The sequence below is a fragment of the Phoca vitulina genome, unplaced genomic scaffold (assembly GCF_004348235.1).
Source record: "Phoca vitulina isolate PV1807 unplaced genomic scaffold, GSC_HSeal_1.0 scaffold3, whole genome shotgun sequence".
Lineage (NCBI taxonomy): Eukaryota > Metazoa > Chordata > Mammalia > Carnivora > Phocidae > Phoca > Phoca vitulina.
In genome coordinates this window covers 49,769,549-49,841,637 of record NW_022589706.1, presented here as the reverse complement: position 1 = coordinate 49,841,637, position 72,089 = coordinate 49,769,549, and the positions used below count along the sequence as shown (strand labels likewise).

The 72,089-nt window shown below is 36.3% G+C and overlaps 1 protein-coding gene across 1 annotated transcript; it reads left to right on the top strand.

Moving 5' to 3' along the window:
- The first annotated feature begins 21,924 nt into the window (after positions 1-21,924).
- On the top strand, positions 21,925-55,009 carry LOC116629164 (transmembrane protease serine 11F). The gene is made up of 10 exons (XM_032399465.1): positions 21,925-21,941; positions 22,180-22,331; positions 24,054-24,172; positions 38,541-38,608; positions 40,206-40,369; positions 42,623-42,661; positions 46,449-46,650; positions 50,410-50,669; positions 52,571-52,713; positions 54,851-55,009. Exons 1-10 carry the CDS (start codon positions 21,925-21,927, stop codon positions 55,007-55,009), a joined length of 1,323 nt encoding a protein of 440 aa, XP_032255356.1.
- Positions 55,010-72,089: the final 17,080 nt, after the last annotated feature.

Here is a 72,089-nt window from a genome sequence, read left to right as displayed (position 1 = left end):
TAGAACAGATATTTCAAAGTAATAAGCATTGAAAAGTTCTTATACCATAGGGCAAGATTTAAATGAAGGGTATTTTTTATGATTTTTCTCCCCCCTTCCTTGTTATAATATAACATGTGGAAATGGAATGGCCTACACCTTACTAAAACTTTCACTTAGTGATAATCTTACTAATAAGAAGGAGGGTAATCTTACTAAGTAAGGACTAAGACTTACTAAGAGAGTCTTAACATGATAAATAGCAAGCAAAATATACACAGGATTTTCCAAGAATACTTGTCACAGATGCATGGACCCCACCAAGATATTTGTTACAGAAGAAAATGAGTTCTTCTTCTTTTCTTACATCTAAATAAATCATTTTTGTTGGAAGTTCATCTGGACATGAACTTCACTCATAAGGGCCCATCCAGACTAATAATGTGCTGCCAATGACAACCTCAGGAGATGTATCTTGTAATAATCTGCATTTCCTATTATCAACATTAGAGATTAAATACACTACAACATTTTTTAGTTGCCATTTATGGATTCAATATATATATATTTTAAAGATTTATTTATTCTTCATTTTAGAGAGAGAGAGAACAAGAGTGGGAGGGGCAGAGGGAGAGGGAGAAAGAATCTGAAGCAGACTTGAAGCTGAGCATGGAACCTGAAGCAGGGCTTGATCTCACAACCCTAAGATCACAACCTGAGCTGAAACCAAGAGTTAGCCGCTTAACTGACTGTGCCACCAGGTGCCCCTGTGGTTTCAATATTTATAAACATGTACAAATTCTCTTTTTCTCCACCATGTTTCCTATCAGCACAACCTCTTGGAAGGAGTTTCATAAATGTATTATTTTCAAAAGTCCTGATTTCTATTTGGCTTAATTCTATTTTAAAAGGATGATCACTCTTTTTAACTCTTTCTTTTTGGGGATTTGTTAAACACGTTTTTGATAATGACACTGCTCAGTCTTACTTTTTCCAGATTAGAGTCTAGTATTTATACTCTAAGCTCATATGGCAATTTTAGGAGCCCCTTGATCATTTTAGTTTCCTTCTTTGGACCTACTCTGTGTCTGTTAGCACTTTCCTTGAGTGCAGTCACTGTAGTTATACATGGTGTTCCAGAGGATTGATTTGCCTTTTATATTCATGAGAATTTTCTTCCTTATTTTCCTTTATAGTAAACTTATTCTTCTAGTTGTACAGTTCTGTGAGTTTTGACAATGTATACAGTCCAGATATAAACTATATCCATTACCTTAAAAAGTTACCTGTGCTCATTGATAGTCAATCTTCTATTGCTGCTCCAGTTTCTGGTGATCACTGCTCTGATTTTTGTTCCTAAAATTTTGCCTTTTTCAGATGTCATATAGATGGAATCAAATAGTATTTAGTCTTTTGTGTCTAACTTCTTTCTCAGTTTTTTTGTATCTGTCACAAAACCATTGTGAGATCTGTCCTTGTTGTTGCCATGTATAACAATGTGTTGGTTTTTATTGCCGAGGAGGAGTACATTGCATGACTATACCACAATTTCTTTATTCATTTAGTAGTTGATGGATATTTGGGTTCTTTTAAGTTTTTGGTGATTATTGATTTCTCTACTGTTTTTCTGTTTTCAATTTCATTAGCTTTTCCTCTTGTCTTTATTATTTCCTTCTACTTTTTCTTGGTTTACTTTGCTCTACTTTTTTCTAGTGTCTTAAGGTAGAGGCCAGATTATTGTTTTCTTACTTTCTAATAAAAGAATTTAAAGCTATAAAATTTTGGGATGCCTGGGTGGCTGTCAGTTAAGCATCTGCCTTTGACTCAGGTCATGATCCCAGAGTCCTGGGATCAAGTCCCACCATCAGGATCCTTACTCAGCGGGGAGTCGCTTTTCCCTCTGCCTGCCACTCCCCTTGCTTGTGTATGCACTATCTCTCTCTCTGACAAAATAAATATATAAAATCTTTAAAATAAATAAACCTATAAAATTTTCTCTTAAGCATCGCCTTAGGTGCATCCCACAAATTTTTATACAGTAGATAATTTTTCTTTCAATTCAAAGTATTTCTAATAGTGACTTCTTTTTAATCCATGAGTCAGTCACTTAGAAGGTTGTTATTTAATTTTCCAACATTTGGGGGATTTTCCAGATATCTTCCTGTTATCAATTTGTAGATTAATTCTACTGTTAAGATTTAACTTATTTTTAATTTGTTGCTGTGTGAACCAGATTATGTTTTTTCTTGGTAAATGTTCCATATGCAGTGGGAAACAATATATATTATGCTGTTGTTGGGTGGAGTGTTCTATAAATGTCAACTAGGGCATGATGGTTAATAATGTTCCTAAGATATTTTGTTTCCTTATTTTCAGTCTATCAATTCTATCAGTTACTAAAGAGTGTTGATGTTTCAAGCTATCAATGTGGATTTGTCTATTTCTCCTCTGAATTATAATAGTTTCAGCTTCAGGTACTTTGAAGCTCTGTTATTAGTTACACACACATTTAGGATTGTTGTATCATTGCCATGTTGGTGAAATGACCCCCTTGATTATTATGTATCATCTTTAGTTTCGATAATTCCCTGATTTGTAGTCCAATTTTGTCAAATATTAATAGAGTCACTATAGATTTCTTTTTTTAAAAGATTGTATTTATTTATTTGAGAGAGAGAGAATGAGAGACAGAGAGCATGAGAGGGAGGAGGGTCAGAGGGAGAAGCAGACTCCCCGGTGAGCAGGGAATCCGATGTGGGACTTGATCCCGGGACTCCAGGATCATGACCTGAGCAGAAGGCAGATGCTTAACTGACTGAGCCACCCAGGAGCTCACTATAGCTTTCTTTTGATTGGTTTTGTATAATACATAATTTTTCTATCCTTTTAATTTATATCTTTATAAGTATAATAGGTTTTTTTGTAGACAGAATATAGTTGGGTCTTGTTTCTATAACCAACCTGATAATTTTTACCTTTTAATTGGAGTTTTTAGAATAATTTACATTTAATGTCATTACTGATATGGTTGTATGTATGTATTTTGTTTTAAGTTTTTATTTAAATATGAGTTAGTTAACGTATAGTGTAATACTAGCTTCAGGAATAGAATTTAGTGATTCATCACTTACATACAACATCCAGTTCTCATCACAATGTATTTAAATCTAACCATTTTGCTAATTGCTTTGTATTTGTTTCATCTGTTCTTTTCCCCATTTACTCTTTTCTGCCTTCTTTTAGATTAGTCAATTTTTTATCTTTTTCCCACTTTATCTCTACTATACATTTTATCTCTACTATTGGTTATGACACTTTCTTAAAAGTTTTAAATACCTCTCTATGATTTACAATATACATCTTTAAATTATTACAATTTATTTTCAAATAATATTATACCACTTCATCTGGTATAAGAAGTTTATGCTGTATTCTTCCAGTTTCTTTCTCCCATCTGTCAGGCTATTCCTGGAAAACATTTTACTTTTTCTCATATTCTAAATCCCACAGTGTATAAAGCTCATAATATGTTGTTACTAATTTTGCTTTATACAATCAATTATCTTTTGAAGCAATCAAAAACAATAAAGTTTTTTTTTTATGTCTACCACTTGCTATTTCTTAAACGCACTAGGCACATTCCTAGTCATTGCACAAGATGTTGCCTCTGCCAAAGAGAACATTTCCCTACCATGTCCATGTCTTATTTCTTCACTTTAATATGGTTTTGCTCAAAGGCCAACCTCACAATGAGAGTTGCCTTAACCACTCTCTTACATGTTTTACTCCTGCAACCTAGTTCATTATTATGCATAAATCGCTTTATTTTTCCCCCATAGGAATTATTACTATCTAATATGCTATATGTTTTTTACTCATTTATTTGTCTAACTCTACTAGAACATTCACTGTAAACTTCGTGAGGGTGAGCCTGTTTTGCTTACTGAGATATCCCTAGGCCTATACCATATAGTAGGTGACTATTTGTTCAATAAAAAAGAAGAATGGTGAATGAATATTAATGGAACATTGTTAGCATTAAAAACTTGTTTACTAGATTATTGATCAATATGCAAATGTGTGTGTGCTTGTTAAATATTTAATTTTCAAGTAAATAAATTTCTTTTAAATATCAGAGACTACCAGAACATTTGGCCATTACACTGCTATGACTCTGTTTTTAATAATGAAATGGAGCTGTATCTAAAAGAGACCAAAATGATATTACTTTGTTATTACAAGTCTATTGAACAGGTTTTGAAAGAATGAGTTTTCAATGTTAATATTACTGACTAACCTGTTTCCACCTATAGTTCCATCAAGTGAAACGAAAACTATTAATTTTTAACAAAAATTTTACTAAAATGCTCATTGAGGGAACAGTTTTATTATTAATCCTTTCTACCCTACACTAGATTTTTAAATATTTAAATACAAATTAACCGTGACAAAGCTACAACAGGAAATTCTCTCTGTGAAGAAAAGTATTCCATGTGTCATGACTATCTCTCCTTGGGATCATTCTAATACCAACAAAAGGTTGTAATACAGATACTCCATAAACTGCTTCCAGTTAAATTTTAAGAGTTAAATGGGCCCCTGGGTGGCTCAGGTGGGTGAGCAACTGATTCTTGATTTCAGCTCAGGTCATGATATTGAGCCCAGCATTGGGCTCTGTGCTGGGCGTGGAGCCTGCTTAAGATTCTCTCTTTCCGTCTCCCCCTGCTCCTCCCCCCCACCCCACTCTCTCTCAAAAAAAATTAAAATGAAAAAAATAAAATAATAAAATAATAATAATAAATATTTAAAAAAATAAATTTTTAGAGTTAGAATCTGTCTAGGTGAATTTAGAAGGGCATTTATTTCCCTTAGATGCTGATTCACTGCAGTGAACAAGAAAAAAATTGAAAGTTATATTAAATCAACATGAGACACAACTTCTTCCCTTGAGAAATTTACACTATACAGCTGTGTCTCTTGTTTAGCTGTATGTATATTTGAAAAATAATGAAAACAACGAATACACCTTTGATACAAACTTGTAACTCAACTTGATAGAGGTTTGTGTAATAAAATACTGAAACAGCAATAATGATAATGATCGTTTATAGGAAGGCAACTGTTAAGTTAAATGTTAAGTTCATTTATTCCTCAGATGGTTACTTGATAGCTACCATGTATCTGGAATTAAATTAATATATTTTAATGGAAGAGACAAAAAATAAGTAAATACATATCATAATTTGAATAGTGAGAAGTATAACAAAAACAACAAAGAAGAATAAAGGGATAGAAAATGATATGGGCTGTTTTAAATTAATCAGAAGTCCTCTCAGAAATGATTTTCAAATGGTCACCTGAATGAAATCAAGGCATGAGACACATAGATATCTGGGGGAGAATATTTCAAGCAAAAGAACTTTTCTTTTTTCGTTTGTTTCAAGTCTTTTTTTTTTTATTATTTATTTAGTTAACATATACAATAATATTAGTTCCAGGAATAGAATTTAGTGATTCATCACCTACATATAACACCCAGTGCTCATCCCACCAAGTGTCCTCAATGCCCATCACCCATTTAGCCCATCCCCCATTTCCCTCCCCTCCAACTCTCAGTTTGTTCTCTATTGGTAATAGTCTCTTATGGTTTGCCTTGCTCTCTTTTTTTCTTCCTTTCCCTATGTTCATCTGCTTTGTTTCTTAAATTCCCCATATGAGTGAAATCATATAGTATTTGTTTCTCTGACTTACTTATTTCATCTAGCATCATACTCTCTAGCTCCATCCACATCATTGCAAATGGCAAGATATCATTCTTTTTTGTGGCTGAGTAATATTTCATTGTATATGTATACCACATTTTATTTATCCATTCATCAGTCAATGGACATTTAGGTTCTTTCCATAATTTAGCAACTGTTGATAATGCTGCTATGAACATCATAGTGAATGTGCCCTTTCAAATCAGTGTTTTTGTATCCTTTGGATAAATACCTAGTAGTGCAATTGCTAGATTGTAGGGTAATTGTATTTTTAAGTTTTTGAGGAACCTCCATACTGCCAGAGTGGCTGCACCAGTTTACATTCCCACCAACAGTGTAAGAGAGTTCCCCTTTCTCCACATCCTCACAAACATCTGTTGTTTCCTGTGTCATTAATTTTAGCCATTCTGACAGGTGTGAGGTGGTATCTCATCACAGTTTTGATTTGTACTCCCCTGATAATGTATGATTTTGAGCATATTTTCATGTGTCTGTCTTTTACCATTTGTATGTCTTCTTTGGAAAAATCTCTGTTCATATCTTCTGCACATTTCATGATTGGATTATTTGTTTTTTTGGTGTTGTGTTTGGTAAGTTCTTTATAGATTTTGGATACTAACCCTTTATAAGATATATTATTTGCAAATATCTTCTCCCATTCCATAGGTTGCCTTTTAGTTTTGTTGATTGTGTTGTTGAAACAATTTGTTGTTGATTGTTTCAACAACATTCATGCAGAAGCTTTTTATCTTGATGAAGTCCCAATAGTTTGTGTTTGCTTTTTTTAAGTCTTTCTATACATTTATTTTATTTATTTAGTGTATTATTTTTTATTTAAATTCAATAATTAACATATAATCTATTACTAGTTTCAGAGGTAGAGTTCAGTGATTCATCAGTCTTATGTAACACCCAGTGCTCATTACATCAAGTGCCCTCCTTAATATCCATCACCCAGTTATGCCATCCTCCCATCCACCTCTCCTCTAGCAACCCTCAGTTTGTTTCCTATGATAAGAGTCTCTCATGGTTTGTCTCCCTCTCTGATTTCTTTCCATTCCATTTTCCCTCCCTTCCCCTATGATCCTCTGCACTGTTTCTAACATTCCACATATGAGTGAAACCATATGATAATTGTCTTTCTCTGATTGACTTATTTTGCTTAGCATAATACTCTCTAGTTCAATCCACACATTTGATAGGGATTGCATTGAATGTTTAGATTGCTCTAGGTAGCATAGACATTTTCACAATATTTATTCTTCCAATCCTTGAGCATGGAATGTTTTTCCATTTCTTTGTGTCTTCCTCAATTTCTTTCATGAGTATTCTATAGTTTTCTGAGTACAGATCCTTTGCCTCTTTGGTTAGGTTTATTCCTAGGTATCTTATGGGTTTTGGTGCAGTTGTAAATGGGATTGACTGCTTAATTTCTCTTTCTTCTGTCTCATTGTTAGTGTATAGAATGCAACTGATTTCTGTATATGGATTTTATATCCTGCCACTTTGTTGAATTCTTGTACGAGTTCTAGCAGTTTTGGGGTGGAGTCTTTTGGGTTTCCACATAAAGTATCATATCATCTGCAAAGAGTGAGAGTTTGACTTCTTTGATGATTCAGATACCTTTTATTTCTTTTTGTTGTCCAATTGCTGAGGCTAGGACTTCTAGTCCTATGTTGAACAACAGTGGTAAGAGTGGTCATCCATGCCGTGTTCCTGACCTTAGGGGAAAAGTTCTCGGTTTTTCCTCATTGAAAATAATATTCGCTGTGGGCTTTTCATATATGGTTTTTATAATATTGAGGTATGTACCCTCTATCCCTACACTGTGAAGAGTTTTAATCAAGAAAGGATGTAGTACTTTGTCAAATGCTTTTTCTGCATCTGTCGAGAGAATCATATGGTTCTTGTTCTTTCTTTTATTAATGTAGTGTATCACATTGATTGATTTGTGGATGTTGAACCACCTTTGCAGCCCAGGAATAAATCCCACTTGATCGTGGTGAATAATCTTTTTAATGTACTGTTGGATCCTATTGGTTAGTATCTTGGTGAGAATTTTTGCATCCATGTTCATCAGGGATATTTGTCTGTAATTCTCCTTTTTGGTGGGGTCTTTGTCTGGTTTTGGGATCAAGGTAATGCTGGCCTCATAGAAAAAGATGGAAAATTTTCCTCCCGTTTCTATTTTTTGAAACAGCTTCAGAAGAATAGTATTAGTTTCTCTTTAAATGTTTGGTAGAATTCCCCTGGGAAGCCATCCAGCCCTGGACTCCTGTTTGTTGGGAGATCTTTGATTACTGCTTCAATTTCCTTACTGGTTATGGGTCTGTTCAGGTTTTCTATTTATTCCTGGTTCAGTTGTGGTAGTTTATACATCTCTAGGACTGCATCTATTTCTTCCAGATTGTCTAATTTGCTGGCATATAGTTGCTCATAATATATTCTTATAATTGTTTGTATTTCTTTGGTGTTGGTTGTGATCTCTCTTCTTTCATTCATGATTTTATTTATTTGGGTCGTTTCTCTTTTCTTTTTGATACGTCTGGCCAGGGGTTTATCAATCTTTTTAATTCTTTCAAAGAACCAGCTCCTAGTTTCATTGAACTGTTCTACTGTTCTTTTGGTTTCTATTTCATTGATTTCTGCTCTGATCTTTATTATTTCTCTTCTCCTGCTGGGTTTAGGCTTTATTTGCTGTTCTTTCTCCAGCTCCTTTAGGTGTAAGGTTAGGTTGTGTATTTGAGACCTTTCTTGTTTCTTCAGAAAGGCTTGTATTGTTATATACTTTCCTCTTTGGACTGCCTTTGCTGCATCCCAAAGATTTTGAACAGTTGTGTTTTCATTTTCATTTGCTTCCATGAATTTTTTTAATTCTTCTTTAATTTCCTGGTTGACCCATTCATTCTTTAGTAGGATGCTCTTTAGCCTCCATGTATTTGAGTTCTTTCTGACTTTCCTCTTGCGATTAAGTTCTAGTTTCAAAGCCTTGAAAATATGCAGGGAATGAGCCCAGTCTTTTGGTACCAGCTGAGACCTGATTTGTGACCTAGGATGTGATTTTTTCTGAAGAACATTCCATGGGCACTAGAGAAGAATGTGTAATCTGTTGCTTTGGGATGGAATGTTCTGAATATATCTGTGAAGTCCATTTGGTCCAGTGTGTCATTTAAAGCCCTTGTTTCCTTGTTGATCTTTTGCTTAGATGATCTGTCCATTGCAGTGAGGGGGGGTGTTAAAGGCCCCTACTATTATTGTATTGTTGTCGATGTGTTTCTTTGGTTTTGTTATTATATAATAATAACTTATATAATTGGCTGCTCCCATGTTAGGGGCATAGATATTTACAAGTGTTAGATCTTCTTCTTGGATAGACCCTTTAAGTAGGATATAGTGTCCTTCCTCATCTCTTATTATAGTCTTTGGTTTAAAGTCTAATTTGTGTGATATAAGAATTGCCACCCCAGCTTTCTTTTGATATCCATTAGCATGGTAAATTTTTTTCCACTCCCTCACTTTCAATCTGGAGGTGTCTTTGGGTCTAAAATCAGTCTCTTGCAGGCAGCATATCGATGGGTCTCGTTTTTTTATCCAATCTGATAGCCTTTGTCTTTTGATTGGGGCATTTAGCCCATTTACATTCAGGGTAACTATTGAAAGATATGAATTTAGTGCCATTGTATTGCCTGTAAGGTTACTGTTACTGTATATTGTCAGTGTTCCTTTCTGATCGATGTTACTTTTGGGCTCTCTCTTTGCTTAAAGGACCCCTTTCAATATTTCTTGTAGGGTTGGTTTGGTGTTCACAAATTCTTTTAGTTTTTGTTTGTCCTGGAAGCTTTTCATCTCTCCTTCTATTTTCAATGACAGCCTAGCTGGATATAGTATTCTTGGCTGCATATTTTTCTTGTTTAGTGCTCTGAACATATCATGCCAGTCCTTTCTGGCCTGCCAGGTCTCTGTGGATAGGTCTGCTACCAATCTAATGTTTCTACCATTGTAGGTTACAGACCTCTTGTCCCAAGCTGCTTTCAGGATTTTCTCTTTTTCTCTGAGCTTGTGAGTTTTACTATTAGACGTCAGGGTGTTGACCTATTTTTATTGATTTTGAGGGGTGTTCTTTGTGCCTTCTGGATCTTGATGCTTGTTTCCTTCCCCAAATTAGGGAACTTCTCTGCTATAATTTCCTTCAATATACCTTCTGCACCCCTCTGAGATCCCAATTATTCTAATATTGTTTCTTCTTATGGAATCACTTATCTCTCAAATTCTGCCCTCGTGATCCAGTAGTTGTTTATCTCTCTTTTTCTCAGCTTCTTTATGCTCCATCATTTGGTCTTCTATATCACTAATTCTCTCTTCTGCCTCATTTATCCTAGCAGTTAGAGCCTCCATTTTTGATTGCACCTCATTAATAGGCTTTTTGATTTCAACTTGGTTAGATTTTAGTTCTTTTATTTCTCCAGAAAGGGATTCTCTAGTATCTTCCATGCTTTTTTCAAGCCCAGCTAGTGTCTTTATAATCATCATTGTGAACTCTAGTTCCAACATCTTACTAAAATCTGCACTGATTAGGTCCCTGGCAGTCGGTACTGCCTCTTGTTCTTTTTTTTTGAGGTAAGTTTTTCTGTCTTGTCATTTTGTCCAGAGGAGAATAGATGAATGAGGGAACAAAATGCTAACAGGGTAACAATGACCCTAGAACTAAACAAATCAGAAGAGACCTGAAACTGGGGGGAAAAGAAAGGGAAAGAAAAAGAAAGAAAAAAAAAAGGAATATGATCAGGCTGGTGAATAGATCAGAGCCACACACTAGATTTTGGGTGTATTTTGGTCTGTTAGAAGAAACTGCCTCCCAAAATTTTAAAGAAAGAAAAACTTATATATGTACAAAAATAAGTGTAAATACGGTGAAGGGAAGGAATATGACTGTAAAGATGAAAATTATAAAAGATTTTACAAAAGGAATTGATAAGATAAAAAGTTGGTTGAAAAAAGAAAGAAAAAAATTTTTTTAAAACAAACAATCAAAAACGGAGAGAATGTGATCAGGCAGGAGACTAGAACAAAGCCATATTCTAGAGATTTAGGGTATATTTTGGTCTGTTAGAAGAACCTGTATCCCAAAATTTTAAAGAGAGAAAAACATATATATACAAAAAATAAGGTTAACTACAATGAAGGGATAGAATGACTCTAAAAATGAAAATTAAAAAAGATTTTTAAAAAAAGAATTGATAAGATGTTGTTTGAAAAAGGGGAAAAATTTCAAAAAAAATAGAAAAAAAATAAAGAAAATTAAAAAAAATTAACTTTGAAAGACTAAAGAATCATGGGGAAGAAAGGCATGAATTCTATGTGCTGTATTCCCCTAGCGTTGAAGTTTTGCAGTTCTCATTGATCGGTAAACATGGTCTTGGCTGGCTGTTCTTGATGATCTTCTGGGTGAGGGGCCTGTTGCAGTGATGCTCAAATGTCTTTGCCTGAGGCAGAATTGCACTGCCCTTGCCAGGGGCCATGCTAGGTAATCTGCTCAGGTTTCCTCTCGGTAGCTTTTGTTCCCTGAAAGCTTTAGAGGATGAGAATGAAAATGGAAGCCTCCCAATCTCCACCCCAGAGGAGCTGAGAACTCGGGGCCCCACTCATCAGTTAGCCCCCAGAGAAAAGCAGTCAATCACTCCTGCTTCCCCTGTCTCCAGCCACACTCCGTGATCACCTGGCCTGTGACCCAGCGTTTCTATCTCTGGCACATGATCCCATTTGGAGTCTCCAAACCCAGCAGATTCCTGTGGTGTGCTCTGAGCCTCTCCTCCCAGGGGAGGAAGGGGAGTCTCCCAGGATCTGCCGCTTGTTGGGTCCCTGCTGGAGGAGTAGTGGCCTGACTGTGCTGTGGATAACAGTTTATGGCAACCTCGAGCTGAGAGCCCACTCCTCAGCTCCATCTCTGCAGCTGGCTTCCCCGCTCTGATACCTGGGAGCTCTTCCACACTCAGGCACCCACGGTCTTTCTGTGACCCCTAGGGTCCTGAGACCACACTGTCCCAGCGAGGGTTCCACCCCCTGTTTAGCCGGTGGAGCGTCCCTCAGCAGAGCAGTCTTCTAAAAGTTCCGATTTTTTGCTCTGCTGCTCTATCACTTGCCAGTAGCTGGCTGAGGAGGCTCCCTTCCCCCATGGTCTATTTTCCTGAATATCCCCTTGGATTCACTTCTCCACACGTCCTACCTTCCAGAAATTGGTCACTTTTCTGTTCCTAGAATTGCTGCTATTCTTTTCTTCGATCTCCTGTTGAGTTTGTAGGTGTTCAGAATGGTTTGATACCTATCTAGCTGAATTCCTGTGACCAGACGAAATTTAGGTCTCCTACTCCTCTGCCATCTTGCCCCCCTCCAATATTTTTTTAATTCTTGAAAGAGGTTTGGGAAATGCTTTCTCAACACATCCCTAACTGTCTTCCCTTGGCAGTAAGGAGATTTAATCCTTTGGTTTGGCCAACTGGTGGAAGAAACTCTAAGTGTTCACCTGATTTTAATTTATGTGACAACAGAGAGTTAGGTTTGTTAATCAGCAAATACCCAGTGCCTATAATGGGGCTGGGCTTACAGTAGATGCCCAATAAGAACCTGTTGAATGAATTACATGTGACAGAAGGATTAGATCCATTTTATATAATCCTAAGGAAATATAACTAGTGTAATAGATGTAAAGTTTAAGAATGCATTCTTAAAAACCATCTTTAGGTTACTGAAAGGTGAGAGGAGCTTCCTCAAAGAAGTTAGGAAGGAAGGGTTTTAAGAACAGGTTGGGCTTGAGGAGTAATATGATAAAGGGGAGTTTAGCATTGGTAAATGAAGTAGATTAATGATAAATCATATTTAACTATGAATTCTGAGAATCTATATGTTCTTGGGTAAAAATCAAGAAAGGAGTCTTCAGGGGTGCCTGGGTGGCTCAGTCGTTAAGCGTCTGCCTTCGGCTTAGGTCACGATCCCGGGGTCCTGGGATGGAGCCCCACATCGGGCTCCCTGCTCAGTGGGGAGCCTGCTTCTCTCTCTCCCACTCCCCCTGCTGTGTTCCCTCTTTCGCTGTGTCTCTCTCTGTTAAATAAATAAAATCTTTTAAAAAAAAAAAAGGAGTGTTCATATCCCTACTCCCATACTTAATACATTTGTATCTGCAACCAGTTTCAGAGGAAGCAGGTCTCTTTATCAAGACTATCTTCTCTAGATCCCAGCTTTGCCTACCTTTTCTGAGGCCTTGTGACAGAAAGGGAATAAATGGCTCAAGTCTATGTCCATCACCTGTCTGCTGATTCCTTACAAGTCAAAGCCTGCTCAGGAGTTTCTTATGTTGAAAAGACTTTATAGAGGTGCCACTTGAAAAAGGGTTCCTTGGGTGCATGACAGGTGAAGGCTGGAGAATTGAATGTGAGAGAGATGATTAGGGGCTGTGTGACAGATCCAGCTGTAGAGGGCCCCATCATGGGGAATCTTCAGGGTTATGTTAAAGGGTTTGTATGTCAATGTGAAATTTAGCACTTAATTCTTGTGAATGTGTCTCAGTGAGGAGATTACATACTGGTAGAGTTCCATATATCCTCTCCATTCCAGAACAGCTCTGTGTTTAATCACTGTTATACAGGAGAGTTCCATGTAAGCATTAATTTGAGAAAGGGGTCTCAGCCCCTTCAAAATGTTTCTTTCCTCTGCTCAGGCTAAACATGGTGGAATCCTCCTTAACTCTCTTTCACATTCTGCACCAATTCATCAGCAAAGTCTATCAGAAAGGCCTTCAAAATATATTCTGAATCCAATTATATATTTTGATCTCCTCACTGCTAACATCCTAGTCCAAGCCACCATCATCTCCCACCTGAATGTCTGCAGTGGTCCCCTAACCTGTTTACTTACTTTTACCCTTCATGCTACCTTCTCCCTCTGCCACAGTCTATTCTCCACAGAGTGATCCTTTTAATAAGACCATCCATCCCACTAATCAAAACTCTATAATGGTTTCCCTTGTCACTCAGGATAGCATAAAGGAGTCCTTATGGTGGCTCACTAGGTTATGAACAGTTACGTGACTCTCCCTGACCTCGGCTTCTCTCTTCTGCTTGCTGCCTACATGCTGGTCACATTGACCTTCTCACTCTCTTGTCAATATACCAAATCTGTTCCCCCTTCAGGACACTCGTACTTACTGTTCCCTTTGTTTATAGTACTTTTCCCTCAGACAGTCGCATGACTCCATCCTTCACTTTGTTGTGTCTGCTTGGATGTCATCTTTGCAGAGAAGTCTCCTCTGATCGCCTTAATCCCACCCCACCACCATTCTTTCTCTATTCTCTTACTGAACACTTTACATTTATATATAGATTATGTTTTGTTCACAGTCTGTCTTCCTCCCAGAGAATATGTCTTTGGTCCTGCTATATCCCTACCACCTAAAATAGTGCCTGAAACAAGTAGATGCTCAATGAACATATGTTGACTGAATGAATGAAATCAAAGGTGTCTTATTAACAGTGTGTTTGGCAATCATAATAACCATAAAATCTTTTTCAGGCAGAAGATGTGATCATTCTAATGCAATATTTTAGTTACCCAGAAAGTAAAAGATTTTGAAGAGCCTGGTGTATTTTTGAAGGACACACAAAAACTATGGGAATGTTTCCCATATTTGTAAGAATTAAATTACTAAATATTATTGTTCATGTAGCTGCTTTCACAGAGGTGGAGCTGACCTTGCTAATATTATAGCATGGGAGGAGGTTGACTTTGGGTGCTTAGAAGATGGCAATCATGATTTTGAAGATAAGCTATGAAGGGGGATAGATCTTACGCTGGATCTAGAAATCATAGGTCTAAAAAAATTTTTTAAAGGAAGTTTTGGAAAGCCCATGAAATTGTCACCAATATCCTAGAATGTCCTACATTCTTTTATATTTTATTACATTATGTAAATAGGATTTAATGGGATTAACATACCCATCCCCCTGCAATGAATAGAATTATTACACATTACAGTAAAGGAGCAGGGTGCTATCTGATTTCTGCCCACACTCTGAACCTTTGCCCTTCTCCATTACCTGCCAAACCAGTCGTGTCTAGCTGATAGAGAACCCAATTTTGATGACTAACTCATACTTGAAATTCCCCCAGTTTCCCACCACATTGCTAATTCTTTATGTTGCTGTAGTCATTTACTATCACATTTTTAGGATATGCTTTCATGTGCCTTTTGAACAAAACCAAGGGCATTTCTTGCCAAAATCCTTTCATTTGTGTTCCTAGTCTTTAAAATTCTTACCAAGCCTAAAGCAAATTTTGCCTCATCATGAAAATATGTGCCATCACTACTTAAACGATTGTATTATTGATTGATTGATTATAATTTTTTTACTTAAGTATAGTTGACATACAGTGTTACAGTAATTTCAGGTATACAATATAGTGAGTCAACCTCTCTATATGTCATGCTATGCTCACCGCAAGTGTAGCTACCATCTGTCACCATGAAACACTGTTACAACAGTATCATTGACTATATTCCCAATGCAGTGCCTTTTATGCCCATGACTTATTTATTCCATAACTGGAAGCCTATATCTCCCACTTCCCTTAACCCACTTTGCCCCTACCCCCTTCCCCTCTGGCAACCATCAGTTTGTTCTCTATATTATAGGTCTAATTCTGCTTATTGTTTCTCTTTTTATTCATTTGTTTTGTTTTTTAGATTCCACATATGAGTGAAATCATATGGTGTTTGTCTTTCCCAGTCTGACTTATTTCATTTAGCATAATACTCTTTAGGTCCATCCATGTTGTCACAAATGGCATGACCTCATTCTTTTTTATGACTGCAAAATATTCCATTATACACACACACACACACACACACACACACACACAAACACACACCATGTCTCCTTATCCACTAATGATATATCTGATAAGAGTTTAAAATCTAAAATAGATAAAAAAAATTTATACAACTCAACACAAACAAAACCCCACCATTTGATTTAAAAATGGGCAGAGGAACTGAACAGACATTTTTCCAAAGACATATGAATAGACACATGAAAGATGCTCAACATCACTAATCATGGGAATGCAAATCAAAACTACAATGAGATATCACCTTATACCTGTCAGAATGGCTAAAATCAAAAAGACAAGAAATAACAAGTGTTGGCAAGGATGTGTCAAAAAGGAACCCATGTGCACTACTGGAAAAAATGTAAATTGGTGCAGACACTGTGGAAAACAGTGGGGAGATTCCTCAAAAAAATTAAAAATAGAAATACCATACGATCCAGTAATTCCACTACTGGGTATTCATTCACCCAAAGAAAACAAAAACACTAACTCAAAAAGATATATGCACCCCTATGTTTATTGCAGCATTAATTACCATAGCCAAATTATGGAAGCAGCCCATATGTCCATCATAGATGACTATACCATTTTAAATGCTGCAACAACATGATGAACTCCTCTCTTTTACTACCCACCATTTTGCCAATGTTTTGATTCACACTTTCTAGTATTGCCAAGTCTTCGCACAAAAAGATACTTCCCAAAAAGAACTGCACCACCATCAGCTGAACTAAATTAGACTGTTTAAGTCATTAAAATGGTTTTCCAAAATCTCTTAAGCTCTTCTTACTTCTCATCTTCTATCCAAAATGCATGAATTGTTTTCTTTTGTTGATTTTATCAATTTTTTGAGTGGTGGTGAAAAATACTATTCATTGGTGAGTTTCTTTGACTTCCAAATAAATTCTGTGGTCATATTCCTGTTTAAAAAGGTGCTTTTATGATAATGAGAAGTTGTTCTGCTTGCAAGCAAGGAGTAAACAGGATTAGAATGTAATTAACCACTATCACATGCTAGAGAACGCCCTTGACCTTCAAGGGCCCTGATCAGTCATCACATCTTCTAAGAAGTCTTTCCTGTGTGCCTTTCTGTCTCTTTCTTAAACAACCTTTATTATTCAATCCTCCATGTTTACTTATCACTGTACTTGGTAAATCTGTTATTTTTCCTATGACACTGTATTGATTTTATTATTTTATATCTTTCTACTCTACCATAAGCTCCTTGAATACAAAGTGCATTTGTTTTTAAATTCTTGTATCCCCACTGCCAGGAATATATTAGGCACACAATAAAAGTTTCCTAAATAGAATTGAATTGAGTATAGCAAAAGGACATATAGCAATCCTACTGACCAGATCATGCATCATGTGGCTCTGGGTATGTTCCAAATTCAGTACTAGCAGAGCTTTGTCTAGAAATACTTGACATACTTTACATCAATAAACTAATTTTCATTATTATGGTAATGTGATAATGTAACTTTGGGACTTTTAACCATGAACTCAATAGTTACATAGTAAGACTATGGGAGAAAAAAAGTACTGGAAAAACTTCTAGTCTATGTGGAGTTCAGAGAACATAGATAATAAATGAGTTTACAAGGCATAGACCAAGCTTTGCTTCTGCATCAACAAATAAAATACTATAGTATAAATAATAGAGACATTTCATTTATATAATATATTTATTAGTTATTATTAAATGCCTATTACATATATATATGTGTGTGTGACCTGAAAAGCAGATTACAATTAGTGATTAGAGAAGCCGAGAATTAGTCTATCAATGCTGACACCAATAGCAACACCAATGCTAAACCAACAAATAATTATTCAATAATAGCATAATTGCTTTCCAGTGATATAACCTTAGAGAATCAAGCACACACACACATCAACTGTAATATGAAGTCTAGAAATGGGAAAAGCAATGTCAATGTATTTCAATAATGAACTGGTTCAAATCCCAATTTCATAACTGAATTAACTAAAACAGATTAAAGTTTAAAAAGAGACAGGGTACTGTACCAAAACACATGCTACAAAGTGTCTCAAATTAGTGGCTTAAGTCCTAACAAGCAAAATGACAGGCAGAAAATAAATCCCAATTATGAATTTAAAAATTAACCCTTTTGCCATGTGACTCTTACTTAGTCCATCTCGGTAATATCTAGTAGCTGTGTTTGGTGATTAAGGAAGTTTTACTCTAGCTTGGGGATACCTCTTATCATGTAAGTGTCCTCTTGTGACTGGTACAGTGCACCTGAACCACATACACTTACATATATTTCTTTTTTTAAGAAGATTTTATTTATTTATTTGACCGAGAGGGAGGAAGGGAGGGAGAGAGAGAACACAAGCAGGGGAAGCGGCAGGCAGAGGGAGAAACAAGCTCCCCACTGAGGGGGGAGCCCTATGTGGGACTCAATCCCAGGACCCTGGGATCATGACCTGAGCCAAAGGCAGATGCTTAACCAACTGAGGCACCCAGGTGCCCTGGCTTACATATATTTCAATTTAACTCCTTAAAAGGATACAAATGGATTAACTTTGAGAATTCTGGAATAAGAATAATTTAGACACAAATAAGCTATCTTCATTTTTATGGTTTATTTATAATTCATTATTCCTTAATCTAGCCAAAAATACTATAATTTTTCCATATTTCATGGTTTTTGAACAGATTTGTTCCACTGATTCTCACATTAAGAGCAATAATCTAAAAGATATTTGGAGGCTGAGGTCTGAAGGACTGGGAGATGTCTTAATTATACATTGTGCCTAACATAAAAGACACACATGCCATTCAATGTGCAAATATATAATAAAGATGGCCTACTTCTTTCTGCAAACCTCTACTTAAACTACGCTAGTTAGAAACTCAATTAATCTGTTATAAAAGCATCTATTTTAAGAAAAGTTCTGTAAAAGAAACCGGGGAAAAGCAACTCAATTTCAATTGCTTAAATAAACTTCCTAAAAGTTCAAGACTGAACTATCTGATAAGTGTCATATGTCCAGTAGTCAGCCATCTTTGATATAATAATCTTAGAGCTTATTGCAACTAGTTATTGAGAGGAGGCAAGTTTTCTCACCTATTTATTTAGGTATGATTACAGTGCTTATCATCAAAGAGCCTGCCTCTAAAAGAAGACATAACTCTGAGACTTAATTGTTAATCTACACAAGTGGCATGTTGGAGGGGGGCTGTATTAGAGGTTGTGTTTGTTCTCTTCATCAGAGCATTTGTAAGGCTGTCTGCAGAGAAAAGTATAAGATTGACTTTTTATGTACGTCGTTTTGGTCTGGGATAATGTAGTTAGTCTGCTATATCTACCTGAGTTAAGTCATAAGAATGAAATAGCTGGGCTCTGGGGGTGGAAGTGTTGCCAGGGAGCTCTCTCAGAGCCATTCTCCATTTGCTACAAACTCATGGGTCTTGTGAAGGTGAGCCTGGCTGGTTTTCAAAGTTAGATGTTCTGGGGACTCCTCTCTCAGGTTTTAAAAGTTGGGGTGCTCAATGTGACATTCAAACCCTTCGCTCCTCAGGGATAAGCTCCAGGTTTTGAGTTCCCTCCCCATTGTGGATCACCATGCCAGGGGTGGGGTTTATGGTGAGATTATATCTCAGCTTCTTCTACCCACTTCCATGAGGTTTCATTCTCACTTTCTGAAGTACAGTAGTTGTTCAAATAGTTTTCACGTTTTTTCATAGTTTATTGTTCCATATGTAGCTGTAGGTTCTATGTGTCAGTGAGAGAAAATAAGCTCAGGATCCTCCTGGGTTGCCATCTTGAACTGGAACCAACAGTTGTGTCTCAGAATTCTTTAGCTTTTGTATGCAAATGATTTTTCGGATCTAGGATCTAGACTGTGTCCCTTTTATTCATCATTCATTTATTCAAAGAGCAGCAACATTTATGTCAGGAATAAAAAAATCTTCTTTACCATGATGCAATGTTATCATGACTTACTGTGTGTCTATAACCCCCAAAATTTGACAGAATTTGATTATTGTCATTTCTTGCATCTTGAAGGGCTCAGGTAAAAACAAACAAATTGACAAAACTTAGGAAAAAAGGAAGTGAGAAAAAAATGCATGAACCAAAATATCCACAAACTAAATATCAAGAATACTTAATACCATAGATTTTGTATATGGAGACTTCAATTACGGTGAGGAAGGAGGTATTGTATATGGGTATATTAATAAATTTTGTTTATTCTGGCCTATGTGGTGCCAACCTTAACAGTTGCTTTTATCAGAGTCAGGCAAACAGATGTCAGTGACACAACTAAAATAAAATAAGTCAAAGAGAAAAGGGCATAAAATGGGTACTTTCCATTTGGCTCAGACCCAAGTGTGAGGACAGCACATTGGTCATTATTAACAACATTGATGTCTGAATTGAAATCACTGTCTTTTCCTTTAATCTTTCTCATCTTGCCAGAAGGCACAATCATTTACCTGGACATCAAAACAAGGGAGACATTAATCCTTTCCTTATCCCACAACTAAGTAATCAGCCAACAAAAATCAAGAATTGGAGCTAAATCCATCTCCTCTCCACCCCACTGCTTCAGCCTTGGCTCAGGTCCTCACCATCCTCTCCATCTTTCTCCTGGATCTTCAAAATAACCTCTAAACTGGCCTTCCTGTCTGCACTCCTGCTCTAATCCTCATCTTGTGATTATTCTAAATTCTCAGTTTGATTAAAATTTTTATTGGCTCCCCATCTTCTGCAGAGTCAATTTCAAACTTTTTACTTTGGGTTATGGGACTCCTCATGACCCAATCAGTCCACCAGCCTTAGCATATCCTCTTTCTAGTACAACAGTGACGAGAAAACATGCAATCATGCACATACTTTGGACGCCATAAATTCTTTGAGGGCAAAAGCAGAATTTTCACTCCCAGTACTACCTATAGTAGCACTCCCCACACCCCCTGTTTATTCGAGATTTTACTTTCTGTGTTTTCAGTTACCTACGGTCAACCTGAAGCAGATGATCCTCCTTCTGACTTGTCAGAAGGTAGTAGTAGCCTAATGCTAGTCACAGTGCTTATGTCATTCATCTCACGTCATCTCATCACATAGGCGTTTTTCATCTTACATCATTACAAGAAGAATGAGCACAATACAGTAAGGTATTTTGAAAGAGAGAGACCATATATACATAACTTTTATTACAGCATATTTTTATAATTGCTCTATTTTATTATTATTGTCAGTCTCTTACTATGCCTATTTATAAAATAAACTTTATCATAGATACGTATGTATAGAAAAAAACATAGGGTTTGGCACTATTCACAATTCCAGGCATCCACTGGGGTTTTCAGAACATATCCCAAGTGAAAAAAAGGGGACCACTATATTAGTAATGAATATCATTTCACATCCTTAGCACACCCCCTTTTGTTGCACATGTTATTTTTTCTGTTCTTTTCTCCTTTTTTATGCCTGGAGAACTTTTAACACTCAAAGTTTAATCATGTCACCTTCTTGATAAAACATCCTGACACAGACCTCCAAAAAGTTAATTACTTTTTATTCTTGCACCAAGTTATATTTTGGCACATTTCATACTATATATTAATTACTCATTTCCACATCTGTATGCTCTTGTAAAGAGTGAGTTTCCGACAGGCTAAGAGTATATCTTAAAATCTTTATATCTCTAGGCATCTAGAACTGCTCCTGAAATTGTTGGAATGTGGTAGGTACTATTCTAAGAACTTTCTATTATCTCATTTAATGAATAAGGTTTAAAATAAATATTGTTAAATAAAATTAAAAATATAAAAACATAAAAGTATCTCACTTGCAAGATATTAAATATCGAATGTTATTCAAGGATTTGGAAAATAAAGTAAATAAATGCCAACTTTCAAGTTGGAAAATGATAATCTTAATAAGATATTTTGAGTGGGGAGGTAGTACATGAGTAGGCATAGGTAAAAGTCAAGTGGAAATAGTCTTCTTGGGGACTGGAGTCTTATCAAGTACAATTCACAATTTGTGATTTCATTGGGAGGTGTTAATAAAATGCAAAGAACCATGATAAGGGTTTCAAAAGTAATGTTGCTACTTTTAAAAGAAATCATTAAGAAAAATTTTAAGGTCATTAAAAAAGTATTCATATTAATTTTTTTAATTTTTAATCAAGTAGAATTGATGAGATTATTGTATAACTGTTGCTAGAAACTCCCTTATTAAAATATGAAAATTTTATTTATAAACTACCTTTTTAATAAGTAAGTCTTTGTGTTTCACCCTTCAAATTTCAAATTGCCAATATGTCAGACAAAATGCTGTAGGAAGATATTCTCACTTGAATTTCAACATCAGTAGAACTTTAACCAAAATTTATATTGTGATTGGGGTATTGGGAAAGCATATACAAATTAAAACCTTGTGTTCTTTTCAAGATCTAAGTATCCTATTATTAGTTAGCAGTATAAACTATTTTCTTAGAGGAACATAATAAGTGGACATAAAGTGGAACCATAATGACTTTCTTATTGTCTTACTATTTGTTTCTATTATCACAGACCAGTTGAATTTTCAGAAGCTGATTACCCACGGGCTGAATATCAAAGAAGACAGCAATTTTGGGATCCTATACGTGTAGCTCTTTTCACATTGGCAATTGTAGCAATCATAGGAATTGCAATTGGTATTGTTACTCATTTTGTTGTTGAGGGTAAGTATCCAGGTCACATTTCTATTGCCTAAGTGCTCTATGACTTAATATCTTGAAATTCTTTCTTGTATAAAAAATGCTATTTGCATGATATTAAAATTTTAATTACTAATCTGTTATTGATGTTAAATTATTGTTTGCTCCAGTGTTGAGTTCAGTGTTACATATTTCCAGCCAATGAAGCTTGCAATAAACATTATTACATGGATAGACACATCTAAAAGCGATATAGTTTTGGGGTGCCTGGGTGGCTCAGTCAGTTAAGCATCTGCCTTCGGTTCAGGTCATGACCCTAGCTAGGATCAAGGTCCCTGTTCAGCTGGGAGTCTGCTTCTCCCTCTCCCTCTGCCCCTACCTCTGCTAGTGCGCGCTCTCTCTCTCTTGCCCTCTCTCTCAAATAAATAAAAATCTTTAAAAGCAATATCGTTTTAAAATGAGAAAGAAGAGTAAAAAGTTTAATCTTTAGAATAAAGACAAATCACATCATGTACTGAGTTTCATATGCCTTTTTTTTTTTTCCAAAAGCAGTATAAGGCAACTGCTTAAGCTATAGGCAATCAAATAATTTCCTTGCTTTGCTTCTGCATCTTCTCTATACAAATCTCCCCTCACTCCTGTTGGTGGAGGACTCCTAATCACTTTTGGTTTGGTGTTGCCCAACTGGAATCACTATTTGCTCAAATAAACTCTTGAAAATGTAAATGTTCCCCAGTTGATTTATTTTAAAGATTTTATTTATTTGAGAGCCAAAGAGAGGGGGTCAGCATGAGCTGGGGGAGGGGAGGACAGAGGGAGAGGGACAAGCAAACTCCCCGCTGAGCAGGGAGCCCGATCCCAGGACCCCAGGATCATGACCTGAGCTGAAGGCAGGCGCTTAACCAACCAAGCCACCCAGGTACCCCAACTTAGTTGATCTTTTAACATCAACAAATAGTTGATGGTTGAGGCCATCACTGTTAGGATCGCCCAGAAAGGGTTATTTACATGGCCAGGGCAAGGATAGAACAGTGGGTTGCTAAGGAAAGAAGCAGAAATAAAAGAGTTCTCCAAGGTCGATGAAAAGGTGTGGCCAGGGAGGAAGAAAGTTAGAATATGGCTCCACAAAGCCTAAAATGGGGTTTCAGGGAATATGATTAAACCTGCAAAACAATCAAGATTTAAAAAAAAAAAAAAAGAAAAGAAAAAAGACGCTAAAAAAGGTAGCTATTCAATATTATGACTGTTGGCCTTGACAATGGAAGTTTCAATGGTATGTCAAGAATAGACTGCAGAGAATTGAGAAGTGAATAGGCAAAAAGTGAAAACAATAAATACTAATACTTATTAGTAGCATGGAAAAAACTGATAGCCTCTTCAATATATCTTCATAATACAGCTTATCTAAGATATACCTATGTTACAATTCTTTGAGGAAACTGATAATTTTTACATGACTTTCAGCAAGTGCTTTCAATATTTATTGTCCATATTGCATGTCCAATCGTATGAAAATTTTGATATGCATAAACACTGTAAAAGAGGTATTCCGAAAGTGTACTTGGAGGCCTGAATTTTCTATTTTAGCTGGATACAATGATAAAATTACAAAATATTTGAAAAATGTCCACAATAACTTTTGTACCAAGAAGAAATAAACTGCACTATAGTAAACCTATTTCCTGGGGTTGGGGGACAAAAAACATTATATTTAAGCATGAATCTTTTGTTTATTCTACCTTTCAGATGATAAGTCATTCTATTACCTTGCCTCTTTTAAAATCACAAATATAAAATACAAAGAAAATTATGGAATGAAAAGCTCAAGAGAGTTTATAGAAAGGAGTCATCAGATTGAGAGAATGGTAAGCTTAATAGAAATTTTAGAAGTTTATGAATGTGTTTTTCTGTTTCACTTTCAGTTTGGTTGCTATAAGAACCTAGCCTCTCCATGCCTCAATCTCTTCTTCTGTAAAATGTAGATAATATCTAAGCCATATGGTTGTGACGATTAAAGAACTTAATATATGTAAAATATTTTGAATAATGTTATATACAATTAAACGCATATAGATTAGAGTAGGCTACTAATTAACAACTAAGAAAACTGTTGGTTGAAAAAGACGTTCTTCTGATTTTCAATTCTTGATTTTCTGTGCTGGTTCATTTTCCTTAAACTTTTTTAACATAAGAATATATGATTGCCGTGTTTGCCTTATCATTTTATTTATTATGTTTTTAAAAGCATGTAAAGCATCACATACAAAATGTGCATCTGTAATTTTTTTTTTGAGAGAGAGAGAGAAAGAGAGATTGAGGCAGGGAGGGGCAGAGGGAGAGAGAGAATCTTAAGCAGGCTCCATGCCCGGCACAGAGCCCAGTGAGGGCTAGATCTCCCCACCCTGAAATCATGACCTGAGCCAAAACCAAGAGAAAGATGCTTAACTGAATGAGCCACCCAGGTGCTCCCGTGTCTAAAATTTTTTATATCAATCTCAAATCTAGTTATGCCTCTCATGGTTTCCCTTAAAAACTGCATTTATCAAGGCATTTCTAATTTTCAAAGTATGTTAGACAAGCTAAGTCTTTACCTATCATAGCAGAAAGTCAAATAGTCTTCCATTTTTTGTCCCATGAAAAGCATGTCTGTGGAGACCATAGATTTGTTTAGCAAAACCCAGTATATTAGCCTAGAGTGTTCTCCTTAAAGCTTATGAGAGTTATTCTGGAACAATGAAGTAATAGCTCTATAGAAAGAAGACTGAATTAGTATGATTATTTATGATTAGCTCAATTAAAAGATGACTTTAGCACTTCAACCCTTAACTCATCGTACTTTCCTTTCTCTGGCATATTAACAATGTAGGAAAGTATTTCATTTTATTTAGTTAATCTTTATATAGGTTGATTCTAAATATTGAAAACCAATGAATAGTATTTTCATTTCCATAGCTATTTAAATAGTGTTTGTCATTTAACAAAACAGTGCTTTTTACAATTGGGTTGCCACACAAGAATATTCCCAAAAGCAATTTTGAGTAGAACTCACTCATTTATTTTAAGTCCTCTACCATTTTACTATATCTTCAGGTATGTCCAAAGTCTCACTATTTCTTTATTTCTTTAATTCTTCTTTCTCAAAACTTTATGCTTCCTGCTTCAATTTGAACTGGTTGCTTTCTAGGTCCACTTTAGAGAGGTAACCTGGGTCCAAACAGGATTGCTCTAGTGTGTGAGAGCTATTGCTTCTTGCATCTCATATTTTCCTTGATATGGTGGGTTATGTCCTCAAGCACCTTCCTTAAGAAAAAAAGTGCATGGGAGGTAACATTTCTGAATTATTTTATGTTGAAAAACCCTTTATCCAATAGTCTACTCAAATGACAGTTTGAATGTAAACCTTTACATTGAAAAATCACTTCCCCTCAGACCATCTGAGGCCTTGCTTCATTTTTATTACTCTATCACTGCAGCTGATGAGAAATTGTGTTTCTTTTTAAGTAATCTCTTCTTTTTCTAGAAACTTTTGTACTCTATTTTTTGTTTTCTGAAATTTCATAATGATGTGTCTTGGTATTTGGTATTTTTTCTTTCATTCATTTTTGTTGGGATATCATTATGCTTTAGAAAGTGTGTAAAACATTTTAAAGTGAATATCCAAGAACCTACCACCAAATTTCAGAAATAGAACTTTACCAGTACCTCTGAGACCTCTATATGTTCTTTTTTCTCTCTTGTTCATAGTTAAAAACTGTTTTGAATTTGGATTTAATCATTCTGTGGTTTTATCACCGAGGTATGCATACTCAAATAGCATATTATGCAATTTTTCCTCTTTTGAAATTTATGTAAATATAATCATATCTTTCTGTGACTTCATTATTTCCCTCAACATTATGTCTTTGAGATATTCCCATTTTGATGCATGTAGCTATAGCTATATAAAATAGGATTTTATATATAAAATATAAAGCTATATAAAATAAAAGCTATATAAAATAAAAATCCTGTAGCTATATAAAATAAATACATCATTTATTTTTCACTGCAGTGTAGAATGTCCTAGAAAGAATATACTACTATTTATTAATTCATTCTAAGGTTGACAAATATTTCAGCTGTTTTCACTTTTATAATTATGAACAATGCAGCTAATTAACATCCTTGCAGATCAGTGCATGCACTCCTAGTGCATGTGCAAGAGGCTCCCCAGGTCATAAACCAAGCAGATGGTTTGCTGGGTCATAGGTTTTGCTCAGACTCAACTTCAGCAGATTCTGATCAATGGTTTTCCAGGGGGTTTGTAGACATTTGACACCACCACCAACAGGGAGTGAATTCATGTTGCCCTACCTCTTCATCAAAATTTTCAACAAAATTGACTTTTGCCAAACTGGTATGTATGTATGTATGTATGTATGTATGTATGTATGTATGTATAATAGTAACTCTTTGTGAATTTAATTTGCATTTTCCCTATTATTAATAACGTTCATCAGTGGTTATCAACCATTTGCATTTTGTCCTTTATAAATAGCTACTCATGATTTTTTGCCCATTTCTTTTTTTTTCTTTTTCTTTTTACTTAACATACAGTGTAACATGCCATTTCCTATTATATTTTTGTCTTTTAATTTATTCTTAGAAACATTTTTTGGGAAAAAGAGAAACATTTTTTGGGAAATGAATCCTTCATTTTGGGAAATGAATCTTTTTCCATTTTGTGGCTTGGCTTTTCATTTTCTTTATAATATATTTAAATGAACAGTGTTCTAAATTTTAATATAGTTAAATACATCATTCTTTTCTATTATTATTAGTATTCTTTGTGTTTGTATAAGAAATCCTTTCTGATCCTGATACCACTGTCTTAAAAAAAATCATTTTTCCTTTTTGCATTTAAGCCTTTTTTATTCTACATGGAATTGATATTTGCATATGTGTTTGACTTAAGGATTTAATTTCATTCTTCCCCCTATGTGAATAAACATTTCTCTTAGTACCACTGATTGAGCAGTCAGTCTTTTCTTGGATGATCTACCATGCCATCTCTGCCACAAATCAAGTTTCCATGCGTGAATTGGGATGTTGCTGTGCTCTCTATTCTGTTCCATTGATCAGCTTGTTTTGCATTGTGTCAATACTACAATGTTTTAACCTCTATAGTTTGACAATAAGTGTTGATACCTGTTATATTAATTTCCTAGTGTTTCTGTACCAAATTACCATAAAGTAGTGGCTTAAAACAATAGAAATTTATTCTCTCAGTTTTGGAAGCCAGAAATCTGAAATCAAAGTATCAACAGTGCTGGCTCCCTTGGAAGGCACTAGGGAGGAATCTTTCTTTGCCTCTTTCAGCTTCTGGTAACTTCAGACATTCCTTGACATGCAGCTACATAGCTGCAATCTCTGTCTCCATCTTGACCTTTTCCTCTGTGTTTCTCCAGTCCAATAAGGGCATTAGATTATTAGATTAGAATCATTAGATTCAAGATGTTCCTGGATAACCCACATTGGTCTTATCTTGAGATCCTTAACATAGAATCTGCAAAGACTCTGCCAAATAAGGTCACATTCATATGTTCCCAGACAGACGTATCTTTTTAGGGGGCCACCATTCAACCCAGTACACCTGAATTTGTCACCATCTTCTCCAGGTATGTCTTGGTTATTCTTGACCCTTTTCGTTTCCATATCAAGTAATACACACACACACACACACACACACACACACCTTCATACTGGGATTTTTATTTAGCTTGCTTCAAATCTAGAGGTCTAGAGAAATAATTGACATCTTCATTTATTTATACATATTTACTGTATTTCAATAAAGCTTTAAAATATTTTTGTTAAAGGTCTTGTTCATCTTTGATTAGATGTAATATTAGAGGTTCTTTTTTGTCATTGTTAACTGGTATCTTTTTAAAGAACATTTTCTTACTGGTATATAGAAATATGACTGGTTTTTGTAATCCCTTTTTATGTCCTTTCTTTTTTGTATTTGGTATTTCTAAGTTCTGAGTCTCTCCTAAAGTTTTTAGAGCAGATAGACTTTCTTCTTGGCTGCTTTTCTGTGACTCATAGTCTGGTCCAGGGATTCTCAGTCAGGGACAGTTTTGTCTCCCAAAGGATATTTGGCAATTCCTGGAGACATTTTTTGGTTGTCACACTGGAAGGAGGAGTGCTCCTGGCATCTAGTATCTAGTGGCCAGGAGTGCTGCAAAACACCCTACAAGTCACAAGATAGCTCCCTACAACAAGGACTTATCTGGCCCAAAATGTCAATACTGCTGAAGGTGAAAAATCCTGTTCCAGTATGTGACTTCCCTCATCTTACTTTATTAGTTATTTTTCCTTCATTTGTTGAGTTCAGGAAAAGCATTGAATCTGTCACCTACTAAAGAAATCTTTTTGGTTTTTGTCAGTGTTACAGATTTATCTCCATTTTCATACATAATAATTAACATAATTTTAGTGGGTTTTCAAAAAAGGAGAGAATATATAGTCAATCTGCCATCTTGGACAAAAATCTCCTTATTTGCATGTAATCATAGTTTACCATTTCAAAATTAACAACTAGTTTTTAGAATCAAAACTAAATGTCCTTCCATAAGAATACCTCCAAATCCTTGAATGTTATTTTCCTTTCTCTTTACTATATCTCATTCTACTTCAACTTTCCCAAAGGACAATGAATACAATTAAAATTTTATGCAATGTGGATTTGTGCATAATAAGCAAGCAGGGGTTTTCTGGTTAGTTCCAATATCTTTTATGATGAAAACAATTTATTGACCTTTTATTTTTTATCATCAGAGACTGTTAAGCTAATACATTCTCAGAAATGTAAAAGGTTTTCTTATATTGTTTAACTGCAATTTTTTTTCTTTGTCTTTCACTTTCCTTTTATGAAGCCAGTTTCCTTACTTCCCCTGTCCCCACCCACCCTTGGGGCAAATTTTACTGTGCCCATGGGCAGCTCCAAGAGGAGGTCAACACTGTGGGGCAAGGAAGTAGAGAGCAGAATAGAGAAGGGCAACAGGAGTTAGGGCAGGTCCTGTGTGGGGGTGTAGGTCTCCTGCATCCCTCTAGGATCTGAGCCTAAAAGGCTTTGACAGAGTCGGGTGAATTCCTCAGTGGAAATGGTATTTCCTGGCTAGTTTGAGGTTGATGTATGTGACCTTCATCTCCTTGGCCTCAGGGTTCTGCACATCTTTGAATCACTCCCCTTTGGTGCTCACTACCTGGTTGTTGATGTATTGGATCAGCTTCTTAAGGGCCTCCCTGGGAGCTATGGGCTGGTAAATCTTCTGATCCTTTGTGCTATCCACCATCATGTACTTCTGCAGGTTGAAGGACTTCAGTTCATCCTTTTGAGGGCCTCTGAAGCATCTGGGCAGGTCCTGGTTGGGGCCATTCCAAGTTGGAGGTCCCTCCTCCTTCCCCTCTACCGGCATCTGCACAACTTCTTCCAAGTCTCCCTGAGCTTTGGTCAGCACCCCCTGGGCCTGCTCCACTGAACAGGGAGGGAGCACCTCCAAGAGTACATGCACCCCTAGCAGCTCCTCCTCAGCACTGGCTGCCTCATCCTGGGTGTCTCCAGCAGCAGCATGTAGGAGAATCCCTGGTCTCTTCTTTGAGCTTTTTGGGCCACTGCAGGGGATATGTGGAGATGGGCATCAGACCTTGGACTTCAGAGCTCCGAGTTTGCAGGTTCTCTTCTTTCCTGGCACCACTCAACTGCCCTAAGAGCTTCTGCATTATGTCCCCTATTGTACCCCTTGGAATGTGAGCAAAGCCAGGCACATAGGCCATCATCCTCTCAGTGAAGTCCTCCATATCAAAGGAGGATGAATTTTACTTCTTCCATTCTGATTTGGATGACTTTTGTTTTTCTTACCTGATTGCTCTGGCTGAGATTTTTAGCACTGGGTTGAATAGAAGTGTTGAGAATGCGCATCTTTGTCTTGTTTCTGATTACAGGAAAATTTTCAGCTTTTTACCATTGAGTATGTTAACTGTGGACTTGTCATATATGGCCTTTACTATGTTAAGGTACATGCCTAATTTTTTAAGAGTTTTTAATCATGAAAGGATGTTGGATTTTATCAAATGCTTCTGTCCCCATTAAGATGATCATGTGATTTTTATTCTTCATTCTGTCAATGTGGTGTATTACATTTATCAATATACTCATGGTGAACTATCCTTGTATTCCAGGGATAAATCTCACTTGATTATGGTGTATGATCCTTTTATGTGCTGTTGAATTTGGTTTGTTAGTATTTTGTTTGATTTTTCCATCTATATTCTATCAGGAATATTGACCTGTACTTTTCTTGTAGTCTCCTTATCTGGCTCTGGTATCAGGGGAATGCTGGCCTCATAAAATGAGTTTAGAAGTATTTCTTCCTCTTCAATTTTTTGGAAGAGTTTGAAATGATTGAATTCAAGAATTCAACAATTCAAGAAATGTTTGGTAGAGTTCACCAGTAAAGTCATCTGGTCCTGGACTTTCCTTTGTTGCAAGATTATTGATTATTTGTTCAATTTCCTTTCTGTTATTGGTCTCTTCAGATTTCTTGTATCTTCATGGCTTAGTTTTGGTAGATTGCATGTTTCTAGGAATGTACCCATTTCTTCTATGTTATCTAATTTGTTGGCTTATGATTGTTCACAGCAGTCTCCCATCATCCTTTTTTTATTTCTGGTGTCAGTTGTAATGTCTCCTCTTCCATTCATGATTTTATTTGAATCTTCTCTCTTTTTTCCTTAGTCTAACTATAGGTTTGTCAATTTTGTTTATCTTCTCCAAAAGCCAACTTCTAGTTTCATTGATCTTTTCTATTGTTCTTCTAGTCTCTATTTTATTTATTTCTGCTCTGCTTTTTTATTGCCTTCCTTCTGGTAACCTTGGGTTTAGTTTTTTTTTTTTTTTTCCTAGTTCCTTAAGGTATAAAGTTAGGTTGTTTATTTGAGATCTTTCTTTTTTCTTAATGTAGGTGTTTATCCCTGTAAACTTAGCTGTTAGAACTGCTTTTTCTGCATTGCTCAAGTTTTGGTATGTTGTGTACTCACATTCACTTATCTCAAGAATTTTCCTTTTTTTTAAAATAATTTTTTGCTTTTGATTTCTTCTTTGACTTATTGGTCACTCAGGAATGTGTTGTTTCATTTCCACATATTTGTGAATTTTCTTATTTTCCTATTCTTATTGATTTCCAGTTTTATACCATTGTGTTCAGAAAAGATAATTGATATAATTTCAATCTTCTTAAATTTATCGAGAGTTATATTGTGGCCTAACATATGATCTATCCTAGAGAATGTTCCATACACACTTGAAAAGAATGTGTATTCTGCTGCTCTTGGGTGGAATGTTCTATTCATGTCTGCTAGGGCCATTTGGTTTATAGCATTGTTCATGTCCACTGTTTCTGCATTGCTTTTCTGACTGGATGATCTGTTCATTATCTTAAGGGGGTATTGAAATTATCTACTATTATCTTATTGCTGCCTATTTCTCCCTACATTTATGTTAATATTTGTTTTATATATTTAGGTGTTCCAATGTTAGGTTCAACAAAAGATTTTTAAAGATAGTTATTTTCTCTAGTATCATTCTCTGCCCCAAGGCCCATCTGAAATCTCAAAGCCAGATGTGTGGTAAGGTTTGCCACAGAACTGTTTTGTTTGAAAAATGGATTTATATTTTGGTATGTGCTCCACTGTGTTTGGCAGAGTTAAAAAAAGACTAATATAGTAATTAAAACAAGATGATAATTTTTTTTGCTAAGAGTTACTATTTTAATTATGTTAAAATCAATGAGTGAAGTATGATTATTTAATTCAATGCAATACAGCAAGGAATTACTGAGTATCTATGCTAAGACTAGCACTGAGCTAGATATCATTTTAAAACAAACTGACCCTTACTTTCCCCTTGGAGACCTTAGGTAATTAGTGCATTCCCGGTAGGATTCCACACCTTGGGGCTAGTGCTCTGAAAACTTGATTTTTTAATTTATTTTTTATTTTTTTTAAAGATTTTATTTATTTATTTGACAGAGAGAGACACAGCAAGAGAGGGAACACAAGCAGGGGGAGTGGGAGAGGGAGAAGCAGGCTCCCCGCTGAGCAGGGAGGCCGATGTGGGGCTCGAACCCAGGACCCTGGGATCATGACCTGAGCCAAAGGCAAACGCTTAATGACTGAGCCACCCAGATGCCCCTGAAAACTTGTTTTTTTTAATTTAAAAATAAATATAAATAGAAGTTCTAATATTTTTTACATCCTCAATGAATCATTAGCTTCACTTTGAATATCATTGCTATTGGAATAATCCAAAAGGTTAATACTAAATTACATCACAGAGGTAATTGCACCCAGAGGTAAGAGGGCTGGGCTGTTTGAGTTATACCAACAAGGGCTGTCCAGGGAAGGTGAAGCACAAGCTACCAGACATCAATAAGTCAGGTCAGACAAGGGCAGGCCTCTGGAGAAGTGTTGGTGTGAGCTATTACCAATCAACACTTATAGAAGCTGGAGCATTAGTGTACTTGCCCAGTAAATGAAGTTTAGATAGGGAACAAATAGCTGCTACAATTCCTCTTTTACCACAGTTCATCGTCTGTAAGTGAATTCAGCTTCTTAATAAATCTCTTAAGAGGAAAAAATTTATTTGCTTGTAAGTGATTATAGACAATATAATTCCCATTGGCCTAGGCCTCCAGATCATCCAAGACATGATCCTGATTTTGATTCTTTGTCTTCTATTGCTCTGTAAATTCCCATAATAAATGGGACAGTTTGGGTAGAAAGTAGCAGAAACCCAATGAACAAGTCAAAGATAGGAAAGAAGGAAGGAAGGAAGGAAGGAAGGAAGGAAGGAAGGAAGGAAGGAAGGAGGGAGGGAAGATTGTTGGGAAAATCTAGAGATTCATTTGACTTCAGGTATAGTGGGATTCAGAGGCTCAAACAATGTCTTCAGGCTTTCTCCACGTGGCAGATGACACAGCTTACATCTACTCTATATTCACATGTTTTCAGGTATTAACTGAAGCAGGAAAAGACAATTTTCCATAATAGTACTGATGAATATACAGTAACTTTAATTCTAAAATTTTAATCTCTAACCCAGATATCTCTGAACCCTAGACTTGTGCATTCAGTGGTCTACTTGACATTTCCACTTGGATCTCTCATAGGCATCTTGATGTTATATCTAAATCCAATTCTTAAAAGTTGTTCCCTTTCTCATTCTCTAATTCCTATTTTTTTTTTCCAATCAGCCAATGACATCACTGTCCATCTAGTTGCTAGAATACTATTCTCCCTTATCCTCATGTCTAATCCATTCACAAATGATGTTTCTACTTCTAATTCACTGTCTCCATCTTGAACCTAGCTAATGTGATCCCTCATATAGGCAGCTGACCATAATCGTTGCTTCCACTCAAGCTCCCTCTAATATCTTGCCTACATAGCAACCAGATGATCTTTTATAAACATATATATTACTTTGCTTAAAATTTCATAAGTGACTTCCAAATGTACTTAGAATAAAATCCCAGCTTTTTATGAAGTCCTCCAAGGAACTTAATGCTCTGGCTCTCCTCCTTGCTCACTGTTCTCAAACCATATTGGCCTTCTTTTTGGAGGCTCTGCACATTCTGTTCCTTCTACCTGGAAGATTGTCCCATGATCTTACTCTTTTTGTTGCTTATTCCATCTGATCTTTCAGATATCACTTAAATGTCCCTCCTTGGAGAACCCTTACTTATTATAGAACCCCAGCCATTATCTTATATTACTTTACTATATTAGTTGCCTCTTGAAATTAATTTATCTTTGTTGATTACTGTCTATCCCTCTATTCTATGAGTCCAGGGACCACAACTTTTTGCTTACTAATTTTTATCCAGTGTTATCATAGTGCCTTAAACATAGAATATTCCTAATCAATTGCATTGAGTGAACAAATAAATGAGAAAAAAAGGAAGGAGACAGAATATAGTGAAAGAGTCATGAAGAGATGCAAAAGCTGGCATTTTTTCTTCACAATGTTGTTTATTATTAACCACAGCTGAAGAATCAATCAGTTAATGAAAGTGTTATTGTACACCTATTTTGTGCAAGACTGTGAAGGATGCCAAGGTCTAAATAGTACAGTCTCTTGCTTATTGGAGTTTTTTATTTTAATTTAAATTCAGTTAGCCAACATATAGAACACAATTAGTTTCAGATGTAGAGTTCAGTAATTCATCAGTTGCATATAACACCTAGTGCTCATCACATCATGTGCCCTCCTTAATGCCCATCACCCAGTTACTCCATCCCCCCACCCACCTCCCTTCCAGCAACCCTCAGTTTCTTTCCCATAGTTAAGTGTCTCTCATGGTTTGTCTTCCTCTCTGATTTCTTCCCATTCCATTTTTCCCTCCCTTCCCCTATGATGCTCTGTGCTGTTTCTTGTATTCCTCATATGAGTGAAACCATATGATAATTGTCTTTTTCCGATTGACTTATTGGAGTTTATAATATAGTTTATATATGAAAGTCTGTACATGGAAAAGAATGCAAACTAGATAGATTAGATAACAAGATAATATGGTAATATGAGAGCCGTCACGGTACAGGATGTAATTGTCAAATATATATGATGTGAACAAAAAGTATTTTAGGAGTTCAGAGGAAGGAAAAATCCCTTTGAACTAGCAGGGAGTTTTCTTGGAGAGGAAAGGGACAGGGATATATTTTATTGGTGCATCCACCCTCTGTTGTTACATATTCTCCTGACAGTAGCAGAAAATCTGTAGAGCTTGCCTGACTTATTTTCATGGGTGGACCTGGAAAGGGATTCCCTAGCTGGCATCCAGTAACTACTGATCTTTCATGAGGACTTAATCTGCATGCAGTTCCCAGCCAGAGGGAAGGTGCAAGCTCAAGCTTGTGGAAGATAGTAACTGGATGTGTTATTAGTCCGAGTCACAAGTATTGTTTTAAACATGTCATTTTGGTTTTTGATGCTGGAGTACAAACCAAGGACTCCAAGTGGGATCGGATTTTAAGGTGAACTTTTTTCCCACTTTAGCTTAGACTCTATCTTGTTTTAAACAGAATAATCTCTAAAAAAAAATCTATTCTTAGGTTTCAACCATGAAAAAGGAAGGATACAACTAGTTTTTGTAATTTTGACTAAATGTAATATTACTGAGTTCTCAGTAGAAAAATATAAACAGTAAGTTAATTTTCTCCAGAAATTGCTTGCAGTGATGATTAGGTGTCCAAAAAGGAACAGTTTTTCAGAAGCAGATAAAAAGCAACCTCCCAAGAGATGATCTTTTATGAGGTTTAGATTCAGGGAATAAAAGATGTATCTGAGGTCTTCTTTAAGGGTTTCCTGCCTCAGGACTCTGCACCCACAACCAACCTGAACATCTGTCATCAGGTATATAAGTATATAAGGGTTGTCAATGTCACTTAATATACTTAAGAACACAAGATCTAACACCAGATTCCCTGAATTTATATGCCAGAACCAGCACTTTCTATGCCACCTTAGGCAAGTGTTCTGACACAGTTTCTTTATCTTTAAAATGAAGCTGATAAGAATTAAAAAAATACTTTACTCCTAAGGTGGCATAAGGTTTAAACAAAGGAATTGGCTCAATGCATACCCTGTAGTATGAACTTAGTACACGTAAGCTATTATTAGTGGGCATACCAATACCGTACTGTACCAGAATCTACCCATTTTTAAAACAGAGGTCGACTCCTCAGGGAATGATAATCTTGCTAATAATCACATTTTAGTTTGAATAGATTCTTAGCACTTTCTTATACTCTGATATGACAGAATCCTAATCCTTTCCCCAAATGCCATTATGTGCACAGTTCAGAATTTCAGAGGACATTTATATAATGTGCTGGAGACCTTAACATCAGGTTTTCTCCCTGTTCCCTGAGATATGGAAATAAAATGAGTTCAGAGAAGCTTAGTGAAATTATAAGTGACATAACTCAAAAGTGATCCAAACCCCTGAAATGACCATACAAAAGGGGTCACCACTGGAGTCTCCTGGCTCCCACCTTGCTTTAGATTCCCATGGATTTCTATTTATACTCGGCAACATGACCTGCAGATAAAACAAAACAGTGTGTTATTATCTTCTTCCCTTTACCATATTGTTCATTCTTAATTCATTTATTCATTCATGGATTTATTCAAACATGCATTGAGGATTTACTGTGGGCCAGGCAGTGTTCCAAACACTGAAGATAAAAAGATGGATTAGACACACTCCCTACCATCATATAGCTCACAGTCTGGAGGGGGAAAGGCACAGCTGTGAACTGGTATGATAAATACTATAACAGCCTTATGTGCAAGATGCTGGGGTGGCCCAAATAAAGGAGTGTTGAACTTTGAGGAGGGCAAGTCAAAGATAACTTATTTGTCCCTGGAGTGTCTGGATGGTAACAAAATTGTCATTAAAGGAATTGCCAGAGGAAAGAAGTGTATTGTAGGAAGAACACATGAATGTGCAAAGCCACAGAGGTATGAACCAGTCGAGTGGGATTAGGAAAGAGGAAGTCATTCAGTAGATAAGAAAATGGGTATTAAAGAGGGCACGTACTGAATGGAGCACTGGGTGTTATATGCAAACAATGAATCATGGAACACTACATCAAAAACTACTGATGTAATGTATGATGATTAACATAACATAATTAAATAAAATTAAAAAAAAAAAAACCAAATCTTTCAAAAAAAAAAAAGAAAATGGGCTTTGAAGGTAGAGGCAGGGCAAGGGTTGATGAAGGCATAAGATTATGGAGCTCACACTGAGGGAGACATTGGGCTTGAAGCAGGACCATAACATACTCAGATTTGCACTTTAGGAATATCACCCTGGTTGGTAGCATTGTTGGGGGGGAGAGGACAGAGTAGAATCACAGAAACATACCAGTGAGGGGATACTGCACAGGTCCAGGCACAAGTTTCAGAGGAGCTCATATCAGACCATAGCAGTGGAATTGGAGGAAGGGAGGGAGATTCAATATTTAGTTGATAAAATCTACTGAACAGTGTTACTGGTTTAAAGGAGTCGGGGAGAGGGGGAAATCTTGTGGGGAGGGAGGCAATATTCCCCTTTCCCAGAGGATGTAGTATTGGGGGCAGGGCAAGATTTACCGGGAGGTGGACCTTATGTAAACTTATGTGGACCTGTGATTTCTCATTTCTGACTCTTAGTCCAGTGCTTTTTACTGTGAGGCACTGCCTCAACAGTCTTTTGAGAATTAGGTTCCAGGAAATCAGCTCACTGAACATCCAAATCCTTCAATGGCTCAGGCTGGAAAAGCTGAGTAATAAAATGCTGATGGTATGGAGTGTGGTGAAACTTATTCCCAAAGCTGGTACCAGTTGTGAAAGCCTGCCTGCCACAGAAAGGTGACTAACAAGTGAGGGTGTCAGAGTCAAAGGACACTATTGTTAGTTATTGTGTCAAATGCTTTAGTGATGGGATAATCATTTAAGAAAGAAACGAGTTGATACAAATGGTGGACTAGTTTCCATATTTGGGAATAAGACAAATTTAGGGTGGGTTTTCTTAAAAGTGAGGACGCTGGGGCGCCTGGGTGGCTCAGTCGGTTGAGTGTCCAACTCTTGATTTTGGCTCAGGTCGTGATCTCAGGGTCGTGAGATCCAGCCCCGCATCAGGCTCCTTGCTGGGTGTGGAGCCTGCTTGGGGTTATAACTCTCTTCCTCTCCCTCTGCCCCTCCCTACCCTGCACGGGCTCACTCTCTCTCTCCCTCTCAAAAAGATAAACTAATTAAATTAAATTAAATTAAAAGTGAGGATGCTGCCTTTAAAAATAGCACAGTTACTTAAATTAATTTGACAATAATCAAAATGAACATTATCAATAGTTTACACCCAGCAAGGTGTGAAATGTGTGATAAACATTATTTCATTTAATCTTCAAAACAACTCTGTGAGGTGGATACTGTTGTTATCCTGTTTTACAGAGGCTTGACAAAATTGCGCAATTTTGTTAAGGTTATTCGTTTCTGCAAGAATTAGAACCTCTTTTTAGTCTTACCACTATGATAAACCAGTTCCAATCAGGGAATAAACCAAAATTGTCTTTGCATCAACTCTCTAGAAAAGAGAAGGAGTAACATTTTTCTTTTGACTAATACTCTCATTTAATTTTTCTAACCAGATGTCTAGGATATTTCAACATTCTTCTGGAGGAGATAGGTTTATCAAATCTCATGTTATCAAAATGAGGTATGTAAATTTAGTTTGCAACTTCAAACCAGTACCCTTAAGAAGCACTCCATCAACATGACTGCCCAGCTTCTCCAGACAAATCCTTGCAGGAACACAGAGATTTCATAAATCCTGAGCAGTGCAGCTCATACTGCATAGACATTTCCCAGTTACAATAGGAAGATGTAACGTGCTCTATGTCAAGAGGCAATGTCAGTTCTTAGACATTGGAAGGCGGGGAACGGCACTGGAGTGGCACCTGCTCCTTCAGCTCAGGGCTAGGTCGAATGTAGACCAGCTCTTCTTGATTATCCTCATTCTAAGCCGATCCAACAACAACAGATCATGACTTTCTCTGCAATAAGGTTTTTCTTTAATGCCACTGGATTTTTATTATTATTTCTAATACCTTTTCATTTTTATGTTCTGATAAAAGGCAATATGCCTAAATTGAACATATATTTGTTGTAAGAGACTCAAATGAATTATCAGAATCCATCTCAAATGTACTTTTTATATGATGTCCAAAATGCTTGGCATTTGCTTGAATAATATATCTTGTTTTCTGCCTATTTTGATGAAAAATTTTAAACTTTTTCTGTGGCTATCAATCAATATACAAATATAAGTATTTGTAATACTTATTTGTCTGCTTCACTTCTTGGTGGTAGAGTACATATACATGTGGTTAGGGAGCCCCTGCCTTTTCTTCTCTCCTGCTCTCTATTTTTGTTCCTTCCTTACTTTGCTTTCTCCCTCCATCCCTCCCTCCTTCCTTCTTTGATTCTTTATCTGTTTTAAGGTTAAGTTCATCCTCAAAGGTCAACTAGAGGCTTTCTAAACCTACACATTATAGTATAATATGTGATCCCTTTATCAAAAGATTTCCTTTAATAAGTGTTTTCTGTAATTATCCACTTATCAAATACATATTAACTGACCATCAAATCCCCCAAAATAAATGACTTAATACAATAAAGGTTTACTTCATTTCCATGGAATAGTCCAAAGAGTCGGGAGTGGCAGCAGGGACGTGGGTGCTGGGAGAGATGTGGAATGGAATTGCCTATTGGATCTTCAGCATCTGGTTGGCAAATACGGGAAGAGTGAAAGCATGGAGGGTGGTATGGGAGGTGTCAGGGGCCAGGCTGGAGGTAAGGTGCATCATTTCTGCCCACATTCCATTGTCCAGAATTCACTTGAGTTTCGATAAACTGCAAAGGAGGCCAGGAAATGAAATCTAGCTCTGTGCTCAGGAGGAAAAGGTGACTGGGTTTCATGAACACAAAGCATTGTCTCTGCCATACCAGTACTGAAAAATTATCTTGGTTATGATGGCTCAGAATGTCTTGAAAAGCAAATTGTTTAAGTGCATATAAAGCATGATTTCATGAACATCTCCTCCTCTCCCACCCCCCCCCGCAGGCTATGAGCTAAGTAAAGAGCAAGAACAATTTTTTTCAGCTACATATCTGAGCCAGTATTTCTTGAGATAATTTAGAAATTTGATGTACATATATTTCATCCATTGTTTTTTAAAATTTAGTGTGAATCTTAATAGGTAAAAATAGTTAATGATTAGAGAGGTGGCTTTATCTGCTTTTTTGCTCTTCAGTCCAGATGAACATGGCGTGAAAATTCTTATGGTGCTCATGTTTCGATACCCATCTACTGATAGTGCTGAGCGAATCAAGAAAAAAATTGAAAGGATTTTATATCAAAGTCTGAAGACAAAACAGTTGCCTTTCACTATAAACAAACCTTCCTTTACACTCACATGTAAGTCCTTTTACCATCTTTGTGATTCCCTTGTATTCCTCTTTACTTTTCATAAGAATTTAGGTAAGTATCTTCTCCCATTTTAAGACTTCACCACTGATATACACATATCAGTGTGGAATAAAATTAAATAAAAATTCACTATAAGGCAAAGTTTAATTTTAGGAATTTATTTTCATATTTGATTAGGGCTTTTGCTAAGGTTTCTAAGTTTTTTCCGATATACCACGTTGGATCTTTTCAAAATCATGAGAGGGTAGGTATTATTTTCTGCCATTTTAAGGAAGCTGAGACTCAAGGAAAATATAAGACATGGGACTAGCCAGCCTTGCGGCCAAAACTAAAGTACAGGTGTTCTGACTGCCAGAGATCTTTACAGGTCAGTTCCCAGGGTTAGCTTCTACAGTATCAGGGAAACACCTTTATGAAGGCTTACCCCCAGAGGACGAACCATTGACATGATCTATGAAGAGGTTCTCTAGATTATTTCCGAATTAAAACTATGTTTCATTCATTTCGTCACTTATTCCTCACAAAACAAAATCAGAGAAGTTTTGGTTTTCCCCAAAAGTAGAAGAAAATGAGGTCCAAATGTTAAGAAATTAAAACTACTTCACAGCTAGTTGGAATCCAAGCTGAGAGGCATAATAATGTGTTTCAAATGTTAAGTCTCAAGGTCAGGTACTGTGCCTTTTTAGTTCTTTACCCCTCCCCCCAAACACTAACGTAAATCTCACACACAATAGGTATTCCAGTTGTGTTCACTGTTCTGATTAAGTACTTCAAGGGCAGCTATTTCTGATTTATTACCAAGAAATAAGGCTTGCCCTTTGGACTGGAAAGTCTTTTCCCCTCAAAGCATCCATGAATTTAAGAAAAAGATTGTCTTAAGGTAATTTCTCTGTTGTTAGAAATCAGGAAAATACTCAAAATCCATTTTGAGATAGAATCCTTGCATGCATTAATGACAATTTTCATGAAGTAATTAGAAATAATGAAGAGAATGGTATCTACCTTAAGTGTTAATTATATTCCAAAGTAAAGCATATTTTTCAACATTCTATAAATGGCAATCTCAAATTAAATTTCAATTTCTGATAATATAATTGTCCCTAATGCATGATCATTTATGCTAACATATCCATCATAAAAGATATGTTAAATGTTTTTTTTAGAATTTTTAAAAAATAATTTTTACAATTTTTTAAAAAATTATTTTTCAGACTTCTTGGTCATGCACACTGAATTTTTATTACACAGGTTTGTTTTAATATCAGAATAACTCTATTCTATGACTATACTCAATAATCAAAATTCTACTACAAATATTTTCTTCCACCACATACCTATCTCCTGTTAAATAAGGAGAAGTGAAATGTCCAGGAAACCTCTAGTAGTGATGGAGGCTCACATCCCTCTCTTGGGGAGGTCAGTGGTCCTGAGGAAATCATCACATACTTCTCTATTTTCTCTGTCAAATGAACAAAACAGAACAAACACCAAACCAAAAAAAAAAAAAAAAAAATGCAAGGAAACTAAACGTAAACGAACACGAAGAGAAATTTGAAGGGAAAAAAGATGTCACAGAAGGGAGGCATAAAGTGGTATGGGTGGGGTTCCTGGACTGGTTGTATGTCAAAGAGCTTCTTCATGTCTCTGGTGCCTGCTGCCTGAGCTGCAACCTATTACAATATTCACCATGAGGAAGAATCCTCAGTGATAGAAGGCCATCAACTTGCACTGAGTGAATTCCTATCCTTTGTAGACCAGGGCTGGAAATCAGGCTGTGAGGGGCCTGTGATGCCCTTCGCTCCCTGGAGCTGCCCTTTCAACAGTGGCCATCAGGCATATGCTTGACACACATTGGCTGGTACATCTAATACAGTGAGCACCAGTTGTGATGGGAATTGGAGGTTGCATCTTCGAATTATACTGGAGCTCCCAAGAAGGCAATCAGGGACATGATTTAGCCTTATCATTCTTTCCTAATTTTCTAATTTCTTTTTCAGATCTCATAGCAAAAATCAGAAAACGACAAAATGCTCTCTTTTCATTTTAAAGTAAAATTGTACATTTTGGACCAAATCAAATCAGAGTTATGTATATATTACTTGGCTATGAAAAATCTCATACCCTCTTAAAAAATGGATGCTTTCGATAATAAGCATTTCTTATAGTGACCATTTGAACAAAATCACATAAAAACAGGAACATATTCTTCTACCAACTAATTCAATGTTTTGTTTATTCCAGCTATTGACAGCAAAAAGATGAGGAATCTTCTCAATAGCCGTAAGTTCCAAAACCCACATGAACTGTCCATTTCATAGCAAAGGTTATGAATAAAAGCCACAGAAAAGTTAGAAGTAGAATTTATAAAGCCTTTTTTGCTCATCTTATGTTTTTGTAAACCAAATACTCGGTGTTTTTATTACTGCTTATTTTTAGTATTTAAAACATTTAAATTTACAAATTTACACCAAGTACAACTTCAAGGGTTTTTTTAAAAGATTTTTAAATTTATTTTAGAGAGACAGAGAGAGCTTGTTCAAGTGGGGGAGGGGCAGAGGCAGAGAGAGAATCTCTAGCAGGCTCCCCACTGAGCACAGATCCCGACGCAGGGCTTGATCCCAGGACGCTGAGATCATGACTTGAGCCAAAATCAAGAGTCAGTCGCTCAACCACCTGAGCCACCCAGATGCCCCTACAATTTCAAGTTTTATGATTTTCAGGATGTAGTAAAAAAAAAAAAAATTACATAGTATTCTTGATATTGTAAGTTTTCTAACTATCTTTCTAACATTGTATTTTAATATTCTCCCACAATTCAAGAGAATGTTTTAAAGTGGTAACTAGTTAGGTTTCCTTCTGTTAAAATTTCTCAGTTTTCTTGCATTTTTGCTGAAATATCTGGCATGTACATTTTCTGCCTTCCCCCTTCCACTTCCTTTATCTCAACTTCTTATAGGATTATTGGGTCGTATACACTTTCCCCTATAAATTCTATACACATTATTCCATTTTCTACTAGTGTTTTGTTGTAGAGGAGAAATCTAAGACTGTTGTATTTTTTATTCTCACGTAGGTTACCTTTTTTGTCCTAGGATGAATGTAGGAAATCTTTACCCTATAACTTTTTGCCAGGAGAGTAAGTTGTAATTATATTTTGCACTGAATTTTGACTAGACATTATGAATGTTTTCAATCTGTATCCTATCTTTTTCTTGTTCTGGAAAAATGTTCTTCCATTATAAATTTGATGATTGATTTCCATTCCAATTGTTCTTTTTTTTTTCCCTCCCTCAGGAACACAGATGATTTATTTGAACTCCATTTTCTGCCCTCCATATCAATCATTATTTCTAGTTCCAGTTCGGGTCACTTTCCTCTGCATTCAGAAAGATCTGATCAATTCTGTACTCCCCCAAACCACTTATCTCAGTTGTCTGGTGTCACTTTTTCTCTTCTTCCATGTGGATTTTATATCTGCTATGATGTGCCTGTGATTTCTTGAATTTTATTTAATCACAGACAGCTCTTATGTGTACTCTCCTCACTGCATATTTTCCCCTTATGTTTGGCTGCTTTTGCATTACATTGGATTAGATTACATTAGATTACATTACATTAAGATCATGTTTTCTTGTACAACTTGGCTGATACCAAACACATGCCCTAAGATTTTTTGTAGAAAATAACTTTCAGAGATGTGTCTGTCTTTTGAGTTTATATATAATCTGATTTGGGGGGCCCTAACCATGCTATATAGTTAGATGCAGGCTTAAGCTTTGATCCAACATGCAGAGTTTCCGAAAACTACATTGACCTCTCCGTTTGCACCAGCGAATGCAGCATTCACTGATGCCAGTGTTCTTCCTTTCACTGTTTAAATGACCTTCAGGAGGCATCTCAGTCCATTCTTGGTGCTGTAACCAAATATCATAGACTGGGTGGTTTATAAACAGCAGAAATTTATTGCTCACAGTTCTGGAAGCTGGAAGTGTCAGATCAGGGTGCCGGCATGTGCCAGCCTCAAGTGAGGCACCTCTTCCAACTCACAGATTTAAAGTATCGTCCTGCCATGAGCAGAAGGGGCGAGGGATGTCTCTGGAGACTCTTTAATAAGAGACTAATCCCATTCATGAGGGCTTCACCCTGGTGACTTAAGCATCTCCCAAAGTCCCCACCTGTTAATACTATGACCTCTAAGGGTTAGGATTTTAACATAAATTTGAGGGATTCACATTCAGACCACTGCATGGAGTAACTACGTTATCATAGAACTTCTTATCTTTCCTGTATCTCGCGATAGGATGGTGTGCCAGGAAATGTGGCTTCTGCATACATACAGAGGAAGAAATGAGTTTATGAGTCACAGTGGGATGGTTTAAACCATAGTTTCTGTTTGGCTAGGAACAAGTGCAGTGTAGCTTTATTTCCTGGGCTGGGGAATCACAATAGCGGGGAGCCAAAGCCTTTGTCAAGCTTACCAGGATTCTCCACACAATTCTGGTTCACAGGTTAGAGCTTGGGTAGTCCAAGAAGTTGTTTTCAAAACCCGGGATATTGCAGTTTTTACCAGAATTTATAACTTTTTTTCTCATCTTTCCTTAAGTTGTGGTGATTTGAATTGATTCCTTTGCCTTTGAAAAATACCATAGACTCAGATTTTCCATCTACAATATGAGGATGACACCTAACATAGAGAGTTGTTGTGAACATTCGAGAAAATATATGTAACACTATGTATAGGACCTGGCTCAAAACTAGTAGATATTATTTATATTGGTATTACTTCTATGCCTATTTTAAGAGGAAGTTGGGAGAGGAAGTAAGTATTAGGCACTACCAATATGGCACTATATTAACCTAGAAATCCCATTTGTCCAATGTTATGGTCACTTTAAACTAGAGCTATTTAACTCTGAGGGAATTATTATGAATCTATGAATATGATTTCAGACATATATTTTTAACCTGTTTCTGAAAAAATTCCTTTTTGAAAAAAACTAGTATTTTTAATAAATATATAAATAATTAAAAGGAACGTTAATAGGGGCTCCTATCTGGCTCAGTCGTTAGAGCATGCCACTCTTGATCTTGGAGTCATGAGTTTGAGCCCCACATTGGGTATAGAACTTATTTAAAAAAAATAAAAATAGGGGTGCATGGGTGGCTCAGTGAATGAAGTGTCTGAATTGATTTTGGCTCAAGTCATGATCTCAGGGTCATGAAATGGAACCCCACATCAAGCTCTAGGCTCAGCACACTCTGCTTGTCCCTCTCCCTCCCCCTCTGCTCTTCCCCTCAGTCCCCCCTCACTGCTTTCTCTCTCTTAAATAATTAAATAAAATATTTAAACAAATAAATAAAAAAATAAAAATAAAAGTCACATCAATAAAACATATCAATATGCTTTCAAGTCTTATTGAGGTTGATTTGAACTCTAACAAATTGAGGGTTTGTTGTCAGGGAATCAGAATTTTTTTAGAAACTAGACTTTAAAGTTTTAGAAAACCAAAAAAAGTCATTGTTAAGACTGTTTAAATTCAGGGCTTGCAAAGACAATGTATAAATTCACGTCAAGGGGGAATCATGAACTGCATTCAGTACTGGGCTCTCTCTCAGGAGCAAGAACACAAATTTTGATGTAGATCCTCCTAATCTTATGTCACTTGCCAGCTGGGTGACCTCTAGCAATTTAAGTTCTCTTTCCAAGGCTCAGTTTTTTCATCTGAAAAGTGTGTTGCTATAAATAAAATCTAAAACATTTAGCAGAGGATCTATATATTTTTAATGCTCAACAAATGATTTATCTATCTATCTATGCATATATGCTTAATAGAGAGAGAAGTTAATTCCCGGGCTGGATGCCTTGACCTGTTAGTCAGTATTTCTTCTGAACCTCAACAGGATCAGGTTGACCCCTATGGACTGACCTCAGACACTGAGTCCTAGGAAGGGGATAAAAACAGAAGGCACAATGGACTGCCAAAGCGTCTGCACCCAATACAAATCAGCATATGCTCTTTTTCTCCTCCTTTTCATGAAAACAAGCTAACATACATTTCTGTGACAGGCTGTGGAATAAGGATGACATCTTCAAACATGCCTTTACCAGCATCCTCTTCTACTGAAAGGATTGTCCAAGGGAGGGAAATCTCTCTGGAAGGGGAGTGGCCATGGCAGGTCAGCCTCCAGCTCATAGGGGGAGGCCATCAGTGCGGAGCCAGCCTCATCAGTAACACCTGGCTGCTCACAGCAGCTCACTGCTTCTGCAGGTAAGTTCACAGGACTGTTGTGAGTCTTCCTTGCCTGGTCATCGATTGTCACCAATTCAGTGCTTGGAAGAGTCCAGCTCACCAGTTTCTCCTCTACTCCATTCAGAATGGATCCTGCTCTGCCCTCTGAATGCGTTATGCTTACTCTACACCTCATTCATGCACTCCCCTCTCTCTTTTCTCAATATTTATGATGTTTGGTTTGTATCACTCTTATGGTTCCTAGCACATATTTTCCTATATTATCATGACACTAGTGTTCTCTTTCCTACTATCTCATAAATTATTTTAGTGTAAAGACTGACTGTTATACACATAACAAGTATAAACTCTTGCACATGTTCGAGGAGAAAATTCAGCTGCTTCTGTTAACATTCTTTTTCCCTGATTAACCCTCTATCTTCCCTGTGTCAATATCCACCATCACTTTATAAATAAGAAAAAAATGAAGGGTATCACTCTTGGAGCTCTTCCTTCAAGAACCCCTGTGGGCTGTGGGGTCCAGAGAGGTGTGTAGATGACAGGAGGGACCTGCCACCTGTCCCATGGCCCCCACTGTATTAAAGACTGGTCTTATATGACCTGACAGGAGTGTGCTGCTTGGGCTTCCACAGCTATAGCTTTTAAGACTCAGTTGTGTCCATTCACATACATGGACCTACCCAGGCACCCTGTTGCCCCAAGAGATCAAGCACACACCATCTTTCCTCCCTGAGGTTCCTTTTAAACTCTCAAAAGACAAAAGCTCCAAAAAAATCTCTGGCCAGTGGCACTGTTCACACTCCCTTTCAGAGAAAACTGTGCTTGGTAATATGAGGCGACGCTTGACCATTCTTCCAAGGGTGACACCCAAATGGTTCCAAGGTGCCTACACCTTTCTTTATAAGTAGAAGTGTAATGAGAATGACCTAAGGAATTTAAGGTGATTGTCACTCTCTCACTAGAGAAGAAAAAAAGGATTCACTTACATACATTTACAATCCTCAGAATAACTAGCATTATGCCTTAGGGGAACTTGAGTTCCTCTAACTTAAGGCTTTCTGATTTTGGGGGTTCACATAGTCCTTCAATCTTCGCACTTGTTTTGGAGAGTGTCATCTATTTTAGTTTATAACTGACCTCTGTTTACATAAATTAAACATAAATAAACCCAGAATGTCAATTTATTAATATCTAGTAAAGAAAGTAAGATACAGTGATTGAAGTACATGTCTCAGCAGGTCCAGTGCAGTCTCTGTGTGACAACAGACCTAACAGGAATCGGCCACTGAGTGTGATAAAGTAGAGATAACTGGTGACCTTGATAAAAGAAATTAGTATTAGTGGTATGACAGGGACGGGAACAAATTCAAGAGAGAATAGAAGAAAGACTTGGATACTGTGAGTTTAGATACTACTTTCAAGGAGGGTTTTTTTTTTTTTTAAGATTTTATTTATTTATTTGACAGACAGAGACAGCGAGAGAGGGAACACAAGCAGGGGGAGTGGCAGAGGGAGAAGCAGGCTTCCCGCCAAGCAGGGAGCCCCATGCGGGACTCGATCCCAGGACCCCAGGATCATGACCTGAGCCGAAGGCAGACACTTAACGACTGAGCCACCCAGGCGCTCCTCAAGGAGTTTTTAAATGAATGGGAGCAGAGAAATTTGACAGTTAAGGGTGGTTGTGGACTCAAGGGAAGGATTTTTAAAAATGTGATAGTATCTATCTATCATCTATCTATCTATCATCTATCTATCTATCTATCTATCTATCATCTATCTATCTATCTATCATCTATCTATCATCTATTAGAGCTCATTTTATGCCAATAGTGATGATTCAAAACAGTTGGGAAAGGTGATGATAGAAAGGGCTCGATTTGGGGGGTGATATAATTCCGTTTAATTGCACAATGCATTATACTGCTGTGAAGGAAAAAATACAGTGTACTTTGAAGACTATATCACAATTACCCAAATAACTTTGAAATTTTTATAAGTGTATTTTTTTACAGAAATAGTGTAGTTTTAAAAATTATGTTTAAGACAAATCTTAGTACCTTTATGTCCATGTAAAATGATCCCAGTCTTTGTGCAACAGTGTGGGTGGGGACAAAGTTCCTGACAGCATGTCAGGAGCCGCAGGCCATCTCTCTCTGACACTAACCCACTGGATGTATCACTCACCTGGCAAGCCATTTAACTTCTGAGTCTCAGTGTCTTTATCCATAAAGCATCGATTGAATTGGGCTATTCCATGAGGTTCCCTTTCTGGTGGACAATGCATGAAGGGATAGGGTATTTCTATTTGATCTACTCAATTAGAGTAGTAGGACTGAAGTCATATATTTCTTTGTATCTTCCAGAATTCCAGTTTTCAAAAGAATGCTTCAGCCCTAAGATTTCTGCATCAAATAAAATCTTCCTTTAAAGTATAAATAAGTAAAACAGCCTTCCCCATCTCCAGGTCCCTGTGGTGCCCACCCCCGCTCTTTCTCTCACTCCTACATATGCCAGGCCTGCTCGTCCCTGAGGCAGTGCAGAATACTTTGAAAATCACTGATCTTTCAGGTTTTTCACTACACTTCTAAGTGTGTGAATACATGATTCACCAACACAGTAATCCTGCATGAACAAGGAAACCCCCTTACGAATTCTTCTCTGTGTGATTTCTTTCTATGTAATTTTCCTTCACATAGACAATTTCAAGTTTCTATATATTTCTAGTCATTCTTCACAGGGATAATTAGAAAAACAGAACTGGGCTTTGGGGAGGAATAGGGAGGTAAAGAAATAATAGGACTATATAGAATTTGCTTGTAATAGAAGCTTGTGGGAGAGAAAAGCTTCTGTGTGGAGGCAGAGCCTCAAAAATACTAAGTGGGGGGGGGCACCTGGATGGGTCAGTTGTTAAGTGTCTGCCTTTGGCTCAGGTCATGATCCCAGGGTCCTGGGATCGAGCCCTGCATCGGGCTCCCTGCTTGGCAGGAGGCCTACTTCTTCCTCTGCCACTCCCCCTGCTTGTGTTCCCTCTCTCGCTGTGTCTCTCTCTGTCAAATAAATAAATAAAATCTTAAAAAAAAAAAAAAAGTACTAAGGAGGACTGACCAGGCCAGATCAAAGGGTGGGGAAGGGGAGGTAGGGGTGGGAGAGAGCCTCTAACAGCGTGACATTGAGTTAGATTTGCTTTGCTTTTGACTATGGGGACAGTGTATGGGCAGAGGGCAGAGAAACAAACCCGTACAAACCCATGAACACATAAGGGTTTGTGAAGCAGGGAAGGTTACACTTTGTGTCAAAGATCACAGTAAGACACAGTAAACAAGATGAGTCATAAAGTAAGAATGGAAGGAGTATCTAATACAGAGGGAAAATGCCTCCTAGTATCTATATTATCCAAAACAAATCAAAATGAATTTCTACATGTTTCATTGAAATTATAGAAGAAAGAGAATCTTTTTAACAGACAAGGAATTAAAAGATTGGCAATCATTATAAAATATCAATTACTATTACTAATCCAAAAAAGCATGAAAATTCCATCTAGTTGCTGTGCTCTTTTTAGTTTTAGAGGATGTAAAATATTTTTAAGGGCTTTCATGCACTCACTTGTCTCATTAATATTTTAAACTCTATTTGCCATAAGGCCAACAACTACAAATTCTCTCACCAGAGAGATTTTTCAGGAGCATAATCCCAATAGTTGGGAGAAATACAATCTCAGTCTCTTTGAAAGGATGCAGTTAAACATCACAAACCTTACCTTTTAATTTTTTGCAGAAATAAAGACCCAAGTCAATGGATTGCTACTTTTGGTGCAACGATAACACCACCTGCAGTGCAACGAAGGCTGGGGAAAATTATCCTGCATGAAAACTACCACAGAGAAACAAACGAAAATGACATTGCTTTGGCTCAGCTTACTACTCGAGTTGAGTTTTCAAATATAGTACAGAGAGTTTGCCTTCCAGATTCATCGATAAAGTTGCCACCTAAAACGAGTGTATTTGTCACAGGTTTCGGATCCCTTGTAGATGATGGTGAGTAGTTCAACCTAACATACTTAGTACAAATTTATCTTGAGCTCTAACGAGCTGTCCTAGGGAATCCCTTTTCAGACTTTTCACAAAAATAATGTTGATGCCTCCAATGCGTGTGGCCCAGAGCAGAACTGGGAGCTGTGGGCTAAAACAGTAAAAGGAATCAAGTCCCTTTCCTTGAGTTCACAGTTAATTGGAGCAGTGGTGAGAAAGGGGAGAGGCTAAGAGAGAAGAGAACAGAGTGTTTTAGGTGCTACAAGAAGGGACAAAATACTATGGGGCTACAAGGGAATAAATGATTCTAAATTGTACATTTCCCAGATGTACAAACTCCTAGTTCAGATCACAATCTTAATGGTAGCTTTTTTTTTAAAGATTTTATTTATTTATTTATTTTAGAGAGAGAGAGAGCGCATGCATGCAAGTGGGAGAAGGGGCAGAGGTGAGGAGGAAGGGAGAAGGAGAGGGAGAGAATCTGAAGCAGATTCCAGAGCGCAAAGCCCAGCACAGAGTTCGATCTCACAACCCTGAGACCATGACCTGAGTCGAAACTAGAGTCACACGCTTAACAAACTGAGCCACCCAGGCATCCCAATGATAGCTTTTTTCTTTTTCTTTCTTTCGTTCTTTCTTTTTTTTTTTTTTTTTGTCTAAATGTTTCCTCATTTTAGTGAGGATTTCTGATGATTATAAACTTAAAAGTGTTTTGTGAATGTTTTGAGAATTTTCATTTTGGTTAGTTGATTTAACATATATTTATTTTCATCTGTCTCACCTCCTGGGTGGTTGAAATATACCAGTTCTATAAATCTATAAGATTTCTAGTTATTAGCTCATTCCACTCTAAAGAGAGAGATTAATTGAATGTTTTAAAGTGGGAAATAAGAAATGTTCAAGGTTCTACCAAAGATCATCCTGAAGAAAGTAAGAGACAAATGCTAATATATCTTAATCTGGCTTTTTTTTTTTTTCCTTTGCTTTTCTTTTTTTAAAAGATTTTATTTATTTATTTGAGAGAGAAAGAAAGAACATGAGCAGGGGATAGGGGCAGAGGGAGAGGGAGAAGCAAACTCCCTGCTCAGCAAGGAGCCTGATGCGGGACCCTGAGATCATGACTTGAACTGAAGGCAGATGTTAACCGACTGAGCCACCCAGGCACCCCTGGCTTCTCTTTACTTGACAGAACTCTATTATATGTAAAATTTCCCAAATGCCCCATGCCTGTCCAACTGGACTTTGTGAGATGTTGTTATAAGTCTCCTTTCATGTTCTCTGCCCTTATAACTAGTTTAAGACTACTCACCAACAGCTTCAATCTGGAGTCTTAAGCTACTTCCTTTCCTTTTCATAACCTCCAGCCTTGCTTTCTACTGGCATCGGATTGCTGGCATACCTTGGGCACTAGTTCTGTTTCCCATGCTTTAAGACATCCCTAAATAACGCACTACAGCATGGAATAGGGCAAATAGCGCTGTGCAGCTCATGCACTGGTTTCTGCTTGAATATCTTTCAGAAAATAAATATACTTCCCTGAGCCTTGATTTCCTTATACGAAAAGGGTACCAGTTGGTCAAGATGAGTGGGGTGAACCCTCTTCTCATGAAAAAAAAGTGTATACACAGACTATTACATATAGTTGTAGGGGTTCTAATAACTTGAAGATTCACAAATATGATATAATATTGGGGGATGTATGTTTATAGTTCCTTGCATTTAGGCATTTATGAAACAGAACATAAATTAGGCAATAATGAATTATAATTAAGGTTAATAAAGTAATCTTTTGTTTTTGTGCTTTTGTTCCTAGGAATATACAACATATGTGTTTTTCATGTTTTAAATACAGTTATATTCAAAGAACACATTTTTTGTTTGTATGTGTATGTTTGTTTGTGTAATAGGACCCACACAAAATAAACTTCGGCAAGCCAGGGTGGAAACCATAAGCACTGATGTGTGTAATAGAAAGGATGTATATGACGGCCTGATCACTTCAGGAATGCTATGTGCTGGATACATGGAAGGAAAAGTAGACGCATGTAAGGTAAGTCCAAAGTCAAGGTCAAAACTTGGAAAGGAAAATTTCCATTAGCTATTTCTAGCATGGCATATATTTCCCCTGGAAGAGGGAAAAAAAAAAAAAAGTCATCCAATTCACCAAGAATTCAGTTTATTTAATAATCATAATATTAAAAATTCTTGTACTGAGTGTGTACTGTATGCCAAGCCACGTGCTAAGCACATTATATATAATATTTAATTTAATATAGTGAAATTGAAGAGGTGCTATTATTATGCCTATTTTACAAATTAGGAGATTAAAGTCTATTGCTCCCTATTTCTGGTTCAAACAATTACTCTTCTGTTCTATTATTTTCTTAAACAAAATTGGAAACAAAAAACAGAGAAACCTGTCCTCTGAGGACCACTTTATTCAGCTTTGGCATCATCTCTCATGCATCTTGTTTTCATCCCCTGGCCTCCAAGTCTCTCTCTTTGTCCCTCTCACTCTTCAATGACCTTGACACCTGAAACAGGTTTCCTCTCCATCCCAAGCCTTTGGTACTAACACTGACCCATTGAAATGCTGGACTTTTAGTTCCTAGACCTTCTAACCCCCAGTGATCTTTGCTTCCTCTCAATCACCATTTCTAGGGTCACATCTTGAGCCTTGTCACCAAAAATTATTGCATCTTCAAAAATACTAATTCCCCAAATCTTCCTATTTAACAGCTATCTTCAATCCTTCCTGCCTGCATTTCAAGCTATTCCTGCTCCCTAGGCCACACTCTGTATGCTACTGCCCGACCTGTCACTCCTCACCCCCCAAACTTATACTACACATATGTAGATTGTGTCTTTTGTTTTATTTTGCCCTTTAGCTTTTATCACCATCCAGTATACAACATATTTTATTTAGATGGTTTATTGTCTGTCTCTCCCACTAAACTAGAATATAAACTTCATGAAGGTACAGATTTTGGGGGTGTCTATCTGATTTACTACTGTATTACCTAACACAGTCTTAAGATGGAAAATATAACTTCTAAGAAAGACCCACAGGGTTCCTCAAGGGCTAGTTCTCCTGACCTCTCCAGCCTCATCACACACCACTTGCCCCATTGCTGTCTTCTCTTCAGTCCTCGTTTTTTTTCCCCCCAGATTTTTGCGTATGCCAGGCTCCTACATGCCCCAGAGCACTTGCAGAGCCATTCCCTCTGCCTAGAACATGTTATAGCCCCACCTTCCTTTTCATGTCTAAATCCTTTAGATATCAGCTCAATTACCTCTCATCAGGAAAAACTTTCCTGACCTCCCTGACCAGTCACATTTCCCTGTGTATGTTTCCATAGCGCTTATCATAGTTGTCACTTTGCATTTATTCGTGGGCTTTGTTTAATATTGTTTTTATAACTTAAACTTCAAGTTTGTGAGTATGAAGACCATTCACTTTCAGTCATCATTGAATCCTCAATGCCCACCAAAATGCCTGGGACACATAGTTGGAACTCAATAAGTAGTTGATAAAAGAATAAATGAATGAGGTGGAAGAGGCACAGAGAAGTATCTTACCCTAATTCATACAGCCAGTAATTAATAGAGCTAGTCCTGAAACTTAGAAGTTCAACTACCAAGACCACACTCTCAACCTCTACATGTATATCTGTTTAGTTACTTAATTGTCCTTGTTCCAAAACAGATTTAAGAGGGCTTATATAAAATTAAGCAAACAAGCATAAATTAGAGTTAGGTGCATGAAAGACAAGGAGACCAAGAATCGATCTATAGTATAGAGTCTAGCTACGAGTATTCAGAGATCACCAAACTTTCCACCTATGCTTGCAAATGCTAACTTCATATTTAATATTTTATATCATACTTACTAAAAAATGCATGAAGTGTCTAATCAAACTAACAAAAAAAATCCAAGGATGTTGAACCATAAATAATGTAACCATTCCATGTGAATAAGGTTTAGCCTTTCTAGAAAACAATGCATTTTAATGTTTAGGGCAAAATTTTAACTCAATTCAGAGAAACATTATATCATCTATCTCTAGTCTGGCTTCTTACTCCATGTACCAATTTTTTTTCCTGTGGAAGGGAGATGATTGCAATGACCTTCCTCCTGAATTAAATTAACGTTAATAATTTTAAATATATTTTTGTTTTTTCTCAAGGGCGATTCTGGTGGACCGCTGGTTTATGGTAATCATGACATCTGGTACTTAGTTGGTATAGTAAGTTGGGGACAATCATGTGCTCTTCCCAAAAAACCCGGGGTCTACACCAGAGTGACTCAGTATCGAGGATGGATTGCCTCAAAGACTGGTATCTAGTGTGAATTGCCTATGAACTATATCCATGGCACACGAAGCTGAAATGCCTGCATATTGTATATTATTTATAGTTATGTGGTTTGGATCAGTGCTTTTTCTGGATGTGAAGAAATCCTCCGACTCAGACCAATCTAATATCACAAGGTGGTCTTTGCATACAAGTGACTGAATCTTTCTCTACCTTGAGGGAGGAAAACATAGCAAATGGCAATAACACCAACTCCTCACTCACAAGAGAAACTGTGATACTTATTAATGAGTATTTATAAATGGTTTCCCCCAATGGAAGACAAGGAACATCATTTTTCACAGGATATGAGGAGCTGCTAGGGTTGCCAAAAACTTATATATAATAACCTGGAGCACCTGTAACTCTTGTTGCAAAATATCACTCCCTGAGAATTCAGTTTCAGCATTTTAGGACGGATGGCTGGACATTCAATGGCTAGAATGGAGAAGCATGGATTTACAATATACCTTGAACTCCAACCTGGGTTTGTAAATAATAATACAAAGGATTATCATTAACAAGAAGAGTTGCCATTTCAAACATGTTTGAGTGTATCTGAACTTACTGGAAATATTGTTATACACACAAGAACTAGCTTCAGGATGCATGTTGTATTTTTAAGAAGCATTTCTGATTTATTCTTTAACAGCATCTTGCCATCCATATATCAATTGAAGTTAAGCCAGAAAGAAGAAAAAAGAAGAATCTTGGGAGCATTTTTCCATGTGTACAAGGAAGATAAAAAGAACTGATGGGACATAGACAAGCAGAGTTGCTTTCAAAAGATTAACAGCAGGGAAAACACTCCTCAGATTTTTGGTGGAATGAGCTATCCAATTATTTATTTAGAAATATCTACATCAGCAGATGGTAACTGGTGCTTTTGTAAGTCTTCAGCTCTCTGACAGGTCAGATACCTATCAGGTTGGGATAATTGATTCGAATAAGCACTTAGAACAGTACCTCACATATATTAAGCACTGCGTGGATGTTTCCTGTATATGGAGGAAAGGAAAGCCTCTGTGAGCCTTAAGATAAATTAACTTAATTTGTCAAACGAGTAAGTGACTTTGGGGCTTAAATACAGCCCAGAGTCTAGTGGTGGAGAGCACAAGCTTTGGAACCAGGCTGCCCAAGCTTAAATGTTGGCTCTGACCCATATGAACTATGTGTCCTTGCACAGGTTTCTTAACATCTCTTAGCAATTTCATCTCCACAATAGGAATAAAAATAGTATCTACCTCATATGGTTGTTATGAGGATTAAATGTATTCATAAAAGTAAAGCACTTGGAATAGTGTCTGCACACAGTATCTCAATATGGACTAGCTACTATAAATTATTATTAATGTGCCTTGGACTCCAAAAACCATAGAATTTTTAAAAATTGTTCCTTCTTTGGGCGCCTGGGTGGCTCAGATGGTTAAGCGTCTGCCTTCGGCTCAGGTCATGATCTCAGGGTCCTGGGATCGAGTCCCGCATCGGGTTCCCTGCTCAGTGCAGAGCCTGCTTCTCCCTCTCCCTCTGCCACTCCCTCTGCTTGTGCTCTTCTATCTCTATGTCAAATAAATAAATAAAATCTTTAAAAAAAAATGGTTCCTTCTTTAAATTCATGTAATTGATTTCAGAATGCTTAAATTACACTATGAAAAATCCCTAAGTGATTTACTAGATTTTCAAAATCATTTTTGATATGTCAATCTATTTGGGACTATGTCTGCTCAGAGACAAAGCTGCAGGTGCGTGGTCATCTGTCACCAGGGTTGTGACTACAGAGATGCAGCAGTATTCATCTTCAGGGCGCAGATGTGAGACCTCAAGTGCTAGATTTGTTCTGATTTATCAGAGAAAAATCTAGCCTTTCTGTTTCCTTAATGACAAAGTTTTGTTAATTTATGTGTATGTGGGTTTAGCGCAATATATGTAAACAAGATAAATACCACTTTAAAAATTTCCTAGTTATTATTTACATCTTAATATTAAGATATAATAGACACAAAAGGTCATCCATGTACACTTTCTTTTTAAAAAGAAAATGTCACCAAATTTCTGAGTTGATGACTACTAATAACTAAATATCAATAGAAAAAGCAGAGTAAAAACTTAAATGTTTACACTTCCTTTTATATGCAGAGAAACACCCAAAGCTTTCTGGAGAATATTTAGCAAATTTAAGATGTGTTTGATTGAAGACAGACCTTTTTATATTAAAGCTAAACACAGTCTTTGGTAGAAACAGGAAAACAAATCTGTCTACAAAATAAATAAATTTCTACTATGTAAATTCTGTAACAATGAATATGTGCTTTCATGTAACTATATCTACATTTCATAAGACAGATAGCTTTTTTGCTAAGTATCTGTGAAACTGTACACTGACTTAAATAATTCAATGCTCAATTCAATTCAATGACATTTAAACACAAATGAGAAGAATAAATACAAAAGGCCATAAGTAAATCTGAGAAATGGAAAAGTAGATTTTTAAAACAGGATTTATATGTCCTATATTTAGTTTGATATCTGACCTGTTAAGTGGTGTTATAGGAATCATGCAATACCTTTTACCTCTACCAAATGGGACATTAAATGATCTACCTCATGGCATTGTTGTGAGGCTTTCCTGTTGAATAAGAAGTTGAAAAGTCAAAGAATGTTTAAAGCCTGCTAAAAAATATAAAGTGTATCATTGTAAACTGTTATCAGTTCAGATGATGGTGCAAATACATTTAGATTGTAAAAAAGGGCTTTTTTGTTTTACAGTGTTGACATTTTTATTTATCAATAGTATTGCCTTGTGAATTTTGCAAAAATATTGTGGTCAAAAAAAAAAAAAAGCAGACCTGGTTTTGCCTCCTGTGTTGTAAATGTTATAGTAATACTCGCATCTTTAAAACACACACACACACACAAACTACAATTTGTTTGATACATTGTTTTAAAAAACAGGTCAAATCCATTAAGCTGACAGTAAACAATATAGCACATAATCCCTTTAGAATCCTGATGGAATTGGGGTGCCATGAGAATTAAAGCGTTAGTTTTTAATGCTAGAGCAAGACGACCAAAATTTTTGCAATGTTTAACCATCTCTCAGTGAAATTCATAATTCCACAACAATAAGGACAAAAATATATTAATGGGAATCTACCCTTTTCAACTGAATAAATCTGTCACTTTGTTAATATGTTTGCTTGAGGGAGAGGGGATATGTCTAAGGCATCCCTTCATGCAGTCATGAAAATGAAAAATAAGCCTTGGCTAGTCTAGTCTTCTCCCCACTACTCTCATCTGAGTTATGTGGGTGTCACTAGCCGAGAACATTGCAGTTCTAGAAGTCACTGGAATTAGATTGTTGCCAATCCAATGTTTCTCCTTGCAAAATATATATATGTGTGTGTGTGTGTGTGTGTGTGTGTGTGTGTGTGTGTGTGTATGCATATATATGAGGTAAGTTAAATTCACATGGTTTTCAGCAAAGTATCACTGGACCAAAACAATTTTACAATTACAACAAACAACACCACTTAAAAGTATATCTATCTATACCTGGGGTTAATTTTAATGAGGCAAACGTGCAGAGCTAGTTAAATTGGCAGTAATTTAAAGCCTTAATATGGTATAAATTAAAAATCTATACTATTTTTAAATGAAGAGCAGCAAAAGATTTTGAATTCTACTAAAACAACAAATGTCTGTTTTTCTTTTTGCTCTTTTTACTGTCGCATTAGAAAATCCATTTTATAAACAGATATAACTACAGAAAGCCCATTAAAATGCAGCAAATTAAAATTTTTGATTAAGCTGTTTTTGTAAATACTTACGATAAACATTCTTTTACAGGTTTCAATATTTGCCTTGCCTTAAAGTTTTAACTATAGCTAATAAGAAATGAGAGCAATGCAATCATGTCTTACAATTAAAAAAAGAAATAAAACTTTGCTTCCTGCTGCCTTCAATCTGTGAAATGGAACGTTAATCTATCTACCTCATGATGTTTATGAAACTTTCCTGTTGAATCATAACATCCAAAAGTCAGAGAATGTTTAAAACCTATTTGAAAAGCGCAAAGTATATTACTGGGTACTGATATCAGCACAGTTGATGCCAAACTTGCCCTAAGATTGTCATTAAGTTTTTATAGTGTTACCATTTTCATTTATCAATACTGTTGCTTTGCATATTTTGCAAATACTACTGTTTTGTTGAAATTATATTTAGCATTTTCTTGAAAAGAAATAATATATAATACAACTCCTGTATATTATTATTAATATTAATTTATTGCAAAAAGAAAAATAGGCAAATGAAATTGGTTTTCACTTGATAGCTTTAAGAATGATTATAATCCAGGGGCACCTGGATGGCTCATGATTTCAGTTCAGGTCATGATCTCAGCGTCATGAGATCAAGTCCCCCATTGGGCTCTGTGCTCAGCGCCGTCTGCTTGTCCCTTTCCCTTCCCCCACTTGCGTGCTCTCTCTCTTTCTCAGATAAATAAATAAACAAACAAAATCTAAAAAAATAAGAATGATTATAATCCAAAGCATATTCTATTATAATATGTTGGAGAACTCTATAATCAATCTATTGGGAACATTTTTTTTTCTACTGGGAACATTTTAAAAGTTATTATGTAGTTGACTGTGGAAAGTATCAAAATTAGTCCAAAGTAAGCATTTAACAAAGTATATTTTAAAAACTCTGCTTTGTAGTATTTTAGTCTATATTCTGGATTATTAAAAGTTCTTTAAGTAACAAAGCTATGCAATAAAGAGAATGCTAACCAGTTGTCATAGCTTTCCTGTGAAGTTCTATTTTTATACATTTTGTTCCATTGTCAGAATCTAATGTCCCACCTTTTATTTAAAAATGTAGTTCCACAGATAAGGAGATCATCCTATCAGATTTTCTTCTCTTTCAACCCCTGAAACCTAGGTGTTCTCTGTAAAAGATGTTCAGATGTCCCCTTTTCAAATTTTTTCAGGAAAAGAAATTTCAAAAATGCATGGGACTGCCTTCCTAATGGTTTTAATCACCACCTTTCATCCTCTGTATTGTTGACCAAGAAGAAGAGGTTGTAAAGCAACCAAAAGTGTTTATTTGGGGTCTTAGGGAATGTAATCCAAGAGACACAGTGGACAGAAATTGAAAGTGTGCTCCAGATTGCAAGCAGGGGAGTGCAGTTACAAAGGCAAAAACCACAAGGTTACATAACTTGTTTTGAAGGAATTATGCTGACAGAGTTAAACTATCTAACACATTTATTGACTATTAAGCTAACAGATGTTACATTATCTCTATTTTAATCCAAAGTAGAAGGATGTGTTCCAGAAGGTGGTCCAGGTGCAACTGACCAGTTGCAATTGACAAAAGTAAAAAATCCATGGTGTTCCGAAAATCGAAAGTGGAAGCATGCATAAACCTGTTTTCTCAGTGTCTTCCTGACCCTATTTTGAATGACTCTATGAGCAATGCTTACTTCACCTTTGAAATCTTTCACAGTATTCAAAACAAGCCCTTTTGCTAAACCTCAAACATGCATTTTCCTACTTAGATCTAGGTAGACATTATTGAATTCTTGGGATAAGTGTTCAATCCACTAGTGTTTGTCCTACAAGTGATAATCCTTAGGGAAAGAGAATTAGGAAGCTGAATGAACAGGCTGAGATGCCATGAAGAAAAGGAGAATTTAAACATGGAGAGGAGAGATCAATAGAAGCTGAAAGTAAAAAAGAAACCTTTGGAAAGACAAATATTAAGCACCAGCAACTCGATAGAAGTTTCAGAGAAAAGAAAATAGTTGGACTACTGAATAAAAGTAGTTTTTAAAGTAAAGGAAATGGGTGATTGATTTATTCTCTTAAAAAAACACTACAGGAACATTATAACTAATACTTTTTGAGAGATAGAGGGCACACAATTGTATCAGCTTAACAATTTCTACATTTTTTTATCTTCCAATCCTTGTGTATATTCTTACAAATATCTTACAAAGTTGATATACAGCATATATAAAATTATGTGTTTTTTATCTGAGATTATATTATATATTTTTCAATGACTATGTGGTTCGGTATAATCATTTTTTAATGGCTACCTTTGAGTTGCCACATCAAATAGCTACCCCACAGACCTTGCCCAGAATGACAGGTTATCCTGCTATCAACTAAATTTTATACCGGGGTCATGAACTATACACTAAGGCATCCTCCATAAACCCTCTAACACTGCACCAAATGAAGAGCACTGTAATCACCCATCCTTTCCACCTTTGCTTCTTTCCCATTTTGCCTGTGGTTTCTTCTCCTTCTCCTCATACTGCTCTTTGTCTTCCCTCCTGATTTAACATCTCTCTACTACCCTCTTTCTCAGCTGGTTCTTCTGCTGAGTCCTTCTTGCTGAGTCCTTCTTGCTTCTTTTTATTAAGATGTTCCTAGACCTTCAACCTCTTCACAGAATGTTCCCCCACCATCTTACTAAAGTCTGGATGCCCCTATCTAACACATCCCTTCATGGTAAGACTCTCAAGCAATTGCTCTTTTTCTCTGGCTGTAATACTGAGTCAAAATTCTTCCAACACATAACTAAAAGCTTCCAAATACTTGTGTAATCTTCCAACAATTACTGCTACACGCTAGTATAAAAACATATAGTATTTTTAGTACATAGGCTAATGCCTCTAGCTATACCACACATGGCCTCTCCTAATTACTGCCAACCTCTTGATCACTCTCCACATTTATTGAGGTACTAGGTATCTGCTCAAAATAGACCTCTCTCTCTAACTCCTGTCTTCACTGTGGTCAATTTCAACATCCAAGCAGATGATCCACACGTAGCCTCAATTCTTTGAAATCATAAATCCAAATTATTCTAACTTCTACTTCCATCATTTCCTGTCTGGATTTTTGGAAGAACCTCAAAATGATCTTCTTTCTTCAATCTTGATGTCCTCTAGTCCATTCTCTTGCACTTCTGTTTCAAATACCTCTAATTTCTCCATCTACTACAGCAGAAGTAATACAGAGCCCAAAACTTGGATAGACGAGATCAGGTGTGTTCAGGGTGGTATGGCCGTAGACTCAAAACTTGGATAGAAAAGAAATCTTAACTTTAGTTTCACTAACTTTTAACAGAAATTTACTATTTCTATTATAAAATAGGCAAAAAAAACCCCAAAAAACAAAAATAAGAATAGTAACATAAACTATATCAGTGGCTTTGTCACCAAGAGAGATTATATTTTTAGTTCATTTAACAGTTATTACATATGTATTAAAATATTATTATGCTCATCACAACTTTGAAATTATGTTATTCAACATTGCTATATCCTGTGATTTAATATGTTAATAGAAAAGCATATTTATTACTCTATCACGAATTTTAAAAATTTTCAATAACAATATTGCTATATATTGGTTTCTCTATAGTTCTATGTATTCTATTTTATGCAACTAAAAAATATTATTATGAGAAGGGATCCACAGTCTTCACCAGACAGCCAAAGATAGACATGGCATAAAAAGAAATTAAGAGCCCTTGACCTATGGGGTCAAAACAAAATCCATTTTCTTGATGTACAAAAATTTCATGATTATCCTCTTCCTATTTTCCATTTTAATCTCTCATCTTGGTTTCTTCCCTTTAGTTTTTAAAAAGGTACTTCTAGGGGCGCCTGGGTGGCTCAGTCGTTAAGCGTCTGCCTTCGGCTCAGGTCATGATCCCAGGGTCCTGGGATGGAGCCCCGCATCGGGCTCCCTGCTCAGCGGGAAGCCTGCTTCTCCCTCTTCCACTCCCCCTGCTTGTGTTCCCTCTCTCGCTGTGCCTCTCTCTGTCAAATAAATAAATAAAATCTTTAAAAAAAAAAAAGGTACTTCTAGTGCTTTAAATACACTGTGATGTTGCATAAACAAATGAATCCTTTTGCATAGAAGCTTTTCCCTCCTTATCATTTTAGCAAGTTTGCTTTCTGAAACTGTTGTACCAACTGACCATATCCCCAGAGTATATGATGTTAAATTTTCACTAAAATCTACTGATATTATTAACCATATAGTTTAAAAGATAGAAAACAATATTTTCTTTTAGTGTTGTGATAGGCAGCATTCTAAAATTGTCCTCCAAGATATTTTGCCCTAATCTGATTGTGAATAAGATGAGATATCATGTCCATGATAATGTTATGTTACATGGCAAAAGGAATTTTGTAGATATGATTAAGGTTACTAATCAGTTGACTTTGAATTAATAAAAAAGGAGATCTTCCAGATAGGTCTAATCTAATCTTTTAGAAGTAGAGAATTTTCTCTTCCTGATCGCAGAAAAGTCAGAGATCTTAAGTGTGAGAAAGTGCACTATTGCTGGCTTGAAGATGGAAAGAACCATGTATCAAGAATTGCAGGTAGCCTCTAGAAGCAGGGCAGCCCCAACTGACAGGTAGCAAAGAAACAAGGAATTTAGTCTTTCTGCAAGGAACTTAATTCTGCCAATGGCCTGAAGGAGCTAGGACGTGATTTTTCACCACAGCTTCCACAAAGGAACCCAGCTGAGTTTACATCTTGCTTTCAGCCTTTGAGATAAAAAGCAGAGAGCAAAGTTGAGCTTGCCTGGACTTCTGATGTGCAGAATAAAAATAGATAATAAGTGGCTGTTGTTTTAAGTGGCTAGGTTTATAGTAATTTGTTACACATTAATAGAAAAATTGACAAAGATTTAGAACTTTTATGTATTAGCTAATTTGAACATTTTGTCCATATGTTCATTTATTGACTGTAATTATCATGTGTTCTTGTTTTGCCAAAAAATTTTTTTCAAAATAAAAGAGGGATGGAAATATGAGTGAATGTGGATTGTGGATCAACGAAAAGAAAGACTTAGTAAGTACTGAATGTCAAAGTGTTTGCACAGATTCTGGTAGGTGCATTCATTCAAAGACATCAAAGTTTCTGGCCTCAGATCTTTCACTCTCCAACAGGGGAAATGGATCTATAGACCTGAAAATAAGCAAAACTAAAACTAGATGCCTGCCTAAGGAAAAGCACGGGTCAGGAGTTATTCCGATAGTATGAGAGCCAGGGAAATTAGAGGATAGCATCCTGGAGGAGTCATCTTAGAATGCAGGCTTTCAAAGTCTGTGGACTCTATAGAGACAGATTCTAGTTAAATTACTTGGCTCTTACAGCCAGGTGAATTTTGAATTGGGAACTGTGCTAGACAGAAGGGAAAATAAATTTTAGTTGTGTGGGCAAAGACACAATGGGAAAAAAAGGACTGGATGGACAGAAAAGAAAACTCAGTCCAAGAAGGTAGATGCCTCTGTATCTACAAAGGAGAGTATATGGAGAGAAGATAATCAGCTGGTGAAGCGCTTTAACATGGCAGTTGGCACAAATATACTTTCATTTTCCTACCTTAAGGCAAGATTCCCCTTTAAAAGGAGCACACAAGGTGAACTACTAGGCCAGATACAGTAGTACATGTGATTTTGCCCTAAGCAAAAAAGTCAGGGGCTATCAAAAGTTTCATGGAAACCTCTGATCTTGTGTCACACCTGCCTTTCAAGATGAACGGCAGGGCCTGAAGACAAGACTTGTAGTGACTCACAACGAAAAGTGACACTTCTTGAAAGACAAAATCCAAGTTTTCAAGGATGTTGCTTGGGTTTTGAACGCAATATTGTTTCTCATTTATTTTCATTAACCAGAACCAGGAAATTCTTACTTCCTGCAACAAAGATTTATCAAGTGATTCTTCACTTCAAGCCCTACTGTTGGTTAAAATTTACCCATCCCAACTTGTTAAACTAGTTTATTCTAAATCCTTAAGCATTCTTTCTTTAGTCAGCTTACAAATCTGAAGGAATGCCCAGGATGCTACTCATCTGACGAGAAAGCACAAGCAACACGGAGGTGGAGGAGTGTGAATTCCCAGCAGTGTATGATGTATCAGTAAGTTTAACTTGATTTCATGTGTCAAAGAGTTGTTTCAGGTTGTGATTTCTAATTCTGAACATTATCATGAATTGAGAATTTAATAGTTGTTTTTTTTTCTTTACTGTTAAAGAAAATAGTAACATAGTAGTGGTAATGTTAATGCTTTTTATTTCAGGAAACCGTGCTAACAATTTCATATCTAGGATTTGAAAAGTTTAATAAGTTGGATTTTAATTGGAAATTTTAACGTGAAAATGGGATAATCAGAGAGAGAGGAAGGGAAAACAGAGAGCCTTAGGTAACATTGTGTAAATTTGTAGGAGTGGAAGGATGTGGCAAGGAAGAAAGTGTTTTCTCACTCTTATCCAGACTCTACAGTATATAATGCTGTTTGTGATCTTTCTAAAGTACACAATTAATTGACATATTGAAGAGAGAGGAGGTATACAAGTTGTATAGGAAGTATTGTATTTTACCCTGATTCTGAAATTGATAAACATCCTTAAAACTCCAAAAAATGAATAAGAATTTTCATGTCTTTTGAGAAGTCTTTTGCTTTTTAAAATAAAACTTTAAAGAACAATATAAGAACAATCTATACATAAGAATATAAAAAGCAGGTAAGAGCAAATAAATGTTCCTAAAATTTTTGTATTTTAATAGATGTGGAATGAAGTCTATAGAAAATAAATGTTAGACATTTTTTACTTCCCAGTCCCCATCTGATCCGTTCTGCATTTTTCTCTATTTTGAACATTAATTCTTTATGTGCAAATACGAGTCAATTAGTACAAATTACTCAAGATAATGAGGGAATTACAAATGTCTTTTCTAATGATGTTTAACTAGAGTTGCACTATATCTTTTATTGGTAGTAATTGGATATTGTGTATAAAACTCAAATAAGCACACGTGGATTTCTGGATCACAATCCCCCAACAGATTTTATTCTCTACAGTCATTCAAAATGTTCCCCTCTCTGCCTGCTCACGGTAGAGCCACACATTAATAGGTTTAGGCTGTTTAAAAGACAACACAAAACAAAGGAACAAAAACAACTTTTCACACTTAATTGATCTTATTTTTAAAACTGGCACACATTAGGATTTACTTTTTTTTTTTTTTTAATTTTTTTATTGTTATGTTAATCCCCATACATTACATCATTAGTTTTAGATATAGTGTTCCATGATTCATTGTTTGTGCATAACACCCAGTGCTCCATGCAGAATGTGCCCTCCTCAATACCCATCACCAGGCTAACCCATCCTCCCAACCCCCTCCCCTCTAGAACCCTCAGTTTGTTTTTCAGAGTCCATTGTCTCTCATGGTTCTTCTCCCCCTCCGATTTCCCCCCCTTCATTCTTCCCCTCCTGCTACATTCTTCTTATTCTTCTTTTCTTTCTTAACATATATTGCATTATTTGTTTCAGAGGTACAGATCTAGGATTTACTTTTTAAATAGAATGTAATAGAAGTAGGATGATGATCATTATTGATATTATTTTTATTTTTACTTAAAAATATCTCCATTCTGTAGGGGGAAAAAAAGTGGTGATTCTATACGAAAAAGATAAATCACTTAATCCTATTTTTTCCCTCTTTTTTGCTCTTCAATTTCTTTAATAGTCCTATATTTACTGGAGAATTACTATGTACTGGGACACCTGTGTAGCTCAGTCAGTTAAGTGTCCAACTCTTGATTTTGGCTCAGGTCATGATCTCAGGGTTTTGAGATCGAGCCCCGCGTCAGTGTCCATGGGGGGCATGAAGCCTACTTAAGGTTCTCTCTCTCCATCTCCCTTTGCCCCTCCACCCCCCTCTCACTCTCTGTCCCTCTCTAAAAAAAAAAAAAAAAAAAAAAGAATTACTATGTACCAGTCACCATTTGGGGCATCAGAGGCATAGGGATAAGGATGAATAAACATACAGTTTTAATTCAGTTTCTTTTAAAGCTTATGCAAATGTCAATTGTGTATTACAGCTGGTTAAAGGCAAAAGAAATCTATCAGAAAGGTAAAGAAAGAAATGAAAGTGACATAAAGAGATGCAGACAGGATAAACAGGCTGAAGTAAAAATCTGGGAAAAGCAAAAGACCTACCTCTGATCAATAGACTAAGAAACGATTTAGACGTCTCCATTCCTATTCCTTGCTATTCTCAAGATTTTCAAAATTTTCCCCTCCAGGTCCAAAATCCTTACAAATTCTATTGTCCCTATCCCTATTCAGATAAATCACTATGTCCGCTTTATAGAGTTTTGCCATATTGGTTTTGGTTTTTCTTAGTTTTGAGGCTCCCAGGAATAGTAAGGGGTAAGGGAGCTTGGATGGGTGGGGGCGGTGTTGAAAACTGTCCTTACTCTTCCCATTGATAATCCATGGCTCAGTGTAGTTATATCCCAGAGCGTTTTCTCCATTTGAAATATACAAATAAACCTTCATTAGTTTTTGTCACCTGTGAGTATTGTGAAGAAAATATACCTATTCTTTGTTGTACATGTTAGTACCTAGTAGAATTCTTGGCACATAATATGTTAATCGAACTGTTTAATTGTTCTTCAAATTTATATGGGACTCATTTCCAACTAACAACTCATCAGGTATTGGTTATTTGGAACTTCCCCATTTGACTTAACTGGATTTCATATTTCTTTCGAAGACTCTTTTTTTACACAGAAACATTTTGTTTACTCTTCTAGTAAGCCACTCTGTATTAGTGATATAAATTAGATATAGTGATATAAATAGGTGTAAATACATTTATAATTTTTAGTCATTGTTTTCTTTCCTAAAACTGAGTAACTATGAAATAGATTGCTTGGATTATCTTATTCCTACAATGAGGTTTTGAATAATTTTACATTTCTCTTTGCCTCACACAGAAATATTAGTCTCTTTTTTAAAAATTGAAATATAATTGACATATAGTATTGCTTTAGTTTCAGGTGTACAATATAATGATTTGATATTTGTCTATATTATGAAATGATCACCACGATAAATCTAGTTAACATCCACCACCATACAGTTATAATTTTTTCTTGTGATGAGAACTTTTAGGATCTACTCTCTTTGCACCTTCCAAATATAAAATATAGTTGCTTTGCTGTACATCTCCATGACTTAATTATTTTATAACTGGAAGTTTGTACCTTTTGACCACCTTCACTCATTTCTCCCTATCTTCCTTACTGCCTCTGGCAACCTCTTGGAGTCTCTTTTCATGTAGTAACACCCATTGATAGATTTTAAGTTCTTTCCCACATTGATTATTAAATCAAGTTTGGGTTTTATAACAATAGCCATAAAAAGACTGTCAGGTGATTTTTAATTTGGAAACCAAAGTTGTCATTTAAATGAGAGATTTCCCTCATCTTCTGTAATAGTGTCTTGGGCTCTAGGAATTCAGCACTGTCAATGTAGGACTAGGACAAGATACAAAAAAATGAGACAATAGTTGGCCCTTAACCTGAGTAGGAGTGATTAGTATCTCTGAAGTAGCATAATTCCAAGTTTAAAAAGGCAATTAAAGTCTTATCAGAACACACACACATTATACGTGGATATACATTTGTATTTTCTTTTTTATGTATTTTTTTAAAGTAAGACTTAAGATACAAACATCTGTTTTTCTATGGTTAAATATTTTATAGGAAAATGTCATTCTAGATTATCTTTCATTTAAACATTTTCTATTTTTTTTTTAATTTTTCAATCTTGGTAAAATGGACACATATATTGTAAACAACACTGTAATAATGAACATCCTTCTGGCTAATTTTGCACACGTTCAAAATTGTTTCCTTAGGATAAGTTATCTTCTGCACTTTCACAATTTCTGGAATGGCATTCCTTGATTAACAAACTGCTCTACATCCTAACCTTTTTCTTTGCATATTCTCTCTATCCCTAGAAAATTGAAATACAGTTTTTCCTTAGGACACATTATTTTTTACAACCATCTCAACTAAGGGTTTATTATTGAAGATTTAGTCTTTGTTCTACTGACTCCTTGATGCCACCTGGGACCATTGCTCTCCACACCCATGTAAACGCCCTTGCAAACTGGCTTGTTCCTCTGAGGCTCACACAGTTCACTCTCTGTCCTCTTTCCTTCCTCAAGTCCCACATCTACCCTAGGTAACATCAGTGCCTGTGTGCTTGATCTGCAACATCCTAGTCATTTATTTCCTTGATCTCCTCATCTCTATAATATTCTCTTCAAATACTACTCTCATGTCTACACCCTAGACTTTGTCATGACTTGGAATTACTCTTTCTGAATCATAACTTTGGACAACTATCCCTATCCTAACTTTCCTTCTTAAAGTCTTAGTTACTTTTAATGCATAAGGGTATTTTTTTTTTATTCATTGGTTCTTCTAATTTGTAAATTCTTTTTTTTAAGATTTTTTAAAAATAATCTCTACACCCAGTGTGGGGCTTGAATTTACAATCCTGAGATCAAGAGTCACATGCTCTACTGACTAAGCAAGTCAGGTGCCCCCATAATCTGTGAATTCTTCATACCCATCAGTTGCCACCATCACACACACATGGTTTTTTTTTTTTCTTATGATCCTTATGTTCATCATTTCAACAAATTTTTGTATAGAGATTTTATTTATTTGAGAGAGAGAGAGAGAGCATGTGAGAGAGCACGAGTGAGGGGAAGGAGGGAAGGGAGAGGGAGAAGAAGACTCCCCGCTGAGCAGGGAGCCTGATGCAATGGGGGTCTCAACTCCAGGACCCTGGGATCATGACCTGAGCCAAAAGCAGACACTTAACCAACTGAGCCACCCAGGCGCCCCTCAACAATTTTTTTAATGATGCCAAACTCCATTAAATTCTATTTTCCTGTGTTTTTCATTATTCATACCTGGATAAATTCTAGAGAGACTATGACTGTCTGAACAATGACTCACCCCTGTCCAGACCACTGAGGAATGCTACAGAAAATTCACAAATTTCCAAGAGGTGCCAATTCATCTGAGGACTGAGCTCTAACCAGCATTCCTATTACATCCCCTTAGTCTGTACTTCCATTTTCCACAACGACCATCTCCACCTCCTCCAACCTTTTCAAATTTCCAGTTCTTACCTCCTGCCCTCTCATGTTTCTACTAATGTGATTGATCAATTAGATGAAAATTCCTTCAACTTCCTGACTCAAACCAACAAACCTATCTGTACCCATTCATACTCTTAAGAAGCTGCCTATAGTGTGTCCAAGTTCTCTAATCTACTAGGTTTAACCATATGAAACATCAATTCAGGACCACTTTTGACCCCCACAAATGGCAATTTTATATGCAGGAACCCAAATTTAGAATCCAGGATCCTTCAAATATCCTCCCAATCTGGGGACCTCTGTTAGCTAGTTAACACCATTGTAAGCGTACTCAAAACTGTCCCATTCACAAGCGGAAAAAAATTCCTCCATCAACCCCATATGTCTTGCTGACTTATCTCTCTCTTTCCATCCATAGTCAAACTCATGGGAAAAAAAGCTTATATCTGCTGTTCTGTCTTTTCACTCCAATTTTTCCTCAGATCCACTGACATTTGCTTTGTAATGCCACCCTCTGTTCCTTCTCCTATTGTGGTAACCAGTGATTCACTAGTGCTTAACCCAATGGGCTTCTTAAATTTTCATCATATTAGATTTCTCAACAACATATAACACTATGGATCAATCCTTCTTAGAATATCCTCTATCCTTCATTATTATATAACATTTTACTTTCTTCCTTATTTCCCTCTGTGGTTTTCAGACTTCATTCCTTGCCCATATCTTAAATGTTAGTCTTCTTTAAGATTCTTCTCAAAGTCTTCTTTTCTTCCTATTATTTCAACAGAGAAAAGCCTTGAGCACTGCCATATTCTAGGTGCTAAAAATACAATAATGAATTTGACACAGTACCTGGCTTGTTCACTGCTATAATCTCAGTTACCAGAAGGACCTGCCATTAGTATAAACTTAGTGATCATTTTTAAATGGTAAAGTAAAACTGCTAGATTAAAAAGAATGCATATTGAATGTTTTTTTATTCATGTTTATAAGTTAACCTACCTATTCCTTTTCATATTTGTAACATATAAACTTCCAATTTGCCATTTGACATTCATTTTACTTATGAAAAATAGATAAACACAAGATTTGATCTATCATTAGCTTTCCCCCTCTCCTTTTTTTAAAAAAGTTGTCAAATTACTGTGTTTCCTTTGATGATGTCTCGTTCTGCATGTCATTTTGTGAATATCTCATCCAAAAATATGAAAGCAAAAAATGAAAATCAGCCAAGATCATGTGGAACCGATTTATCTAATTTTCTTAGCTCCAAGAATTTTATAAGCAAAGTTATCATTTTTTTATCAATGGTTATTATCAAATAACTTAAAACAGTGAAAAAGACAAAATTTATTCCAACAAGGAAGTTTTCAAAAGGAGAGTTCTCCTCCTGGTGTGGCATTTAAGTAAAACACAATGTTTTGTTTTGTTTTTAGTTCTTTTGAATAGTGTTGGCATAGTACAATATTTCAAATGTCCCTGTAGGAATAAGTAGTGTGCAATAATTATTTTGTTTTATAGACTTATGAAAGAACAGTTTGTAGCCTGGAAGTACTATTGCCCAGCCCATCCACAGTTAATCTTATTTCATGAATTCACAACATAGTCTAAGAAAAAACACCTTCCAAATTTCCTAGATATTGACATATTACTGAGTTAAAATGCAGTCTTGATCCTCAGTTTTAGTAAATGAACCAGACATCGAATTTCAGACTCATACACAGGGGTCATAGTGAGTGGATACTGAGAATATTTCTTAAGCAAACCAAGACCTGTTTTTACCACTGTACTGATATTTGAGATAAACACTATGAAAACTATAAAAGATTGCAAAGGTAAAAGGTTATCATTGTTAATGGGCCCAATGAAGGTGCCACTGAGAATATATTAGTAGGATTTTATAATGACCCTAATGCCAGACGCATCTTATAACAAATGACCAGGTGATTTTCTAGAGGTTTATAATACTTCTTTGACTTGGATTCCTACTCAGGTTTCGGAGAACAGACCCAGTATAATGGTTCATTGTGTCCCGTTTATAAGTGAATTGTCTCTTCCC

Coding starts and splice junctions, on each gene's coding strand:
- LOC116629164 (XM_032399465.1), top strand. Junction 24,173..38,540: donor GTCATCAGATTGAGAGAATG/GTAAGCTTAATA, acceptor TTTTCTAACCAG/ATGTCTAGGATATTTCAACA. Junction 46,651..50,409: donor GCAGCTCACTGCTTCTGCAG/GTAAGTTCACAG, acceptor AATTTTTTGCAG/AAATAAAGACCCAAGTCAAT.